Raw genomic sequence first — 72,089 nt, 5'->3', positions numbered from 1 at the left:
AACCCCCTACACTACACAAACACCACTGCACTACCCTAAACCCTAAAACACTACCCCCAGCACGACCCCCTACACTACCCAAACACCCCTGCACTACCCTAAACCCTAAAACACTACCCCCAGCACAAGCCCCTACACTACCCAAACACCACTGCACTACCCTAACCCCTAAAACACTACCCCCAGCACAACCCCCTACACTACCCAAACACCACTGCTCTACCCTAAACCCTAAAACACTACCCCTACACTACACAAACACCACTGCACTACGCTAAACCCTAAAACTCTACCCCCAGCACAACCCCCTACACTACCCAAACACCACTGCACTACCCTAAACCCTAAAACACTACCCCCAGCACAACCCTCTACACTACCCAAACACCACTGTTCTACCCTAAACCCTAAAACACTACCCCAGCACGACCCCCTACACTACCCAAACATGACTGCACTACCCAAAACCATAAAACACTACCCCCAGCAAGACCCCCTACACTACCCAAACACGACTGCACTACCTTAAACCCTAAAAGCACTACCCCCAGCACGACCCCATACACTACCCAAACCCCACTGCACTACCCTAAACTCTAGAAAAGTGACTGCCACTCCATACCCAATCCCCATTACTGCTCACTCCTGGTTCCCCTCTCCTCGTGGTTCCTGCTTCATGTCGTTTCTGAGGGGCGGTGCACATCGTTGTGAGGAAACGGAACAGCCTCGGTTTCTTACAATGACGTGGATCATCTACATTTTTCTAGAAATTCGTTGTAAAGGCATGGTTGGTAAATGACCATGCGTTCTAAAAAAATGCATAGTAATGACTTCGCGATGTACAACGCATGTGTGGTAATGCATGCGTTGTAATGGTATCGCGAAGTAAAAAAGTCGTTGTAATGGCTGTTTACCAATCGAAGCTGGCCCCTGCTCTCCAGTGAGTCGTTCATTGATAAATTAGGAAGAAGGAATGTGTTTTTTTTACCGAAAAGTGCATTCCCGGCTGTTGTATTGTGAAAGTGTCCGCTTGGGCTGGTTTCACTTCTGGTGAGAGAGTGGAAGAGTCTGTTTGGATCTAAAGGAGTTCTGTTGTTGGACAGTGCCGGCACAACACGTCATCAGAAAACACAGCTAATGGAAAGAGTCCTCCTAAAGTGTGGAGCAGTGCCATGATAGGTCAACGAGTGTGCGTCCCACTGCAGTATGACCGTACCGCGTGACCCATGTGCTGCCTCCAGGGTACAGGAGGAAGAAGCGGCATCCATCGCAGGTCCTCTTGAAGACCGTTGTAGCACTAGTTCTACATTTTGGAACTAGGGCATTTTAACCTTGTTATTCCTTCCAGATACAAAGAGAAGATCCTGTGTTATTCAGTGCCCTCGTTACCTTTTTTGTGGGTAGTGGTGCTTGTCACTTCGCTGCCCCGCCGGTACACACGACTTGTCTCCCCACCTCGTGTGCCATCTGCAGGGCTTCTGCCCTCGGATCACTGGTTTCAGTTTCTGGAGTGGCAACATAAACAGTTGCTTCCAAAGGACTAGCATGAACACTTAGATGAATATCCCCTGCACCAGCATTCCTCTGAAATTCTTTCCTAGCTCTCCCACATCAACGAGGACGTCATAATAGCACGGCTCCGTTCGCGACACCGTATGACATCATCGGAGCCATAAGAGGACCTTGTCGGCGTGCTGACGTCAGTTCCACCCATTATTTCCGCGCCACTGAGGAAAACAGGTGGACCGACACATTTTCACATGTATACATAGTACACTAAATATATATATATATACAAATGCATAACCAATGAAGGCATAAAGAAATAGCAACAGATCAAGCATTTCTCACTATTAAAACATAAGCATGGTTAAGACATATTAAAAACATTCACGCCAAACAGTAAAAGCATCTTTTTAGTAGAAACAGCTGGACAACAGGGAGGTGGGTGGTACAGTGAGGAATCCACAGGCAGATACTGTATCCACCAGAAAAAGCATTACCGAAGGTAAGTAACTTGTTCTTCTGATGGATACTTCTGCCTGTGGATTCCTCACCTTTTGAATAAAATCCCCAAGCCGCACCTCACCCGGAGGAGGGTGTCCACGTGACTAGACCAAAAAATCTTGCAAAACAGATCGAGCAAAATGGCCATCCCACTTAACCTCTGAATACAATAATAATCGAATAATTTTTTGTCAAAATTAGATTGAAAATAATACTTTAAAAATACTTTTATTAATAAATTTAAACAAACACTTAAAGGAAAACTTTCATTTATAATGAATTTGAAGATATTTCATACTTTACAAACTACGCCGAAGTCGTGACCCCAGGGTGACTTTTCAAAATGGCTACCGGAATACGCGCAGCCATCGTGTAGGGTGTGTGAAGGGTGAGCGACTTTAAAATATATATATATGTATATATATATATATATAAAATAAAAAAAAACATAAGATTGAAGTACATTAGACTTACACATTTTCAGTTAAAAAACCTTTGAAATTCACTGAAAAAAACATAGGTTTCAGGCACTTTATATTTAGAAATTAGCATTTAAAAAAACATAGAAATTCACTGAAAAAACCATAGGTTTCAGGAACGTTATAGTTAGTTGGACATTTCACTCGTACAAAACCATAGAAATTCCGGCATTATAGTTAGTTCAGCTAACTATAACTCGCGCCCCTGCAATGCACTGCATGACGTGTGGTAGCTCTAACTGAGGGATTTTCCAAAAACTGTCCCAAGTCCTCAATCAAATTTAGTGGAGTGGAAGCAAGAGGCTCAAATGTTCAACTAAAACCCCCAGCTACCATTGGGGGATGTGTTACCGGATGTGTTACCTGTATATTCCGTAATGGCATAGTCAAGGACACCTGTAGTTTTAGTTTCCTCTGTGCCTAGGCCCACGCTGTTATATACATTAAAAACTCTGATTTTCAGCCCTGAGGGCAGAGCGAGGTCAATTGTCAAGATATCCAAAGAGTCGCCAGGGACAATTTTGAATTTGCACATAAGTGCAATTTTGACCCAAATCACTAGACCGCCCGAAGGCCTCCCAGTCCCTTTCTTATTTGCATTTATACCAGAAGAAGAAACCCACACCTCTACGGAGTGGTCAAACTCCAGGTTTCTTGGAATAAAACCACTTTGTGAGATTCCACAAAATTATTCATTCATTCTAGCTATCTCACTCAACAATCCATACCAGGACAGTTAGCTGATCTTGTGGTACAGCAACGGAATTTGGTTCCAAACTATGATCCATAGGTATGTCCTGGCCATCCTCAACGGTATCAATACTAACAGCATTAGCCTCACACCTCAGGGATCCCCAGCTACTGCTAAATTCACCAGTTAACACATTTGAAACCCATATTTGTGGCCTACCTAGTGGTTCCCCTCTAGCAATCATTTCATTTCCCTGAAGACACGGTACACCCCCTTCCTGAATTCATCCCCGATCAACAGCAGTCCCCCTTTTCACAGCCCCCCTTCTGGGCAGAACCACCTGACCTAGGGCACTCATCTAGAGCCAATCGACACTAAATTAATATGGATGTATTGGCAGGAGGAATAGTGCAAAAGTCTAAAGACATCAGGCAAACTACTATGGCTCTGTTAAGAAAACTGCCTTTCACCACATTGTTTAGCATCTCCGATGAAGTTATCCTTTCCACCTGCTTAATATCGTCTCTTATAATAGAGTAGCAGTGCTGTGTATCCCTAAACAAATAGATGACCTTGTTTTTAAGTGAGTCTTGGTCTTCTCATCTGCCACGAGGGACTTTGGGAACTTGTACACGAAAAATATCAGCTTCTACACTCTGGGGACTAGTTCTGGTGTAAAATCTGTCTTTGACTACCCCAAATGGTTGGTCAAAGCAAACTCTCTTCCCACTCCCCTGGAATGGGCCTCAATGTACAACTGATCTGTCAGTGTGTCTGATGCGGCATCCTATATGGGTGGGGAGTGGTTAATTAGGTGGTTGGGTGGAAACTGGGGGGCGATAGCTGATTCGTAATCCTACAACACCGGAGGACCAGAAAGGGAATCACACCAGACATTAGGAAGCAGAGGACCCTCACGATCTCCAACTGGCGCTTTTTCCTGGGTTGCTACATTCTAAACCCGTTCATTAATCACCCTCCCTTCCAAATCACCAACCACCTTTCTTAAAGCTGCTACTTGCTCCCCAATGCCCTCAATAATGCCCTTTAAGCTGTAAAACAAAGACAGACCTTCATTACTTGTGACATCCAAACCCAGCATATCATACTTCTCTGCTCTATTCTCTACCACAGAAGTACAGCTTACCTATAACAACATTCAACCTGATCCACCTGATCTACCACATGAGCATCAGGGGGCTGCTCAAGGGTACAAAGGGGTGGCTCTGTATTACTACCTCCTCTGCCCTTCAGAGTACTCCTGTGTGATTTACTAAACATTTGTGGAATTTGTTTGGTAGTTTTCTTTGCAGGGGGAGGGACACGAGAGAGCTCTGATGGCACAGGGGTCTCAGAATTGGCAAATGAGGGAGAAGAGGGGCTGTGGGTAATAACTTGACATTCCGATAACAAAACATCAATCCTATCCATAGTAATGTTGCAAATTGTGCCAGAGGATGATTTTATGAAAGGGAGTTACCCTGTGCACTATCCTGAACTTTCCTTTTACACATTACTAAACAGTGGCAACAGCAACAACACTTGTTATGGGTGAGAAATGATACACAACATTAACCATAAATGAAAAACCAGCCCCAATACTTGACAGTTTTATGGACAAAAGAGTCATCAGGAACTCCAAGGAGAAGGTTCCCACAAAAAGAAGTTTACTTCCAACTTCACTACTGGATAGTGTTTGTCTCCTTGTTTTACGAAGAACGATGCTACCTATGAACAATAGACAAATGGAATCCATAGACAGTAAGAAACTAAACCGATAATGTCAGGGCAAAGTTGCAAAGCACCTTTAAGATGTGAACAGAGCCAAGCAGGAACAGAGCCAGTTGCTGTATTACAAAACCAAGAGGGGGGGTGGCCCTGTCCTGCCTCCTCCTGTCGCCAACGGACGCAGGTTGGGCCTAGGATCATCTCGCACCATGGGAGGTGGTGGGTGCTTAAAAGGCTCCAGAGAACTTTTCGTGTCCCATGCCGCGGGAGGTGGTGGGTGTTTAAAAGTGCACTGTACGAGTTCAGTGAAGGCAATAGCCTCTCCTCCTCAGGGCAGTGGCAGGCTGGGACAGTGAGTCCTAAATAATGCAGAATCCTTTTTGCATAATACCAAAAAAAAGCAATTTGTTTTGTTTATTTAGTCAAAACAGGAGAGTCATTTTAGAGAGTATTAGTTGATGTTAAAAGTGTAAAATGTATCCAATTTTATCGTAGTCTGAAGCTCCCATTATTGGAAATTGATGAATCTTTGGCAATAGTTTTTTTAGATATTACTTTCCTTATACTTACCTTTCTCTTGGTGATTTTATTTTAGTTTTGTTTTTATCATTTTACAGTACTTCTTTTTGGTTTGAAGTTATGTTTCACCTGAAGTACTTGATGGAGTTGGAATTTTGCTCCCCCCTCCAGTCACTGTCTAGCACCTTCCCTAAGGCAAGTACTTGGCAGAGTTCAAATAGTAATAATGTCCACCATCTCACTGTCCAGCTTCTATCTTGAGCTAATTACTTGGCTGAGTTGGAATCATTATTTTGCCCCCCAGGTACTGTCCATCACCTTTTCTAAGGTAAGTACTTGGCGGAGTTAGAATAGAAATGTTGCCCCTCAGCCCCTGCCCAGTATCTTCCCTGAGGTAAGCATTGACCATGAGTAGATTTTAGTTTGTGTTGAGGAAATATTCTCATTAAATTGCACATTTTAAAGAATATTGTTAAATTTTTACTTACATTATTGTTTTAATGTTTGTAAACAACAGTTTTTGGAAAACTAAGCGCCCATTGGTTCTATGATTTCCATAGCATTTTCTAAGTAGATTAAATGTGTAAGTTATACTTACTTGGACAGGTAGATGGCATTGTTTTGTACAGTCTCTGATCAACTCTCCTGTTCTATCTGGTGTGTGAGGTTATGTCAGATGGCAGTGTATTTATAACTCCAGATTGGTGTTTATATGTTAGTATTTACAGCAAAAAAAAGTCAATTATTTTTGTGTTAAAATGTAATTTTGACTTTATTAGAATCTGTCATCCATAATGGTTGGGGACAGGGTTTCTGCTTATGTAGAAATAAAAGAAAGTAAGATTTATTTAATGCAAATACTATGTAATCTCTTGACTTGTGATGTGTTTTTGCTGCGTGGAAATGGGTAGTGTGTATATTTTATTTAAAAGCTGAAAAGTATTTAAAAAATATGATAACTGACATTCTATTTATATAGGAAATGAATCTAGTGTACAATGTTCATATCATATTTATTACAACTTTTTTTTAAATAAAAAAAGTTGGGTTTTAAAGGTTTGCATTGTGAAAGCATGCATGGTAATGGTACGTGTGGTAATGGTCCATTTCATGCATTTATGTGTATGTTCGTGGTAAAGACATGCATGGTAAAGGTGTGCATGGTAATGGCATATGTGTTGTAAATATTGTATGGTAAAGGCATTCGTTATAATATCATACAATTGCAGGAGCCAACCAGTGGACAAAAGTCAAAGTAAATCGAGATGCTGGGAAGTACAAATTAGGGAGAAAAGACCTGAATATCAGTCACCCGCACAGGCCAGCTTCTTCTGTCACTGAATACAGATAACAAGCACAAATGAAGCATCAGATGGACTGGCAAGATAGAAAGTGGTATAAGCAGAAATGCAAAACTGGAAGGTCATAACTCATTAAATTGAGGAAAAGCTAAATCTCCAAAATGGTACATCATCTCATTGTCGATCTGAAATCAGCAACTCCAAAAACAATTAAGGAGCCATACCTATCCAGCTCATTACACCCCAAATTCACCTATGTGCTGAAGAAAGAGATGAGGTTGCCATTGACAAGTAGGGGTGCCGTACGGCGGATGGCGGCAAAGAGGAAGGCCATTGTGTGTTGATAGCTGAGAGCGCATGCGATGATAGTTCGTTGAAAATAGGGCGATGAGTCATGGCAGGAGTGGACACTGTGGGCCTGTTGTAGTTCCAGGGGTTCTTGCAATTGGAGGTGCAGCAGGTCTATAAACAGCAACTCCGCTGCCTCAGGGACGCCATATTTCCAGATGTTGTGTCCCCTGGTCCAGTCTTCTAAGTTGATACCATGCCCCAATCCGGTAGATAGTCATAGTGAACCTCCACTTCATCCAGTCTGTGGTTAAGTGTATCCAGGCGGGTGTGGAGGGAAAACACCTCCTGGCTGACCGATGGCACCTCAGTCATTAGGGCCATCATCTTGGCATCCATGGCATGATGTGGGCTCATTGCCATGATGGTGCCAGTTGCATCTGAGGAAGATTTCACAGGTGGCTGATCGCGTCGCACCACTTTGGAGAATAGGAGTTAGTGGTCTGGTCTTCTCTGGGCTGACATGCAGTATAGCCAATGGCCAGTGGATTCTGGTGGGCCCTGCTACTGATGTCCGCCGTCTTGAGTGACAGATGGGGAATGTGTAGCAGCAGGGGAAGATGAGGCTGAGCAGGAAAACTATTAAGGACTGTTCATTCCAGAGGCCTCCCCCCGAGATCTCCTGCAGGTCTACCTTAACTTTTAAGGGGTGGACTGTGCATCCATCAGGCCTCGCAGTAGGCATCGGGTCTTGGGTGTCTCTGAAGTACTGGGTATCTGTTGCCTGACTGAAAGGGCTCCACTGCCTCCCAGGAAGGTTCACCCATAGTGGTAGAGAAGGCCAGGGGTCACTAGACAGTCACCTCCGTAGCGGTTGCTGGCCCCAATGTGCAGCAGAAATGTCAGTTTAAGGCAGGCATGGTGCTTCGGCAGGCTCCTCCAATCCACCACCTGCCCCAGACAGGATGGTGTGAGAAGAAGACTCCTGTGCCCACATGTAGAGCATCACTCATCCCCAGTGGCACCCCGCTGGCAGGTGATGCCCAGCTCTGTCTCCCTCTCAGAGGGGTGCAAATCCAGTTGACGTGGTCCAGTGTAGAAGCAGGTACATAAGGGGGACAGTAGCGCGAATCCCCACTGTCATGCAAACTACAGTTGTAGCGGGATGGGCTGTGGTGGAAGGTAGCACTGACCCCTGTGCGGCAGTGGAGGGGGTGAGGAAGAAGCACCATGAGCCAAGCAGGTACCATGTACACTGGCCTCTGGGCTCATTGGGCCACCACGGGTGGTAACAGAGATTGCTGCTGGCGTGGCCTGGGCTGCCAGCAGCTCCAATGGCTCTAGGAGCATGCTACGACCTCCACCCAAGTTTCTCCAGGGCAGGCAGGGGGTCATGTGCAGTTAGCAATGTGTGTGTGCTCGTGCGGGGGACACGTTATTCAGTCACACAGGTTCCTGCCAGAGCTGTTCCGGGAGCAGCCATCTTGGCCAGCTCCAAGCTCTACCTCCCCCACTATTGGGGTTTGTTATATCAGTAAAAGCCTTTTAGCAGTGGTAAATGGCCCAATACAGTGAATCAGGCCCTTTGTGACAGGAAAAAGGGTTCATACATTTGGCGCTTAATGCTATTGTAGTTGGAATTGAATCTGTCAACTGGAGATTATTATGTACACATTAATCCCCTGAACTATCTTCAAACTATATTGTGGCATTTGGTGCTATTCCAATGTGGTTTAAACACAAACAGATGCAGTGGGTTCAGAGCCCCACCATGCAAACACCATATATCAATAGAGAGGGACTGAGTCCTGATGCACAGATACTCCCTTTCTAATTTGAGGAATGAAAAAAGCCTTTACACCGTAAAGATAAAAAAAATAAGGATTTAGAAGGTACACTGGAAAGAAAAATAAGCAGCAAGTGAAAACTACAAGCAAAATTCCCAAAAATCAGATCTTCTCAGCCAAGAACTAATAGATTATTGATGTGTCATTAATGCTGCCATTGGATATGACACATGTTAAGATTAAGATTACAGGCTAGAATGTAAATGCTATTGTAAGAAATCGTTTTTTTTTGTTGAGGGGGTGGAAGCCCCATTCAGGCAACAACCACAATCCTCGTTCGGGTGAACCACAAAAGTAACTAGATTAACCTATGTTTGACCATCTGGTAGCTTGGCACAAAAGCAGTCAGGCTTAATTTAGAGGTACTGTGTCATGTATTTGTGAAGCACATAAACAGTAATTAAGTGAAAAATTTCAAACCAATTTAGAAAAAAGAGTACATTTTAATAATTGAAATCATACCAGAACGAAAAAAATTAGGAGCACCAGAGATATCCAATGTCAAAGTTTTAGGTGGTTATCTAAAAAAACCTCACAAATTCAGGCCGGCCATGGTGGAGTGCAGGCCAGATACAGGGACCAGGTTAGTCCCGGTGAAAAAGTTACCTTCTCAAAGTCAAGTGCGAAGAGTTCTATGCATATTGGAGGCGATCCTCCAGGAGCAGGGAAAGCATCACAGATGGTTCTGCTGTCAACCCAATCAGGACGACTGATTTCTTCCTCAAATCAATATTCATTAACATCTGGGATTTTATGCTTCTCTATGATTTGAAGTTTATGTATGTCACAATGAATAAAGAGTGCACCATACCCTTTGATTATGACATATTTTTCATAATTGGATAAAAGTAATTTTAAGAAGGGGTTCAACAGAAAATAGTCATGAACGTATTGTATAAGAAATATGCATTTTATATGGTGCACAGTGAGGCAAAGGCGATACAAATACATGACTGATCTAATAGCAAGATTATGGAAAGACATCAGACAAAGGGAGCACAAAGGAAGCATATACAGTGTCTATTGATTCATAGACTACCATTACTAAGCAGTAATGCATATTTTTATTGAATTGCTCCTATATACATCCCTAAAATGTTTGTGGTTTACAGAGATGTCTCTGTTTTTCCATTTACTTATACCAGGACCCTGAATCATTTACCTATTGTCTGATCTACATCATACTTGTTTCTTGCACAGCCAAATATCTCTAGCAGGGTTAAGCCATGAGCTTTGCCACTCTCTTGAAAGAGTGGCATTACTACTTCAAGGACTCCCATCATATACTGCATTCATCATCCCTGTTAGTGCTGGGGGCACTTTCAAATGGGTACACCAGATGCAGACTGGCACAGTGTGCCCTATCACAGTTAATGCACTACCCAAACAGTGCCGCAAAAATGTGCCTCCTGTGAGGGTAACACATTAGTGAAAAGCGAACCAGCTGTTTGAAGCAGCTAGTTTTCCTTTCCCTGTGCAAGCAATTGGTCTTTAAAGGAGGTCAGAGATCCCCCTGCAAGTGGGTGTACATATTGCCAGTGCAATATGTATTATGAAAGCAGCCGCACAAGTGTCAGCAGCTCCTTCTATAACGCCAAAAGCAGTTGGACAAGACTCTCGTCCTCCAAGGCATATTTATGTAATACAGCTCAGGGAGTCTGATTCATCAATGTGTGTTGAGGTGGTCCCTTTGCGAACTTAGTGGGTCATTACGATGGCAGAAGGACCGCCACCACCAGCCGTGCGGTGGCGGGCCTTCTGCCATCTGACTGCGATTTCCACCCCGCCACATTACAATGGCGGGGGGATCTAGACTGCGACCGTGATGGACGCAAAGACTGTCCGCCACGGAACCGCCACAGGCAATACATAAAATGGTGGCCGTGTCTAGAAGGCACCATCCGCCAAATTAGAATGCTGTCTTCAGCCAGCCTTTCCATGGAAAGGCTGGTGGAGATTGGTTGGGTGCCCCTTGTGTTGGGGGAGGTGTGGGTGCACTGGGGGGTACCCATGGTACCCCCTACATTTCACTGCACCAAGTGCCAGGCACCGTGTGGTGCCTGCCACAAAGTGCGGTAAAATGCACAACATGCATTTTGAACATCGCGGCGGTCAGGTCAGCAGCACCCGCCGCAATGTTAAAATGCAAAATGCGACCGCCATGGTGGCGGTCGCATCCTAATTGGGTGTGCGGAACCGCCACTTGTATTGCGGACGATCCCGGTCACCACCACAATGGCGGACAGACTCAAGTCCGTCCACCATTGTAATCGGCCCCTTAGTTAGAGCTCATTTCGGCCACATCCTGTCTTTTCTTTTACTCCTCCAAAGGATTCTTCGCTCCAGAGATTTTCTTAAATGTATTTGAATGCTATCCAGATGCTAAACCTAGGACTCAGTTTCCAAAGCTTTGTTCTCAAGTGCAATTTATTCTCTAACATAGCGGTAAATTAAATTTATAGAGAATAATTTGTAAATTAATTTGTTGGTAAGTTTCATGGTTTTGTACTTTGCATCAGACTAAGGGGTAGATTTACAAACATTTTGTGCTGGGTTAGCGTCACAAAAGTAACGTAAACCAGCAAAAAATGTTTTTTTGTTACTTACTTTGCATTAGAAAACATGGTTTGTGCTGGAAAGTAGCCTAAAAGTAACGTAACGCAGCACAAAGCACTGCTTTACGTTACTTAGCATCAATGGGGCGGTACATGGGCGTTCCCATGCAACCACCCATGCTTTTTTAATGCAAAACCCTACCTACTAACAATGGTAGACAGGGTTTTGCACCAAAAAGTAATGCCATTTGAAAGGAGTCGTTAAAAGGAGATTCTTTTCATTTCTCCTTTCTTTTTATTCTTTTTTGGCTGCTGCACTGTGCTGTGTGACATATATGTAAACTGGCCCTAAATATTTTGACTGATTTCATATTGCTAAGGTATGTCGTTGATCATTGATACAAACCAAATGCTTTGTGCCAAACAGAGCAAAATAATGTAAGTTATACTAAGCCCTTTTAGAGAACTCGTTGTGTTCATAATTCATTTATTTTAACCACATCTAAATTGGCTATATTTGTCAAAGGTGTCCTCCATATTTTTCACCACTGAAATTGCCTTGGATAAACAACGTGATGTAAATGATTCATTTTTTTTGCATAAATCAAAATGCACAGAATGTATATAATTTGTATTCCCTTAATATCACTCCTAAAGACATATTTTGCCTCTGATTTGAATACATCTAGGCCATGAATCTTTGTTTATGAAACAAGGAGCCCAGCACCTGCCCCTGTTTAAGCCAGTAGAATATAATAAATGCTTGGTAGGCATCTCCCAGGGTCTAGATAATATTTTATCGCATATTTAATACACGCACTTTCCTCCAGTCCTCAAATGCATTGATTGAGCTGGGTTTGTTTGAAATAAAAACAACATATTCCTCGTTTGCAAAACCTAAGATATATTTGGAGAACTATACATTTTTCATAATTTCTTCAACTTGTCCAGGTCAAAATTTGGTACAATGTAAATATCTGTAAATGTGTTTACAGCATTTTTGATGGAGGTCAAGGTATCAGGTGACCTTCGTTCCAATGTCTATCAGAAAGTATTCTTGTGTAGGGATCCTTTATTTTTATTACGGGGTTTTATAAAGCAGAAAACTGACCAGAGGGCATTGGAGCGCTTACATAAGCACCAGGACATGTTACACGTTTTTAGGCACAGGGAGGCAGATTTATGATAACTGGCGCATCCCTGCATATCAGCAGGGATGCGCCAGTTATAATGCGCCACAGCTGCGCCACCATGGATGCGCCGCATTTATACGTGCATTGAGGATTGCATTATTCTTGCATTACGAACTGCCTGATTACTTGCATTGAGGATTGCATTATTCTTGCATTACGAACTGCATTAGTCTGACAATACGAACTGCATTACGAACTATATAGCATTGCATTAGGACGGCATTTGAACATCGTGAACTGCTCTTAAATACCGCAAGAACCTACAAATGTTTGTCAGCCTAATAACCGGCAAGTGAAATATTACGAATACGCATATGTTGGATTTTTATCGTTTGGTCTTACTGTATTTTTCTTCATGATAAAGATACCGCTATTTTCATACATCAGTGCGGTATCCATTTGTGTTGTTATCACTATGTCACTGGGAGTGTGGTTGCAAATACTTTACCCATTGCCTTAAAGATAAGCCTGGCTGCTTATGCCAAGCTACCAGGGGGTGAGCAGGGGTCATCAAAGAGGTTGTCAGTCCTTTCCCTGACTAGAAGCCAGGGTCCCTATTTGGACTAAGGTAACTGCCTCAGCCAACTAGAGACCCCCAGTTCTAACAGGTACCAAATCTATCCCTATGCTTCACTGTTCAAAAGGCACTGTAACTCTGCGAATAAAGTGCTTGTTGCTGTCAGTGCCATCCTCAAATTCTCATCATTCTGAGGATTATAGCCTGAATATCTAGCACAGCCAACTGTGACACGTATGGCATGCATCGCTATTAAAAGGCCTAACTTTGGTAGAAAATGCCATGTAAATAGTGTACAATGCTCATACAAATACTGGGGCCTGCATACAACACACTCGGCACCAAGATATTAGTCAAATAGATAGACCTAGAGAAGAAATTATTTGCACTACAGCATTTCAGCTTCTGCCTTCCTCCGTACATAAGGTCTGCTCAATGTATATAATGTAATACGCGTATGAGGGCAAAGACAGAGCTGAAGACCTTACAGGGGCTGCGATGTTGCAACAAGCATGAAATTTGGCAGAACGGCAATGGCTTCTGGCCCTTATCTGTCAACAAGATTTAAGTAACTATGTAAGCAAGGCAAGGCACTCTTGTGGTAGCTGCAGACTGTCCTCGCATGATGCATATTCTGGGAAATTCTAGAATTGGAATTCCTTCAGTTAGGGTGTTGGCAGCTCCTAGTCCAGTCACGTGGGCGTGAGGTGCGAAGACGCACTTTTAAAAGCAGCGCCAGCACCCTTCCCTGCCACACTGGACAGCCATGTTTATATTGTTTTGGGAGCAGAGCGCTTAGAGCTGAATTATTGGACATTGTGAGCTACTGTAAAAAATGTTAACACAAATGAATGAAAGAAAGACTGACATGGTGCTTCAACAGCTCCTAACATACCAAACACACATTCCAATCAGCGCACAATCTTCAAGGCCATGCCAATGTCAGAAATGTGCTATAGAAATACGAGTAACATGAGATAATATCTTATCACAAAACCAGTGCAGTAAGTCACTGACAAAGTTCTCTCAATGACAAATCTATATATTCAGAAATTCCAAACTGTGGCAGAGCCACAACACTATCAACTGCTTCTTTGTCTATTACTCATACAAAGGCAAATAGTTTGACATGATCCTGTGACTACATAAAAAAAAAAATCTTCATATGTTGCACAGCAGTAAAGCAAAAATTAAATGCCTATGATGTGGCCAGCATTGACTGCATCATAACACTTTTTTTTTTTAAACTCTTTTTATTTCATAATCATCGACATATAGTGGATCACACAAAACAATCAAAATTACTGCAGGCAAAACGGACCAGTACATGCATCATCTACAATACACATCTTTGGGATAAATCACGGGTAAGGTAAGTCAGCCAGGTCAAAATTTTGAGGGGGAGGGCAGATATCACCACGATGAGAGTTCCACGCACTCCAAATTAGTGACCAACTTTTAGGGCAGCCGCGGGCCACATAGACTGTCTTTTCTCGGAACATGCACCAGTCCAGGTTTATTTCCCAGGTTCTCAATGTAGGTGGTGCTACTGCTCCCCAGGCCTGCGCAATATCTATTTTTGCTATCATTAACCCCCAGAGTAACCCATTGTTTCTGATGTGCATTTAAATCAGTAGGCTCCCAAATGTTCAGGAGACATCTGCGTGCCTCCGGGTGGATAACCATATCAAGCACAGCGCTAATAACCCTGTGTATTTCCCTCCAATATGCCTGAATGTGCTTTCAGTCCCATAAAATGTGCATATAGGTACCCGGGAGTCCACACCCTCTCCGGCAATCCCCCCCGCCTGGTTTACCCATCTGTACTAAGCGGGTTCCCGTAATATACGTCCTGTGCAGGATTTTGAGCTGCACTAGCCTGAGCCGCGCCGGGATCACTACAAACCTGGGGGAAGACACTGCTTCTTCAAATTTCAAAAAGCTTTATTTCGATAAAAATGTATATCATAAAAGCATTGATGTGCAGGCATATGAGGTGCAATACATCAAAAAGAGGGACAGGACTTCTTGACGCCGAGGTAAAAAATATAACAATTTAAAGAATGTGCTTTAAAAATCAAGTTAAGATAAATCATTTAGAAGTAGAAAGTGTTACATTTCATAATTAGAAGACAATTTCGCTAAAACATCAGTGCATTAAAAACATGTTAAAAAAGGATTCATTGTTGTGAGTGTAAACTTTTAACCCTAATGTTCCAAGCCCACCCGAAAAATTTTGACACACCACAGACTAGCACTAGACTGGTATCAGAGCGTAATATTCTCAGTGCAACCCGATAATTTGGCGTGCCCAGCAATCGACATACAGGACCCAACCATCGACTTCTTGGTTTTTTGTAAGCTGGCATTCAAACATGATGTGCGCCGTATTTTCCACCAACCCTCTGCAACTCGGGCAGGTGGGCGGGGTTTGGTGGGACACTGCTTCTTGCCACTCCTCATCGTCCATCTCTATACCCTCCGCCAACCACCTATTCCAGAGGCCTAGGAGGGGGTCTTCCATATTGTAAACTAATTTTTTACATATGTGAGAGATGTTTTTCTCAGGGAGGTGGCCGTCTAGGAGTCTATCCTCTAGCGGGGAGGACTCCGGAGGGGAGGAACCTTTTGGGAGAAGTGAATGCAGTGCGTGGTAAACCTGGGTATATTGAAAATACTCAGTAGCAGAATATAACACTTTTTTAAATGCTCTTTTTACTTTAAGAAACTACAGCAAAATGTAGCTTTTTTCCACTGGCAATGGCATGAAGAAAGCAAAAAGGGCTATGACGCAGCCAGCATTGACCGCGTCATAATGCTTTCTTTAATGCTTTTTTTACTTTAAGAAACTACATCAAAGTGTAGCTCATTTTCAATGGCGTGAAGAGAGCAAATAGAATACCCACAGGAGCTTGCAGTGGAAGGAAACTGGCAACCAGCAGCAGGACTTAGTCCAGGCTCCATGGCACAACCAAGACTTGAAACCCAGGAGGAAGACAAGGTAGGGAGGAGGTACTAACCAATAGAAAGCAAAGAAACAATAAAGTAAAGAGACATGGATGCCACATGGGAGCCAGCCAGTGGTAAGTAATTGGCAGGCTCCAAGGCCCTTTTAAGATATTTCTTTTAATGCAAGTGATTTCGCAATCACAGCATTAGCGCTGTGCAGGCAAGACCTAGAAAATATGTGACTTATCTCATTGGCGCATCGAAAAATATGAAAGGATCATATCTGACATAATGAGATTAGTTTATATTAGGTTAAAAAACACTACAAGTCCCAGAATTAAAAAAGTAAATAACTGGCACTGGCCTAGCTAGTCACATGTGGACCTTCAAAACCTGATAACTGTGACTCTCTCTATATGAATAAATACAAACCTACATGTATTCATCTATAAATGTCCTTCACTCATACCTGCATTATTAGTTGCACATCACATACACAGTGCTCCTAAACGCCCTGTCACACTAGGGTCAAACAGGTCTATATGTTGTGTTAAGTTTTACACTACAGCTCTTCAAATGGACAGATTAGTTGCTTCAGCTGGGCCACAAATTAGTCTCTGTGCAGCATGGTAATAAGCAAGGCAGGTCTTACAATGCAAACCACATACACTTAAACCACCTCTGTAAACCTGGTGACTATAAAACTATAGAGCATTGTTCTCACTTGTTTTAGTATCTATACCAGAAATGTTAATAGTGGTTTGCGTTGTCTTTTAATATCAGTCTATATAGGAGGGTTTTAATTTGTTGTTTGTATCCAAAACAGAAATGTCAATATGTGTTTTACTAAAGGCCTTATGTGTTTGGTGTTCTGTGGACCTCTGAATCCGCAGTGACGGCGCGACTGCGGTGAGCTCGATGGTATTACGAGTTGGGTGGATTGGCTTTCTGAAGACCGCTGCCAAACCACATTGGGAGGTTTAGACCGCCAGTGACACGGCACGCCTGATTACGTGTTGCTTACCAGCCGACATGACCGTGGCGATCCAACCACCACATTTGAGATGACGGAAAGGGCAGAAAATGAGGTAAAAACTCCCCTCTACTCACCTCTACTCACCACTACTCATCTTCTAGTGTCATGGAGCCCATCGGACACGTTCTGCCACTCCTCTACCTCCTTGACCACGTTCAAAAACAAGGCTGTTGCAGACTAAATTGGCGGTAAGACATGCAACTACCTGTTGCCATGGACTCCTTTGCAAAACGATGCCCTGCCATGGACCAGGCATGAGAGTTGGGGTCCCTAAGTAATTTACACATATACAGGGCCGTGTCTGGGATTGCTTATTATCAATCATCAAAAATACATCTATAGGATGCCCTCCCAGGCCAAAACATTGGTACTGTACAAGCACACTGTACAGAAATTGACTTGTGTGTGAAAATTATATGCAGTGATAGTGATATGTGCATTATTTTGTGTTCCAGCACAGCACCTCCTCAACAATATCACACCTATTAATCTCAGTCATTCATCCTTTGCCCTTTCTCACTTGTCTCCCGTGTTAATACTGATATTCACAAGTCATGCAGCTTACAATTACTCAAGTGTTGCTAAAGTGACATTGAAGTGGCAACTACCATGAGGGCTTGTCACTCCAACTATAACCAAGATTGTGACACACTCACATTGCACACATCCCAGGTCCTGTTTTGATATAAAAGAAAAATCTGTATGGATGTGCCAGTAAAGTCAACCACTCCTTCTTTGCTACTACTCTGTGTTGAGCTCTCAAACATCAGCCACATGAAAAGGCAATATCAGTCAACGGGATTACATAGAATCATTCTGAGAACGATTCTAAGTGCACTATAGTACCACTTTCTGCAGGATAGCTATGCCTCAATCAGTGGGAACCCTGAAAGGCAGAGGCATGGGACACAGTACATTTTGCATCAGGGCAACCAATAGCATCACCAAGTGCCATGCATGTGTAGGCAATATGTCAGCACAACTTATGAAAGCAAACACAGCATTAGCAGCATGTGGCACACAACTAGATGAAAAAGCTGTTTGGCAAACACTGCAAAATGGACACATGTCCATGCAGAACTACACAAAGGTATGACAAGTTGACACCCTCTATGTGTGGTTACACAAAAATCTAGCACAACAGTACTCACACATCACTAACTATACAATAACATCAACTAGTTAGAAAGGTAATAGCAGAACCAATGTCTTCCAAACTAGGAAAGGTTTTAATGATAGCAGAAAAACCTGTCAAGGAAAACAAAGGCCAATGGCCAGTCCATTGTCTTATCATACCACAGTTCAAGGCTGTGCCATCAAACTTTCCCTTACTGACACTGCCAGGAACCTCCTCACAAAGGGACATTGATTGGGCATAGTAGGCACGTCAAAGATGGTAATTGGGAATGGGGGGGACAAAGATTTAGGAATGGGTGGGTTTGTGAGCAGGCTATTTGGGTTTGGGTGGTTTTGGGGTGGGTTTAATTATAGGAGTTTTTTTACTCTTTTTCTGTTTTGCGCTTGGGTCAGAGGAATGGGAAGGCTGTTTTTCAGTGGTGAAATGGGAAGTGGAAGGGATGGGTTCGGGTGTGGGAGGGGTTTTTGGGACTTTGGGAAGGGGCAAGGGCAAACATGTAGGATTCACAGGGAAAACTGTTAGGGTGTTTGGTATGGGGTTCGGTCTGGAAGGAAGAGGGAATGGAAGTGTGGGATGGATCTGCTATCTGCACTTTGTGTTGTGTTGGTGGCTGCTATGTGGGTGACTTTGAGCGCATGTGTGGGAGTTTTGTGGATGGGCTGGGTGTGTTGAGGGGTCAGTGTGCATTGTTGTGATGTCTGTGGGTATGGTTGTGTTTGTGGAGGGGCAGTGCATGTTGGTGTGATGTCTGTGGATATGGTTGTGTCGGTGGAGGGGAAAATGCGTGTTGCCGTAATGTCTGTGGTTATGTGTGTGTCTGTGGAGGGCTCGATATGTGTTGCTGTGGTGCCTGGGGGTATGCTGGGGGTGGTGGCTATGGTGGGGGTGGTGAGGGAGGTGAGGGTGGTCAGTGTCTACTGTGTGTACGTATGTTTGAGTTTCTTGGATGTCTTGTGTTTCTGTGTGGTGCTTGAGTCTGTTTAAGTGTGTGCATGCTTAGCTGTATGTATGTTTAAGATAGGATTGGGAAGAGGGAATGTGGATGGGGAAGGGGCAAGAGGGGGGTGGAAGGTTGGGATGGTGGAGGGCTGCCATGAGGGAGGAGGCAGAGCCTGCCAGACATGGCAGTGTTAATGCCTTCCAAGGAGGCTACTACCTTGGTTAGCTTGTTGCCTTGCTCCGTGATGACATTCAGCACTGCAGTCTGACCCACAGAGATGCTCATCAGGAGATCAATAGCCTCCTCCCTCAGGGCAGTGTGGCTGAGATGGTTAGGGATTGATGTGCCTGGAGCGAAGGAGATGCCTTCCTTTTTAGGGGAGTGGGAACAGCCTGCTTATATGGTGACAACAGGGAGGGTGGCGATGAACTGGGGGTGGCGGACAAGGATGAAGGTGGAACTGATCCAATTGGATCCGCCACCACAAGAGAATGTCCACCGGAGGATGACTCAGATGATGATGATGAGCTTTACATGTTGTCCACCGGGGCACTCCCCACTGGTCACTGGGTCCCTCCATGTCTGACTTATCACGTCCGGAATCGCCGTGACCAGCTGTGTCCCCACTGACATTGGCCGCTTCTCCTCAGCTTGCCCTGGATGTATCTGAAATGACATGGAACAAGGGCTTATTGCAACTGAATTTCCACACCTGACCATCACAAATCCACAGAAAACATTGAAGAAGTCCACATATCACACCACCTTCATGGTTCACTCCATAGGCTTCTACTTGAGCATGAGCATATGCATACATGCTACATGGCCTGCAAACAGTTGGATCCACTCATGTCCTAACCCCAGACATGCCCAAATGCATTAATGGAATACTTTACACTCCATACTCATGTCCATCCTAGGATAGTTGATCACCTTGCATACTGTGGCACTTGTTCCATAACCCTGGAAAGATAAGTAACCAAATAGGACGGATCCAAGTGTGAGATTTACACTCTGCTCGCACGAGTCCCAGAATATAGCAAATCTAACTATTACTCATGACACATCAGGATGCCATGAAGGTCAAATTGAACACCAATGTACCATCATTTACTGTTGTGACAGACGTCATGCACATGCCAATCATCATTGCACACTGATGACACTTCGTACTACAAATGACATCATATCTCCACTACCTGATAAGTCAAATGACAGCTGTACACATATAGTTTATCTATGTATCACATTTAGCAGGTACATTTCTCTTAAAACATTGAGGTCCAAACATTTGGGAGATACTCTGAATTTACACCTCATAGACACCATATAGCCATTTGAACTCCCCCAACCCTGCTTGGTACAGTCAGAGATTGAATATCCATACGCCAATGCTCCTTTGAAGGTTTTGGGTGTCCCTGAAAATCTATGACACAAATATGTGGGATCACTAGAGGCTCAATGGACAGGCACAAGACAACACTCTTTAGTTTTGCATACTCAGATTGCCTTGTAAGGATCAGTGTAGACACTCACATAGGATTCCCACATTTCTACATTTCACTGCCTCATACATGTCACTAGTCAGTGAATTATTGTTTTGAGACACTATTGCAGATGAACCATCAGCTGCCAAATGCACACTGGCCAACATGTAGGCACTAATGCTGATGGCACCAATGATGTCTGTACTCTTATTTCATTGTATGACCAGTACTTACCAGTGGGAACTGTTGTACAGTCACTGCAGGTACTGTGAAGTTTATGTCATGTCACATGCAATAAGGCCACCCTCATATGGGAGATAGTACTGAATGGTACATCAATCCTGACACAAGCAAGACCAGTTGCCTGTGTGGTACAGTTTTCACCCAGATTTACTGTGAACATGAAATGATTACTCACTTTATTCAGTCAAGTGTCTGCTCAAAAGGAGTGAATTGGATGTGGATAGGACTCTGCTGTCTTCCAGGTCAGAAAGACAATAGGCAAAGTACAGCAGCATGCATCTACTACCACGCTTACACTAACAATGACTCATCTTGTGTGTGGCACATAGGCCACCACCAATATGGTTGGTATAATTCCTGTCTGTAATACTAAAAGTTGGCAATATGAATAGTATGACTCTGGCCAGGACTCACCCTCTTGTTGTGAATGTGGTCAACTGCCCATCAGGGTCAGGGTAGGCCACCACCAGTATGCCGGCCATCAGGGGGGTCAGTGTCCAGCGCACACCCCTTTCATGTTTGGAGGACTTCCCGAGCTGGACCTCTGTGATCTTCCAGGTTCAGTGCCTCAGATCCTCCCACCTCTTCCTTCAGTGGGCACTATCCCGGTTGTAGATCCCCAGGGTCTGCACCTTCTGGGCGATGGCCCTCTAAAGGGACTTCTTCTGATGGGTGTTGACCTGTATGGATGCAATAGATGTAGAAACCGATTGTAACTGGAAGTTTGAGGATAATTTCATCTTGATACATATTGCGGTGACATCTAGCGCAAGTCTTTGTCAAGAGTCAACATGTGTCCATGTCACATGCTACACACAACTAACACATGGACACAGACTCTTTTGGTCATCTGATGACTAACCTCCACCCTGGTAATGACCTACACTGACTGAGCCAGCCCACTACCATTATGTAGGCCAGGCCCATCTTAAATGTAACGTGATGTGAGGTACCATGACACGCAACACACCATTTTGAACTTCTGAAGGGTAAACTACCTGTGCATGGCTGTTCAGACACATTTCTTGACAGGCACATTGCATTGATGCATATGGTTCATAGAGGCAAGTACCATAGTATAAACTAGGGGTGGACAGAGAGCTCCGTTCCACCCATGAAATTTGCAGATTGTTGCCAACTCTGCGTTTCACAGAATAGGCAGCACCCCACACACTCTGCAGCGGAGCGGAGTTGGCACCAGCTTCCCGCCTCCCTCCCGCCCTATTAACAATTAAATTAGCGGTGTTTAAAAACAATTTATAAGTGAGGGAAACATCTTACCGGAGATGCGGCGTCCCGGGGCTCCCTCTTCCGCCTTCATCGCGACTTCAGCTTAAAAACTGAGCATGCGCGAGCCCGCGCATGCGCAGTTTTGATGCTCCCTCTTCCTCCTTCATCGTGACTTCTTCATCAAAACTGCGCATGCGTGGGCCCGCACATGCGCAGTTTTGATGAAAAAGTCAACGATGAAGGAGGAAGAGGGACCCCCGGGATGGCGCATCTCAGGTAAGACGTTTCCCTTACTTTTAAATTGTTTTTACACCTCTAATTTATTAGTTAATAGGGCGGGAGAGAGGTGGACGGTGGGTAGTGGGGCTACACGGAGTGTGCAAAGTGTGCGGAGATTGTCCCCCCTCCATGGCACTCTGCATAGCCCCACTACGCACACTATGCGCACCTTTAGTATAAATCCAATTCTAAGACTACAAGGTAAGGGCTGGTATGTGTGACACTGCCAGCCACCTCTCTGGTGGCTATCTGGGCATGTGGACTGCATATTTGAGTATCCAAGTCAACATAAGCTTGTGTTGTTTCTACAGCTATCACACGATACCCCTTTTGCCATATGAGGCACTATAACAGGGATGACAATCAACATGCCATTGTATGTGTGGGGGTATAGGGAACATTTTAGCCAAGCAGAAGATTCACATTTCTAATTTTCTTCAAAAGTAACCCACATTAGATAAGTGTCAACAGATCTGTGTGAATAAGGGAACATTCATCAGTGACAGACACACATTGACACAGTGGGTCAATAGAAAGAAGTATCAGGTCATAGAGTCACCTCAGTCACCATGCCTCAAATTATCAATTTAACAGCTATCAGGGCTACTAGTGTGACAGATAACTCTTTCTGGGAACATCCATGGAGCAACAGGTCTACGGGGACATTACTCTGTGCATCAGTTCTCCTGCCACAGTAACTCTAGCCCAGGCTGGGCCATCATCCAGACTGCCTACATATCAATGTCAGGACTTCCTCTCTGCAGGCTGATACTACTTATCCCACATAGACCTCATATTTTCAACAATTCAATACTGAAAAGTCAAATCTCTGGCCATTCCATATTTGAACCTATGGTTGTATAGCACTCAGAAGGGACCTGTGAAGTATAGCTACCACCCAGACAATTGTTTTGCAAATTCTGATGTGGGCTGAATAATCGGTTGGACAGTACACTTGGCTAACATCATCCACAAATGCTTCTAACAGTATACAGACATGGCTTGTGCTGTGAAACCTATAAATAACAATGGGCATTTACCATGATTTGAAAACTAATTGTAGCCACTATGACCTTGAGCCCTGCATAGAGATATGCCTGTAACACAAATAGAAATCACCCTCATCACACATTCCAATAGTGGCCCTCTATCCACAAAGTCCTGGGACCCATAATCCATTAGATGTGTGGCCTACATAGGGGGCACACAATGTATGCAAGCAACATAATGCTTACACTCTGACACTCATAGGCACATTGTAGCCTATGGGAATAGAAAGGAAGTAGTGAAATGGAGTTAAATATGTATTTGAGAAACTTACCTGCTTTTCTGGTGAGCCATAGAGCCGAGAATACAGGGGAAGGACATCATCTACAAGGGTGTCCAGCTCCTCTGGAGCAAAGGTATGGGCCCTCTCCCCTGTATATTGTGCCATGATTGCTCCCAAAGGTGGCAAATGGCAGCTACGATGGATGAAGAGGTGTTGATAGCAGTGGTGTTAGGAGGCAAGTGAGTTTTTTTCCCAGCTGCCGCTTACCTGTACACCACGTACGTGGCCCTCAGCATCGGCGCATACAGCCTATGACCACCAATGTTAGCCTATGGCTGTGACAGCTGTATATGCTACTGCCCACTGTGCGGTCGACTAGCGCCACCATCATACAATCAATATGTCCTATTACGAAGGTCAAGCTTCCACCATGTTAGCGATTAAGAAAACTGTACATAGGCAAAATGTGCATGGCGCACTGTAGACCACGGTTGGCGGTAATACCTTTATGCTACAGTCACTATAGTGGCAATTTAAATACTTTAATTTGAAGATGTGCACAGTTCTGTTACAGACCTGTAAAGGCCAGCTTGGGGATGACAGGTGGATGTTCAAGATCTGACAATGATGATGTAAAATGTGTACTTATGCATGAATCAATGATGTTCAGACACATGACTTTAGCGCTTACTGCACCGTCACACCAGAAGTGCCTTTTCCATCTCTTGAGGAACTGGGCCGTCCATTGCGTAGCTGGAAAATTAAAAACCAGGATACCCAGTACAAGTAGTGGGACCAGCGGAAGCCCTCCAAAAACGCTTCCCAATACGGAGTGTATAAATGCTGGAATAACTCCAAAGATTGTCTGATAGGTGCTTAACAGTCCAGAACCTATGATCTTAAATAGGTGTACGATCCCCCTCGTATCAGACATGTTAAAGATACGATGAACAGTTAACCCGAAATGGAGTGGGAAGTTCGTACTATGGACTAGCACATGTATCTCGGCTGAAGACCTTGCAATCTGAAGTTCAAAAGTCTCTCCGGCTGAGGTTAAGGCCACAACCTTCTATAAATCATGGCGTTCGGTCTGCTCAGAGAATCAAAATGTATAAAGGAAACATTCAATGAAGGCCATAGTGTTGCCTCCCTAACTGAGTGGGTCAGTGGAAACAATACTTGGATGCAACAAGTAACCCTGTAACTTACTGTGACCAGATATGCGATGCATGCTCCCATCCTCACAACAACGTTGATCATTCAACATCATATAGCTCTGATTTGAGAGCAGTTGGAACACCGGATGAATCACTGTAGCTGGGGATCATTTCAAGTGACACAATAAGTTTGCAACTGTAGCATTACAGGCTCCCTGAAGCAAAATATCCTGACAAATTTGAGACCACACTTAAAAAACTTTCACAGTCTGAACCGCTGAGAACATCTTTAGTGTCCCCATTCCTGCATCTAAATCTGTACTGTAAATCCCAAGACTTATGTATGTGTCCCTCTCCCAATTCAGAGTACCTGCCTACCTGATGATACTGCACACAGCATTGAAATTGGAAGGTTGTGACCGGCAGTGTAATATGGCCATGGATTAACCATTCAGTGGAAGGTGACTCCGCCATGGTAAAAGGTAATTGGTCCAATTTTTCAGTGTACAGCATTGTATATTTTGCATCTCTTCGTGCCATCATTGTCTTTCTTTCTGTTAGATTGTAAGCAGAAAACAGAGTTGTACTGTTGATATACCGCTGAGGCATGTGACTAGAACACAATGAGTGTAGAGTCCAGCTCAATAAAAGAATGGATTGCAATTTCGATTGTCGATGTTGTAATGTAGACAAATCCTGTTCATTATATCTATGGTAGACGCCAAAATGTTGCCCAGAGAATACATTCTGGATGATAATGTAGTCATACCATTGTTGAAGCAAACACAAGGAGATGATGGACAGAGCACTGAAACTTTTCAGACACTCTCCCCCAGTCACAGATCTGTGTTTAATCCATCATCGTTCTTTAACTCACTTCGCCACCCCAGTTCAGACCCAGCCAGATGCAAATCAGTCTTGACCCTGTTCATTATGGGAACAGTCCAAGCTGAACTACCAAGCCAGGTCTCTCCTGGAACGGAATCAAGCATCCTGGGACCTGTTATGGGGTAACACCCCTCATCACCCCGAAACCGGTCATTGAATGTTTGTTTCCAGTCCAGGAAGGACCTGACCTGACAGTTCGGGCTGGACTGTTGCCATAGGAAGCAGAGATAAGACTGATTTGAATATGGCTGGGTTCAAACTGGAATGGCATGGGGAGCATAAAAACAATGGATTTAGGCACAGATCTCAGTGCTGGGGTGAATGTATGACATTGTTCTGCAATCTGTCCATCAATTGTTCTTTTTGCAGTCGTCACCCCGAGTGGGAAGGGTATGCCCAGATTTGGGTCCCGTGCTCTCCATGTCACTGGAGTCAAGCTAGCCTGGCAGATGATGGGTGAAACCCAGAAACCGCTCCTAGGATGCTTTTTCGCAGTACAGGGAGGACCTGACCTGGCAGTTCGGGCTGGACTATTCCCATAGGGAGCAGGGTCAAGACTGATTTGCATATGGCTGGGATCAAACTGGAATGGCAATTATGTATTTAGGCCCATATCCCTGTACTGGGGTGAATGTATGACATTGTTCTGCATTCTTTCCATCAGTTGTTCTTTTTGCATACCATTGTGAACCATTGCCAAAGCCTTTTCTAGGTTAGCCCTGTCAATCTCACCCAATCTCTTAGCAGCCTCCTGCTGGGAGATTTTCCATACTTCATTTTAAATAGCGTTGAAGAAGCGCTTTTGGCGTGGCTTCTGGGGACCTTACAAAAAATCCCTGAAATCCATGTCATCTGAGAGTAAGGACCAGTGTTGTTTCACCTGGGAAAGTGTTGAGGTTTTTAGCCACTCTAGGCATAACTTCCAAACACTGTAAGATGTCACCACCCTTAAGTGTTCTGAATATACATAGCGTTGGTCAGGCCTGTGAATACTAAACCCTTCGGTGGTACCCCTGAATCTTGACTGACACCTATTTGTGTCAATAGGACAAACCAACCATCCCTTCCAATTGGGGTCAGATGAATTGTATGAACCAGCTTCTAGAATGTCATCTAATATATCCTCACCATGTTATATATAGTTTTGCCATCCCTCAAAATGTGTAAGTGAGGGAATCTGAGGTGTGTTCAAGTCCTTGATCCTGGCTAGCCCAAGACAGAAATTCTGTTGCACTGTGTTGTTCAGGAAGATTATCTGATGTGGTATGAGACATGCTCTAAATAAGGCCTCAGTTCCCTGAACTTGCAAATCTTCAGTACCCCAGACAGAATTTCTTTCTATAGCGTCCCTCCAAAACTCAAAACCCTGCAAAGACAGTTAGGAAACAAAGGAAGCTGAGTATATCTGTTTCGTGTGAGTGAGCATATTTTGTGCAGGTGTAGGTGCAAGTTTGATGTGTTAAACTCAGAAAAATAAGCAAACATCTATCCAAATGCAGCTCAACTACCTTTCAGGTGTGTTGGACACTGTTCCCATTGATGGTAAGAGAAAACTTTACATGGGATACTTACTTTGTGCAAGAAATGCTGACCATAGTGTTGGTTACAAAACATGGTGTAAAAGTTAGATGCATCATTATACAATTCATAATTTGAAAACGCAGCAGATAGTATTTATAGTTTCAAAGTCCCACTCATCAGACAACGTACTGACTGTGATGATATCACTTAAAGACATTTTAAATAAGTGTGGTATTTTTAAAAGTACTGTTGGACCATATACATCATATGAAACTTTGTCCGAAACTATTCCTTCAGGAACTGCTTTAATGTTCACTAAGGACAGGTCTCTAGTTCACAGTGTGATTGTTAGACCTGGCACCATTGGCGTGGGTCACCCTTCCATTTTTGTCTGTGCCTCAATGTGTTTTTGTGTTGGTGTTAGCTGCTCAGGGCACTGTGCCACTGCCATCCAGTGCCACAGTGCAAGTGCTCCCTATGGTAAAATGTATTATGTGAATTGACTTCCACGTTTGGTTTATTTGGTTTACTATCAGTCCCTAGTAGAGTGCACCAGGGGTGCCAAGGGCTCGTATATCCAAATGCTGCTAGTGGGCTTGCAGCACTGATTGTGCCACCCACCGAAGCAGCGGGGTAAAATGTGTCTAGGATCTGCCACTGCAGAACCTGCGTGCGGTCTGGTACCGTCGCGCTGACTGAGCAAGTGTCCCCACTTGCCAGTCCCTAAACCTTCCCTTAACTACATGTTAGTCAACCCTCTGGTAGGCCCAAGCGCAGGGTGCATTGTAGGCATAAGGTAGGACATGCCCTGATGTGTGTGGCATGTCTTAATAGTGAATTACAGCCATTTTCGTTTTTCACTATTGAAGGCTACCTGCTCTCCATAGGCCAGAATGGGCTGCTGGGATCGCTACACGCTGTGACCCCAGTGGACTCAGAGAGCATGGTAGAAAGTCATGTTTGGTATGCCTGGACTCGGGATAATAAAATACATCTTTTAGTAAAGGTTATTTTAATATCCTGGGTTTGCAAATGTTACTTTTAGAAAGTTAGCCTTTGCGTGCCTGACCATCTCAGTCCGCCTCTGCTGTGGGTGTGTGTTCTGCCTAGCAACAGTACAGGAGCAGGGCTGGGGGATTCCAGGAGACAGGTTGGCTGCCAGGTGGTGGGTAGAGAGATCGCACCAGGATGGGTGGGAGGAGTCCACCCTGACTCTTGAATAGACCTGTGCTCTGCCACCACAAAGCCGGCTCCGCCCCCCTGTGGAGCGGCTGATGTCTCTGCCCTGCTGCTGAAAGGAAAGAGCAGAGTCACCGAAACAAAGTACTCCAGAACTGGACTGAGCCAGGCCCAGGCCCCCTGGTGCTAAGGAACAAAAGAATCACTGTATAAAAGTAGGAGCCTGGCTCCTAAGAAATCAGATCCAGATTTAACCACGAAGGAACTCTGCCCGACTAGAAGGACCTGGAAGAAGCTGAAGGAGGAGTAACTTTCCCTGACCTGAGGGATTGGCCTGCAGTAGGTGCCTTGCTGAGGAAGGAGAGGAAAAAGACTGAAAGAGACTTTTGTACTTTGTTCTTCAACTATCTCCAAGGGCTTGGAAGAAGAGCTTGCCCCCTGAACTGAACCCCAGGACCAGTGGGTTCACCGTGTCTCCGCTCGTCTGAGAACTCGAGCCGTGTGCTTTCTCCCGCCGGAGTGCCCTGCGCACCTTGCCACCCCTCCTAGGGCCGTGACACCCAGAAGCCTGGCCGCCTCCCCTCGCCGAGAGCCCCGCTCTACCTGAGTCGTTCTGGACCCATCGAGGCTGGCCGCCCCGCTTCCCTGTCACCTGCCTGCCACTGGAGCGTGCCTGGTGCCCTCTCGCCCTCCCGCCGGATCTCTACTTGGGAAGTGAAATCAAGCCTCGGACGGCCGCCCGTACGTCGTAACGTATCCGGCCGCCTCGCTTTACCTCTCAGCCTGAGTCTGACCGTGCTGCCCTCCGCAGTGACCTCCCGCACAGTCCGTGTCGGAGGCCCTGGGCCGCACCTGTCTACCGAGAGCCGCCCGCTGAATTCTTGATCCGGAAGACCCGCGAGGTGCAGAACCTGCATCTCCTCCGAAGACTCGTCCAAGCACATCACACATTCCCAGGTACAGTGAACTCTCTATCGGACTCGGGGTCCGCAACGTTCTGATTTCCCCGTATCACTGTACCCCGGGTGCACTGCGCATCATCATGACTGGACCGACTCAACCGAGCCCTGTGAAGCGCTTGTGATCGAATAAGTTACCAGAGACAAGAACAGTGCCTAATTATCATCTTGTGGCTTCCATTTCGCAACCGTTATTGATGGTCTTGTACATGCCTGCGTAACCAAGAATCTTTTATATAAAGCATCCGTATTTTTGATACAACTTACGCCTGGTGTCCGTCTGTGGGGGATCGTTGTGGTTTACTGTGTGTGATCATAAATGCTTAACTGACTAGCGCCCTGAAGTTTAGCCCTGACTGCTCGCGCCACACTACCTATAGGGTGAGCAGGGGTTGTTCTGAAGGGGTAATTCTCTCGCCCTGAATAGAAGAAGGGACCACTGCTTGTCACAAGTACCTACCTGTGCCAACCAGAGGTTCCCCATTCTAACATTGGTGGCAGCGGTGGGATTTTTCGAATTTGCATTTATGATTTACATACAGTGAATTATTGATCACCACATAGAGCAGACCTTTAACGCAGCCACAGATTGATTGACAGTTGTTGCTAAAGAAGAATCTCCACCTTAAGAAGCCATGCCTAGCTCAGTCGGTGGAGGCGGAGCGTCCTCTGTATTCTCTGGAGTGGATGACATCGATTGGGAGCCCGAGGCACTGAGGAAGTGCACAAATGATGTCCTGAAGGGATATCTCTCCAAGTACAGAATCAAGCAAAGTGGACTAAGCACCAAGGATCAGTACGTAAAAGCGCTGAGAGCCTGGCACGAATCAAAGTTCCCTGAGAATGCACGGGAGGTGATACCCCCAGAAGGTGTTTTTGAGCCTAGCAGAGGCCTGTCGCCCGAGGAGATGGCCGACAGGAGTGCTGCACGAGCACATGAGGTGGAGATGGCAAAACTGCAAATGGAGATGGAAAGGCAGAAACTGGCCATGGAGCATGAGGTAAAAATGAGGGAGTTGGATCTCAAGGCCAGGAGTTTAGACAACTCACCCTCTGGTGGCAGCAATTCAACAGAGTCAAGGGTGCACATTCCTAAAGATGTAGTCAAAGAATATTATAAGCAGGATGATAATGGGCAGTGGTTCAGGGCCTATGAAGTAGCCATGTCCTCCCACCGGGTCCCTGAGAAGGATTGGGGAGCGGGGTTGTGGGGAAGGTTCCTGAGTGAGGGGCGGGACACACTGCTAGACCTCCCCTCTGATGTCCACACATCCTATCCACACATGAAGGAGGCTCTTATGACAAGGTATGGGTTAACTCCTGAATTGTACAGACAGAGATTTAGGGATTGCACCAAGAAACCTGGTATCAGTTATGTAGAATATGTGACCTTTTTTTGCAGAGCGCTGGATGGTTGGGTGAAGGGTAGCAAAGTGAATGATTACCAAGGGCTGTTTGATTTAATTGCATGGGAGCACTTGTCGGATAATTGTTTTCCTGAGCTACGCCAGCACCTGATCGATAGTAAGCTGTCCAACCCGAGGAAGCTTGCTGAGGAGGCGGACCGCTGGATCAGCACCAGGGTCCACAAGGGTCCCATGGGAGGCCCCGCCAAAGGTGTTCAGGGTCCCCAGCAGAAGAGTGGGGGGGACAAGGGTAAACAGAGGGAGTTCTACAGAGGGCCCCAAAGTAATTCCCAAGGGAACCAAGGGAAAGGTTCTCAGCCACCCCCACCCCCGAAGCAGACCGGGGCCCCGACAGGTAACCCTGTTCAAAGAGGGCCCCTCAGATGTTACAAGTGTAACAACCTGGGGCACATTTCCGTGGATCCCAAGTGCCCCCTGTATGGTAAACCAGCACCCTCTGGTGCTCCACCCCCAAGCAGGTGAATAGTGTAACCTTGGGGAGGGAGATAGGTGTCCAAGGGGCGGGGGATCCCGTACAGATGACCCTAGTCTCATTAGGAGACAGTGAGATGGTCGCTGAGGCCAAGCTGCCCCTCAATACTCAAAAGTATGGGCAGTGGGTGACCATAAATGGCAAGAGGGTGGGGGCTCTTAGAGATACAGGAGCCAGTGTGACTGCTGTCAAGCAACACCTGGTGTCTCAAGAGCAGGTTGTCCCACACGCATTCTGCCGTGTTGTCAACGCCGACAACACAGAGAGTCAGTGTCCAATGGCTCAGGTTCCCTTTGAGTGGGGGGGGTCTCTGGTACTCTACAGGTGGCTGTGAGAGAGGCCAAGCCTGTTGATTGTCTCCTAGGTAACGATTTGGAGAGCTCCCCTTGGGAGAAGGTGGAGAAGACAACTCACCTGCAGATGGTGGGCTTGCCTGATTGGGCGTGCGTGACCACCCGGTCGATGGCAGCCGGTAGGGGTGTTGAAGGAACCCTGGAGCCTGAGAGAGAGGCCCAGGAACCGGCCTTAGAGAGAGGGCAAGGGAGGCACGGGAATCCGGCTCCTGAAGTTCCCACGGCCCAGGAGGAAGCAGACCTTGAGGGGGATGCCCTGGAGCCTACCGGGGAACAGATAGCCGAACTGGGGGACCTGCCTGAGCTGACCCATTGGCAGCAAGAAGGAGGCCCCACCAGGGAGGAATTCTGCAGGGAGCAGAAAGAGTGCCCCTCTCTAGAGGGTATGCGGCAGCAGGCTGCAGCCCAGGCCAATGGTGATCAGTCCGGAACTCACTTGATCTACTGGGAGAACGACCTCCTATACTCAGAGCCTAAGGTTGCTGAACCTGGGTCAGCCCGTGCGCTGGTGGTACCCCAGAAGTTCAGAGCCTTCCTACTGGGGCTGGCTCACGACGTGCCGTTAGCAGGACATTTGGGGCAGGACAAGACCTTTGAAAGGCTTGTCACCCACTTTTATTGGCCCCAAATGCGCAGGAGTTCTGACACTCACTGCAGGACATGCCAGACTTGCCAGGCGAGTGGCAAGAGTGGAAGGAAGCTGAGAGCTCCACTCCAACCTTTCCCTGTGGTCAGTACCCCATTCCAGCGGGTGGGGATTGACATTGTGGGGCCACTGGACCCCAAGACAGCCATGGGCAACAGGTTTATCCTGGTCTTGGTGGACCATGCCACCCGGTACCCTGAAGCCATCCCTCTGAGGACAGTGACGGCCCCCGTGGTGGGACGGGCACTGATGGGAATTTTCTCACGAGTAGGATTCCCTCTAGAGGTGGTGTCTGACAGGGGGACCAACTTCATATCGAAATATATGAAGTTCCTTTGGCAAGAGTGTGGTGTAACCTACAAGTTCACCACACCTTACCATCCCCAAGGAAACGGGTTGGTTGAGCGCTTCAACCGAACACTGAAGGGCATGATTATGGGTCTCGAGGAACCCATGAGGCGTAAGTGGGACGTCCTCTTACCATGCCTTCTCTTTGCGTACCACGAGGTGCCACAAAAGTCTCTAGGGTTCAGTCCCTTTGAGCTTCTGTACGGCCACCCAGTACGAGGACCTCTTAGTCTGGTCAAGGAAGGCTGGGAGCAATCTCCCAGGAAGCCTCCCCAGAATGTATACAGTTACATGCTGGCTTTCCGGAACCAGACTAGGCGTTTCAGGCAACTTGCTGAGGCAAACCTGGAAGCCAGCCAGGAGGAAATGAAGCGGTGGTACGACCAGAATGCCACTCTGGTTGAGCTTCATCCTGGTCAAAAAGTGTGGGTCCTGGCCCCTGTGGAGCCTTGTGCACTCCAGGACAAGTGGACAGGACCCTTTGAGATTGTGGAGCGCAAGAGTTCTGTCACCTACTTGGTGAACTTGCGGTCTCCTAGGAACCCCTTAAGGGTCCTACATGTCAATCGACTGAAGCCCCACTTGGAGAGGTCCGAAGTGGGCATGCTCTTGGCCACCGATGATGGGACGGAAGAGGAGTCCGAGCCTCTCCCTGACCTCTTGGTAGCCTCAGAGCGAGACGGGTCAGTGGATGGAGTTAACCTCTCACCCACCCTGACCCCTGAGCAACAGGGTGACTGCTGCCAGCTGCTGGGGCAGTTTCCTGACCTGTTCTCCCTGGTTCCTGGTATCACAAATTGGTGCGTCCATGATGTAGATACAGGAGACAGCTTACCTGTGAAGCACAAAGCCTACCGGGTAACTGACAGGGTCAGAGCCTGCATCAAAGAGGAGGTCTCGAAGATGCTTGCCCTAGGGGTGGTTGAGTCCTCCAGCAGTCCTTGGGCCAGCCCAGTGGTCTTGGTCCCAAAGGCTGTAGCGCCAGGTGCCACGCCCGAACTCCGGTTCTGTGTGGACTACCGAGGACTCAACTCAGTCACGAAGACTGAAGCGCACCCCATCCCCAGAGCTGATGAGCTCATCGATCGGTTAGGGGCTGCACGGTACCTCAGCACATTTGATTTAACGTCTGGGTACTGGCAGATCGCCTTAACTGATGGGGCCAAAGAGAGGTCCGCCTTCTCTACACCAGATGGGCATTACCAGTTCCGGGTGATGCCCTTTGGGATGAAGAATGCCCCTGCCACCTTCCAGAGGTTGGTCAACCAGGTGTTGGCTGGGCTGACCGAGTTCAGCGCCGCCTACCTGGATGACATCGCAGTGTTCAGCGGCACATGGGAAGAAGACCTGCAACATCTCTGGGAAGTGTTGATGGCGCTGCGCAAGGCAGGCCTCACGATCAAGGCAAGCAAGTGTCAGATCGGGCAGGGTTCAGTGGTGTACTTGGGACACCAAGTGGGGAGCGGCCAGGTGGCGCCCCTCCAACCCAAAGTTGAAACCATCCTGGCTTGGGAGCCCCCAAAGACCCAGACGGAGGTGAGGGCCTTTTTAGGACTCACCGGGTACTACAGGAGGTTTGTCAAGGGGTATGGCAGCATCGTTGCCCCCTTGACAGAGCTGACTTCGAAGAAGCAGCCCAGAAAAGTGATATGGACTGACACCTGTCAGAAAGCCTTCGACACCCTGAAAACTGCCATGTGCACGGCGCCCGTGCTCTTGGCTCCTGACTTCTCCAAAGAGTTCCTGGTGCAGACGGATGCATCAGAGCATGGTGTAGGGGCTGTTCTCTCACAGATCACTGAGGAGGGCTTTGACCAACCCGTAGCCTTTATTAGCAGGAGGCTACTTCCCCGGGAACAAAGGTGGAGTGCGATAGAACGAGAAGCATTTGCTGTGGTCTGGGCGCTGAAGAAGCTAAGACCCTACTTGTTTGGGTCTCACTTCCGGGTTCAGACCGACCACAGGCCCCTCAGATGGTTGATGCAAATGAGGGGTGAGAACCCAAAACTGTTGAGGTGGTCCATCTCCCTACAGGGTATGGACTTTACGGTGGCGCATCGCCCTGGCACCGATCATGCCAATGCTGACGGTCTGTCCAGGTTTTTCCGCCTTAGTGATGAAGAACTCCCTGGGGTAGGGTAGTTCTCCCCACTTTTCAGCTGGAGGGGACACGTGTTAGACCTGGCACCATTGGCGTGGGTCACCCTTCCATTTTTGTCTGTGCCTCAATGTGTTTTTGTGTTGGTGTTAGCTGCTCAGGGCACTGTGCCACTGCCATCCAGTGCCACAGTGCAAGTGCTCCCTATGGTAAAATGTATTATGTGAATTGACTTCCACGTTTGGTTTATTTGGTTTACTATCAGTCCCTAGTAGAGTGCACCAGGGGTGCCAAGGGCTCGTATATCCAAATGCTGCTAGTGGGCTTGCAGCACTGATTGTGCCACCCACCGAAGCAGCGGGGTAAAATGTGTCTAGGATCTGCCACTGCAGAACCTGCGCGCGGTCTGGTACCGTCGCGCTGACTGAGCAAGTGTCCCCACTTGCCAGTCCCTAAACCTTCCCTTAACTACATGTTGGTCACCCCTCTGGTAGGCCCAAGCGCAGGGTGCATTGTAGGCATAAGGTAGGACATGCCCTGATGTGTGTGGCATGTCTTAATAGTGAATTACAGCCATTTTCGTTTTTCACTATTGAAGGCTACCTGCTCTCCATAGGCCAGAATGGGCTGCTGGGATCGCTACATGCTGTGACCCCAGTGGACTCAGAGAGCATGGTAGAAAGTCATGTTTGGTATGCCTGGACTCGGGATAATAAAATACATCTTTTAGTAAAGGTTATTTTAATATCCTGGGTTTGCAAATGCTACTTTTAGAAAGTTAGCCTTTGCGTGCCTGTCCATCTCAGTCCGCCTCTGCTGTGGGTGTGTGTTCTGCCTAGCAACAGTACAGGAGCAGGGCTGGGGGATTCCAGGAGACAGGTTGGCTGCCAGGTGGTGGGTAGAGAGATCGCACCAGGATGGGTGGGAGGAGTCCACCCTGACTCTTGAATAGACCTGTGCTCTGCCACCACAAAGCTGGCTCCGCCCCCCTGTGGAGCGGCTGATGTCTCTGCCCTGCTGCTGAAAGGAAAGAGCAGAGTCACCAAAACAAAGTACTCCAGAACTGGACTGAGCCAGGCCCAGGCCCCCTGGCGCTAAGGAACAAAAGAATCACTGTATAAAAGTAGGAGCCTGGCTCCTAAGAAATCAGATCCAGATTGAACCACGAAGGAACTCTGCCCGACTAGAAGGACCTGGAAGAAGCTGAAGGAGGAGTAACTTTCCCTGACCTGAGGGATTGGCCTGCAGTAGGTGCCTTGCTGAGGAAGGAGAGGAAAAAGACTGAAAGAGACTTTTGCACTTTGTTCTTCAACTATCTCCAAGGGCTTGGAAGAAGAGCTTGCCCCCTGAACTGAACCCCAGGACCAGTGGGTTCACCGTGTCTCCGCTCGTCTGAGAACTCGAGCCGTGTGCTTTCTCCCGCCGGAGTGCCCTGCGCACCTTGCCACCCCTCCTAGGGCCGTGACACCCAGAAGCCTGGCCGCCTCCCCTCGCCGAGAGCCCCGCTCTACCTGAGTCGCTCTGGACCCATCGAGGCTGGCCGCCCCACTTCCCTGTCACCTGCCTGCCACTGGAGCGTGCCTGGTGCCCTCTCGCCCTCCCGCCGGATCTCTACTTGGGAAGTGAAATCAAGCCTCGGACGGCCGCCCGTACGTCATAACGTATCCGGCCGCCTCGCTTCACCTCCCAGCCTGAGTCTGACCGTGCCGCCCTCCGCAGTGACCTCCCGCACAGTCCGTGTCGGAGGCCCTGGGCCGCACCTGTCTACCGAGAGCCGCCCGCTGAATTCTTGATCCGGAAGACCCGCGAGGTGCAGAACCTGCATCTCCTCCGAAGACTCGTCCAAGCACATCGCACGTTCCCAGGTACAGTGAACTCTCTATCGGACTCGGGGTCCGCAACGTTCTGATTTCCCCGTATCACTGTAACCCGGGTGCACTGCGCATCATCGTGACTGGACCGACTCAACCGAGCCCTGTGAAGCGCTCGTGATCAAATAAGTTACCAGAGACAAGAACAGTGCCTAATTATCATCTTGTGGCTTCCATTTCGCAACCGTTATTGATGGTCTTGTACATGCCTGCGTAACCAAGAATCTTTTATATAAAGCATCCGTATTTTTGATACAACTTACGCCTGGTGTCCGTCTGTGGGGGATCGTTGTGGTTTACTGTGTGTGATCATAAATGCTTAACTGACTAGCGCCCTGAAGTTTAGCCCTGACTGCTCGCGCCACACTACCTATAGGGTGAGCAGGGGTTGTTCTGAAGGGGTAATTCTCTCGCCCTGAATAGAAGAAGGGACCACTGCTTGTCACAAGTACCTACCTGTGCCAACCAGAGGTTCCCCATTCTAACAGTGATGATACATGCGGTTTCAGGACCAAGTTAACATGTGGTACTGCATAGCATTCTGGGAGATAATGTCCATTCAGGAGCAGGAAAAAGACAGTCACAATATCAATCCAAAGGACTAGGAACAGTAGACCAATTGCTACCCAGAGCTGTATCCAGGAAAAAAAAAGTAAGTATTTTACAGCCAAAGGTAGAAATCACAAATTCGTTATTTGTGGTAAAGAGGCAGTGGCGGTAGCTCGGATTGACTTGGATACAATGAGAAAGTATCAAAATCAAAGAAGTAGCCATACGCAGATCAATCTATCTTTGGTAGCTCAGCAGGTTTTGTGGAACTGGCAGATGTCTCTGTTGGAGACATATTCACATAGATGTCGGTGTTAGGCCGAATGGAGATATGTGTTTCATTTGTAGTTTGTTGCTGTTCAATATCCACAGGCACAAGTTAATTTAATTGTTGGTAACTCCTTCATTTCGTAGAGTAAAGTCTTCAAACATTATTGATCTTTCTGGCTGAACTTCCTGTAAGGTAGCGAGAGAAGATCCGGTGCTTCCCAGGAGCCCAAGTGGCCTACTATTGAGTATCGGCCACATAGAGTGGTTTGATCAGATCAAGAGACAAATCTTTTTTCTTTCTTGCCAGCAAGAGGCAGAAGAAGTACTGTTCTTGTTCCTTCAACAGCCAGGACAGGTACAGGCTGAAATTATTTCACAGCTATTGATTTTAAGACACATATTATTTTCCTTGCTCTGACACTCATTAAGCACATTGGGCCAAACCCCTTTGTATTTGTTCTTTTTCTTTTTCTGATAAATGGCTTGGCACATTCTCAATGATGACCTTTCTCCAGGGTTGATCGCCTTACAGACTTGTAAATATTGTAGACACAAGTCCATACTGTAAACACAAGTCCTTTTCCTCACTGGAGAAATATTTACTTTACTTTTGTTACGCACTTGTCAGGTGAATTCTGGGCAACTGACTAAGGGGCTGTCTCTGTCTTGTCTTTAGTTTTTTTGTTTTTCCTCTTCTTTATCAGCTTCAATTGTTAGAATCTTGCTTTTATTTTATATATATGTATATATATGCAAAAGGTGGATCTCCAGTCCTCTGGTTTTCGGACTAGAGAAGGATTGCACTCACTCGTAGTAGTTAGATGGGAAGGTTTTTATTCTTGCCAACAAACCCAACGCGTTTCACCTCTTCACGGAGGCTTGATCACGGGATGTGGTTACATTGTATGTCTGTCTTTTATGTTTGACATACTAGCATTTCCTGTTAAATACACAGTTGCATTGTGGTAAGTGTAGTTATTATATACAGTGAGAAATTATTTAAAACAGTGCTCAAAAAATGAATTAATAATTTGGTACAATTTGTACTTAAGCGGACTCATGATAAAACAGTGTTTGTTCATGATGCTCAAAGTTTTTAAAGTTTTTTTAATGTTTTTTTAAGAGGTTTCCTGCTCCCTGGTGAGCATGGATTTTCTCATCCCTTCGGCTTTCATTATTTCTTTATAATGATGAGAGTGATGATTTATTGCAGTTCTATACTCTCCAGTGAGTATTGTTTGCAGTTCAACGAGATTTGTAGAATGCGGGGTGAAGGTCATGCAGTTGCACTTAATTGTGGTTCTCAACACAACTGACTGTTGCTGTTCTGGTTATCAGACGGGGATTTGTTTGAGATGAGATGTCTTGTTTATAAATGAGTGTATAATTCTTCATTTTGATTAAGGCCTCTCGGGTCTAAAGTTCTGAACATGAGGATGTGTTTTGATTCTTTTTGGCGTAGTTTTTTGACACGGTCGCCTCCTCTTTCAGAAATGGGTATTTGTTCCAAGACCCAGAATCTTATTGTCTCCCAGTCGCTGTTATGATTTTTTTCCATGTGTTTGGCGACTGTGTTGGTGCGGTCTTTGTGAATTATTGCACGCATGTGTTCCAAAATGCGTTTTTTGGCTTCAAATATGGTACTTCCAATATATCGTTTTTGGCATGGGCATTCGATCATATAAATCACATAGGAGCTTTTACACGTTACATGTTGCCTTATCTTCCACGTTTTGCCATTTTGAATTTGCACTTCTTTCAGCGGTGTTGCTATTTTGCAAATTTTACATTGTTTACACGGCCAAAATCCCTCTCTCTGTAGCCATGTTAGTTTCTTGGTGTTCTGGAAGTGGCTGTGGACTAGTTGGTCCCCGATGTTTTTTGATCTCCTGTAGGTGATTTCTGGGTGGTCTCCTATGATCTCTGCCAGTGTGGTATCCATGCGTAAGATGCCCCAGTGTTTCCTGATGATTTTATTCAGTGTTTTATTTTCTGCACTGTGTGTTGTTATTAGTCTGATTTTTTCGTCAGTTTCCTTTGCTTTTGTTTGATGAAGTATCGTTTGCCTGTCTAGAGTCAAAACTCTGTCTAGACATTTTGTTACCACTTTTTTGGGGTATTGGCGTGCCACAAAGCGACTGCTGGTGATGTTGCTGTTTTTAGTGAAGTCTTGTGTATGTATATATATATATATATATATATATATATATATATTACCTACTGGCGGTCGCCAGTAGGTAGTTATAGTCAGGACCCTGTTTCCATAGGAAAACCGCAACATTCTATTTTGAATAACTTTGGCACCGGTCGACGAATCTTCGCAAAATTTTCAAAATAGGTGGGGCACTACGCTCCGCTCCTACCCTAAAAGTCTCGGGGGGATTCGTCAAGCGGGGGCTGAGATAAAAGGGGGGTCCCAAAACGCGTTTTTCCCATGCATTTTTCCATAGGACCTTTAGACACAGCTACAGCCCGAACGGCTGAACAGAGTTCCTTGAAATTTGGCAGAGAGGTAGTCTATAGGTCAAGGAAGTGCCTTTTGTAGGTTTGGTGTCAATCTATTCAGTAGATTCTGAGAAAATAGCCTTTAAATCAATATATATATCTGAGCCAGCTTACGGTGCGCTTACGGTACGCTTACCGTACGCGTACGGTGACGTGCGCAAGCGCGATTCTGATTGGCTGTTAGATCTTAGTAAACATTCGAATCGGTCGAAACCAGGAAGCGGCGGCCGCCATTTTCTCTCTCGCACTCTGAGTGGGGATTAAAAAACAAAGGACAAAAACATGTAAAGGGGCTGTTTAGACAGCTCCTAAGCACCTAGCCATGTTGGGGGAGTCCCCAAAGATCCCCCAAGGCCAAAAACGGAATTTTAATTTTTTCGATAATTTCGCCGATTACGCTTACCGTACGCGTACGGTAAAAAATTTAAAAAAATAAAAATTATCCATACTCTCCCCACCCCATGTGCAAATGGTGTCCGAAGGGCACCATTTGTGCATGGCATATCACACATGTGAAAAATTAAAATATTACCTTTCACAACGAAGCGCATCATATGTCCTCCATGTGCGCACGGTGCGCGAAGCGCATCGTGCGTACATGGCCCATCTAGCGTAATGTGGGCACGCGGTGCGCGGCACTAACTGCGTAAAGTGGGCGCGCGGTGCGCGCAGCGCACCGTGCGCACACGGAACGAACTGCGTTAAGTGGGCGCGCACGCCACGAATGGCGTAAAGTAACTTAGCATTTAAAAAACCGTACAAATTCACTGAAAAAACCATAGGTTTCACACACGTTATAGTTAGGAATTAGCATTTAAAAAACCTTGCAAATTCACTGAAAAAACCATATGTTTCACACATTTTATAGTTAGCGGAAATTTTACTGATAAAAAACCAATGAAATTCCCCCGTTATAGTTAGTGCAGGCAACTATAACTCACGCGACCGCAATCTTCTGCTGATGACATATGTGTCTTTATGAAAAAAAAATATTTGTAATATATGTATAGCTAAAAATTTATGGAAGAAGACACGGGCAAATAAGTGTCTAAATACAGTATTAGCATCAGCAGAGGATTGCGGTCGCGTGAGTTATAGTTGCCTGCACTAACTATAACTGGGGAATTTCATTGGTTTTTTATCAGTAAAATTTCCGCTAACTATAACATGTGTGAAACCTATGGTTTTTTCAGTGAATATATATATATATATATATATATATACTATATTCACTGAAAAAACCATAGGTTTCAGACATGTTATAGTTAGGAATTAGCATTTAAAAAACCTTAGAAAATCACTGAAAAAAACCATAGGTTTTCAGGGGTATTATAGTTAGCTGGACATTTCACTCGTACAAAACCATTGAAATTCCTCCGTTATAGTTAGTTCTACTAACTATAACTCGCGCACCCGCAATCAACTGCTGATGACGTCACATATTACATCAACTAGATGATGTCATCAGTGATGTCATCAGTGATGTAATTTGAGATGTCATCAGTGATGTCATCAGTGATGTCACTGACCATGTCATGAATGATTTAATATGATTTAATATGATTTTATTTTTTTACGGCAGGATCCGCGCACCCTGCGCGCACTTTGCGGTTTTTAAGAAAAAACATTGGGGGGCCCTGGGAGTCCTTCTGGGACCCCCTAAGCAGGTCTAGAGGCTCTGGGTATTTCTACCCTGCCCCCTTTATACGTTTTGCACACTTATTCCACAGACTTCTTCAACCCAAATTTAGAAATCCTAAAATGCACTTGAGCCTTTCAGAGTCTTTGGGGGTATGAGCAGCGCACATTTTTCTAAAAAATTAGCTGCCAGGCTTTTTCCTTCACTTCATAACTCATATCTCAAAAATAGGGGTTAGAGGTGTGCAATTTTTGTTTTTTAAAGTTATATTTGTAGCCCAAAGTGGCGAACCCCAAAATTATGTTTGTTCATCCTGTGCAAGCAATCCAATAATTCACCGTCCATCAGATAAATATCATCTACATGGGACAATGCCCCGTCATCACAATTTTAAGTAACTCTGTTACTCTTGCCTAGAACAACCTGGGCTATTCTTAGACCCATGAGGGAGTCTAAAGAATTGGCAGTAGGAGCCGAGCGCTGAAAATGTTATCAAATGTCTGCTTTCAGGCGCTATATTTTGGCTGAAGAATCCATTTGAGATATCTAGTGTTGTTTTGTATTTCTTACACACAATGTTATTCATTAATGCAGCACTGTGTGCATTTTTTACTGCAAATATCTTCATGCATGTGTACAAATGCATGTAGCCTAAAACTAGACGGTATAAATTGTCGGGTTTCAATACAGAAAACAAAGGATTACTCATGGGAGAGGTTCAGTTTTCAATCACACCTTGGGATTCAAGTTGATCTAGGATCTCCCTGACCTGTTTACATCATGTATTATTAGGTACTGTCTTTGTGGTGTATGAGTAGGTGTAACAGGGAATCCATAATGAGGTGACTCAGCATCCCACCCTACATGATTGCTGTATAGTGCGAGAGCAAGCATTAACACCCAATCCTGCATGTATTTATGTTTGAGTGACTCTTGAATGAGGTCAGAGAAAGCTTGTAATATTACAATTTCCCCCTCTGGGTATTCCATGGTGGACAATCTTTTTCAGCCAAAAGGATATAGCATTCATAAGCCAGGTTCTCCCAAAAGAGTCCTTTAACTTTTCTGGGTATGTCCCCCTCCATTTGGAGCATGATTTCATGTAACTGATTTGGGACATTTACCCGTGTATTCCGTGTTTCCACTGTGATATGTTCACTCAATGCTGCTGTCTGAAAATATAGTCTGAAGTGTGATGTGTGTCTTTTGGCTTTGCTCGCTCTTCTGATCTATGTTCTGATCGTCCTTCCCTCTCTGAGTTTTTCGATGAACCCTGAAAGAAATGAGAGGAACGTCAGTATGCTTATACCTAACAGGTTTTTTAATATTGTCACAGTTTCTAAGAATATATTTTCTATCAGAGGGCTCCTGTTGAGGATTCCCACCCTGTGATCCTGATCCATTTTGCTTATTAATTTTTGATTGATTGTTATCCCATTTCTTCTTAGAAGAATCAGGTCCTTGCTTTGAATTATCCTTTTCAGGATTACCTGTTAATTGTGGTTTCATAGGTCTAGCTCCCTAGCTATTTGTACCCAGCGAAGCATAGGAATCTTCGATAATCGTAGGTAGTTCTCGCTCCTGTTGTGCAGGAGTGCATTTCCTCAGGTGCTGTCATAGAGCCACCACTGCTGCCTCCCCTTTTATGTTAGCGAACATAATTGCTGATACCTGGGCAAAATTACCAATAATTTGTATCCTCAAGTCCGGGGTAGGTTCTGCCCCGTACTCATCCAGTATCTGTTTCAATACTCTGGTATGACTGCTATTGAGGGGGTGCCATGTGTTCTGTTATAAACTGCAGCCAAAACTGTACCTCAAGTGGTACAATCCTCTATCGGGGCAGCTATTCCCATTGGCAAGCAAATTGTCAGTATTCTGTATTTTTCCTGTGGGGCCTGTGTGGGGAAACACTGCCTCAAGCTGTGCTATTTTCTGTGCTATCCTGAACGGCATTGGCTCATGTTTAGTGGGTATTCTTCCTATAATCTCATACATCGTTAGTGGGGCGATCTTTGTTGAAGTTCCTTGTGGTTGACCGGTATGAGTGACCTTTTAGGTTGAATCGTAAGTGTTCGCATTATAAGGTTTCTGTATAATTTCACTATCTCTTTGTAAAGTGTATGTAAGTCTGCTGCTAGCAATGTACCAATCTCTGAATGCAGTCTGTAAGCAGCTAGGACCGGCCAGATTGCTCCATCTCTGCTGAGTGGACCGAGTCTCACATTTGTTGTGGTTTGGGGGAAGGCACCTTTAAACAAAATAATATGTTCTTGGTAGGTTAACAGAACTTCTATGTCCTCGTATGTAGAGTATTCTTCAGGAGTCTTCCTTGTAAGTATGAAACACCCTATTGTGTGCATCTGCGGGTGGAAATTTGATCCATGAATAGAATACCCCTGTCCTGAATGCCTCATGTGCCTCAATCACAAAGATAACATTTCAACTCATTGCTGGGAGGCCATAATCTATTAATTTCATAGTGATTGCATGTCTGTAGTTTTCTGAAATGTTAAGAGCACCTTCCTGCTCAGTTTCCTTCGCATTAGTACCACTCGTACCAGCATCTCTATTCTGAGACATTATAGGAGGAAGTATTGACAAAGAGATAAGGTTTTGCACAATGTGTGGAACTATAATCCTTCGAGCTTGAACAAACCTACAGCTAAAACATAGAATATACATACTCAGCTGTGGCAGATTTTCACTTTCCACTTCAGACATCTCTGGTTAAATGTGAGTAGGGGTCTCTGAGAAAGCACTACTGAACAACTCAGATTTGGCTGTTAAATAAGAACCAAACCAACATTGCGGCACCATGTAGTGTATTTCCTATCAATACATAGGATCTGTGCGTTCAGACGACACAAACTAAGGGATTGGTGTCCAGACTGATTCCAGACACCCCCAAAGGATATGTCAGCCTTTAGACCAGCTAGCTCAGTGCCACCATAAGCCCCCTAATCTTAGCAAGGAGTGAATAGTTTCTGGCAACTAACAAACATGAAAACCCTTGATCTTTCAGGGATCGTGGAACCAGTACAGCACTTTTCGCTCAGTCAAACGTGCTCACTTCGTCTCAGAGAGATACATAGAATAAACGATGGGGACGTTTTCAATAAGCATTTATTGAACCAGCGTCATTCTAGTATAAAACATGTTTGCTGCGACAATCATTAGACAAAAACAGATGTATAAGATTGCAAGCACCCATAGGGTAAATAAAAGGTAGAATCCTACCATGGTGCTAAATCTGTGAATATATGCAGGCATCTAGATACATGACAGTAAGCAAGGGTACTCCTAAGATGCAAACACTACCTAAGAGTACCTAAGTGTACCTAGCACGTATGTGAGTGTAAAGCCAAGAATCCCCTAAAAAAGAGCCAACCCCATTACCTGATGGGAGAGAATGAAGGACTAGGTCTTGGTCTTGAGTTGGACACCCTGCAAGGGATGCCAGACCACTGCATGCTGGAGCTTCTGCAGGCACGAACCTCATCATCTAGTGTCAACATGGAAGCTTCTTCTCTGCCTGTCTAGTATTGGTATGGTTTTAATATACCACAAAGATAGCCCTAGGCTTTCTTACATAATTGATGTGTTGAGAACACGATTATGCAAATGAGCCGAGAACAATGCCTGTGATTATGATTATGAAAAGTAGTTATTTCGTCCTAGGATGAAGATGACTTTTACACAAAATATGTTCATGCTGTTATGTGCGTCATGTGCTGGGACTTTCCTAAGAATCCTCATGCTTAATAAATTAGGCTAGTTTTCAGGAAACTCATCAACATAAAATTCAGAACATAACTGCGTAAAAGGTCAGTGCTAGTACCGCTATGCAGAGCAAGGTAGACCAAATGTTGGTAAAAGTTTGTGTAGCTACCTAGGCCTGGAATGGGGTACATTGGGGGTACACAACAGCTGAACCATTTATAAGGTGACAACGGCAGGCAATGTGAGGAGAGAATAGAAGCAACAATATCTGCGGCCAGCACTGCTCACCAAGAAGAAGAAGAGGAAGAGCAGGAGCTAGTCCAGGAGAAGGAGTACTTGGAGGAAGAGGAGGAAGAGGAGGACATTGTCGCCCCCACCCACATAAAACAGTTTGTAAAAACGCAACTCCAGGGCCAGGCAGCAATGTTCCTCCTAAATCCCTTAGAAATTCCAGTCCCCAGCATTACCCAAGCAGCCATGAATGATACATCTGCCTGTCCAGCACTCAGCTCCACAAAGCTCTCAGATCACACATTTTTTGTACAATTTCTTACATACTCCTCTAGGTAACACCAGGCCTTCTCTCTCTCATATGAAGGAGAGATCACCTGTGGTGAGGAGTAGGTATCTCATATTGATGAATCTCCCCCCCAAAACGTCCCAGGTGCCACCTTTCTCCGTGTTTGTCAACCTGCGGGCTATGTGAGAAAGCCACACGTGCAAGGAGGGTGTTTGACATGGGCTATTGCCTGCCACAGGGAGGATCAGCTTTACCAGCAACACAGTGATGTGCAGCAGGATGTTCACACTATGGGAGCTATTCAGACTGAGATTGCACCTTCATTTCAAGGGCTCTCTCAGGTGACTGACAGGGACACCCATGCCTTGGATAATGATGTTGCATGTTACCAAGATATGACAAAGATGCACCAACACTTTCTAAGAACATTAAAGTATGAGTGTATAAGACACCATGTCCGGGCCATGAAAATGATAGCATTAATCAGCAAAAAATGACAATGTCATTTTTTTTAGCCAACGCATTCTGGAGATAATACGCAGACACCTGCACCACCTCCACCACCTGCACTACCTTCACAACCACTCAGAACACAAGCATCAAAGACGCACATCCACAGCATTGCATAGGTGTAGTAGGAGAAAAACGCTCAGAAGAAGTGTGTTCACTCTTTATCTTGAACACATTAATTGTCACCATTTTTGCTTAGTAATAATCTGGGAACCCTTCAAAATAACCAAACATTTCCTTTCCCTGACAATCAGTGCATCATACAGTATGATTTGTAAGTGCAAAAAAAAAAGAATTTTGTTGGAAGCCAAAATATCTGCATATTCAATTATATTTAAACACAAAACAATATATTGTGGGGAAAAGAAAAACTTTCTTTTGACTTTCTTTTGGAAAAGGCCAAAAGGAAAGAAAATGTTGTTTTACATCAGAGGGGAATTGCTTACTTGGAGGAGTAAATATTAAAAACACACCAGGAAGAAGCAAAGGCACAAGTCGATCTTGAAAGGAGACTAAAAACAAGATTTTACTGTTAAAAAAATAAAATCAAGTCTGATCCCTGTGTCCAACTCAGGTTCATTGCTTAGGGGAAAACGTCAGTGTCCAGCATCATATTCGGTTTTTAGGATGATGTTGAGATCCTCCTCCAACTTAGGGGCTGATTACGATGTCGTCAAAAAACTTGGAATTGTTTCTCAACGAATCGGGTCCTGCGAGTCCGAATGGCTGATTATGATGTTCCCCAACATCGTTCGGTCGGACTCGGATCGACTTCAATGGAAGCCTGTATTCCGAATGAGAACACAGGCTCCCATTGAAAAAAGTGGAGGTTGGGGAAAACTTTGCCCCCTTTAGCGGGCACCCTATGCTGCCTTCCACATTGTGCCTGGTTGGGAAGACGGGTCCCTTGGGTATCCCCGTGTTACAGTTTGTTGTAACAATCATGCTCGAACTCATCTGGAAGATGGTTAATTGTTTTCTTCTGTATGTTTAAAATCATTGCCAATGCTTGTTGATAACATTGCCAATGCTTGTTGATAATATGTGCAATAGACTTATGTGATTAAACTCATGCCAATGCTTGTTGCTTATTTAGACAGCCTCATGAAGGGAAACTCCTCACATGTTAATGTATAAAATACATGAGGCTTTATTCTACTTGTGTTGTTGAAACGTGGGTCACTCACGTTGCATATTCCTGTCTCTGCAGCATTGTGGAAATGCACGTTTCAGAACATGTTTAGTTTTTGGCAGTTGCGATCACGTTGTTAATCACGTTCCCTGCAAGCGGACTGGAATTAGCTCAACACGTGAATCACTGGTTCCCCCACACGCCAACCCCACCCTCCAGTTATTCTATTTAAACCCAAGGCACCCTGACAAACGCGCTTACGCTCGTTTTTCCCCAACACTTACCTGAAGGCAGAAACCCTTCCACGATCCTGCATCGGCTCCCAAGGCCCAGTGAAGCTTCCGGTCCGGTCTCCAAGGTCTTCCCTCGTTGCCACGGCGACATCCCAAGCTTCTTTTCTTCATATCCGGAGTTGCACGAACAGGATTCCTACGGAGAAAAGGAAAACAAACAGAGAAATCATTCAGTAAAACAGTGAGTAACCGGCTGGCTACTACAGGAAACAAACTGTAAGTTTCTTGAACATTGTTGTATTTTTACTTAAAGTAATACTTGGCCAAGTGTATTGGACTTACAAATTTTTCAGCAAACATGGAACAATGCAAGTTTAAAGCAGCATAGGACAATGCAAATTTAAAGAAGCATAGAACAATGCAAATATAAAAAGAAAGACTTTGCTTATCTAAATTCTGGTGGGATCTTTCTCAGGCGCAGCACATTCGTCTCATTCAAGGTGCTAAATACCACAAAGAAAAAGACAAGAGAGACATTGTGGGATTACTAATTTTGTTGACATTCTTCGAACTATTTAGCTGTGAGTATTTATAGGCAACGTAAGTCATCATCCAACAAACTCTTTGCACAGTCAGGATAACCAAATAACGCCAGTTGATGTTGCATCCTTTATCATTACAGATGTGCGTTCTACGCTGTGTTCAGGTGTAGCTTAAACCTGAGATAAACAAAGGTATATCTATATATATACACATAAGATATAAGTCTTGCAAATTTCATGTTCTTATTTCTAAAGTCGTGTTGTTCTCTGTTTTATAATAGAACAGTGTTCAAAAGAAGACAGACAGGAGAACACAGAAGGGCGCTGAAATTGGAGTGTCTTTTGTTTATTATTTTGTCCCTATTCCCCCTTCCCTTAAGGATTTAACTTGGGCGAACTGTCTTACATATTCAGTTAAGTCCAGGGGAAGTTCTTGGGGGAAGTCGAGAGCAATCCACGCATCTCTCAAGTTGAACATCCTGCCTTTCAGGTGAGTGAAGGTTAACAGAAGCGTAAGCCTTCACAACAAATGAGGTTCTCCTTGAGAGATAATGGATTCTGATACAGAAGGCATTGATGGACAAGCAATGGCACAAGCACTGGCTGATGATGTTTTGCGCAATCAATCCTTAACAGAGATGTTACAAAAGATGCAAATCTAAATTGAAATATTGAAACATGAGAATACTGCATTAAGGCAGGAAGTTCTTCGTTATAAACCGAGAGATTCCTTGTGGGAAAATCCTGTTTTATCGCAACATGTGGACTCATCAATATTTGGTAGTAAGTCTAAAGTATCCAGATCAGTTACGAGTCCTGATTCCAATTCTTCCCCGGTACAAGTAACGGTGGCTGTTCCTAACGTTGTCCCTTTGGCAGCCCCAGAACGCTTTTCTGGCGATTCGGCAAAGTTTGCTATTTTTCTTAGTCAATGTCAATTACATTTCACATGTAAACCACAGTTGTTTCCCACGGATGCGACTAAGGTAGCCTTTGTGCTTTCCTATTTGGGAGGCACAGCAGCCAACTGGTCTATACCATATATCGACCGAGATGATCCCATTCTACATAACTGGCCGTTGTTCAAAAACACCATGACTAAATTGTTTGCAAAGCATACATATGTGCAAGCCAGTGACAATGAGTTACTAAATTTAAAACAAGGGAAACAAGATTTGTTAACGTATGTAACCCAGTTTAATAGACTTTTGACAGAAACTCAATGGCCAGTTGAAAAGCGCACCTCGCTCTTTTACAGAGGTTTGCGTGATGATTTAAAAGATGCCTTGGCACACGTTGTGGATCTTCCTGATGAATATTCAGATTTTGTAGAGATGGTGGTCAAATTAGACCATCGGTTAGGTGAAAGAAAGGGTGATAAAACTCGATTTGAACCAAGATTTTCAGTAGCGAAGAATGAGAGAAAGGAAAGCGATACCAAGGTATCTGATTCTGAACCTATGCAGATTGGGACTATTAAAGGACCCTTATCAGTAGAGGAAAAGGATAGAAGGAGAAAACTGAACCTTTGTCTATATTGTGCAAAATCTGGACATTTTGCAAGAGAATGTCCTATAAAACCTAAAGGGGCAAAGAAGGTTAATTCAGTAATCACAAACACCACAGAACAGGAAAACTAAAAAACTCGTCAAGGGGGGGGTCTCTTGCACGAGTAAAGAATCTTTATTGACCTCCAATGTTTCCACTAATGTGGTACCAAGAATACCTCGACATTTCATGATACATGTAGTTTTGATAATTAGTACCCATGTGCGGCATTCTGTCCCAGTCTTATTAGATTGTGGAGCCACAGGTAATTTTATGGATATTAAGATGGCAGAAAAATTACAGATACCAACTGAGTGGAAAACTCAGCCTGAGTCAGTGTGTGCAGTGGATGGGTCAGCTTTATCTTCTGGAATGATCACCAAGAAAACAACTCCTTTGATAATGGTATGTCAGAATGGACATACGGAAAGAATAGGCTTTGACTTAATTGATACGCCAACATTTGGATTAATTCTAGGAGTACCATGGTTAATTCAGCATAATCCTTGAATTAATTGGGTTTTGAGAACGGTAACTTTAGATTCCACTTTTTGTCGTGAGTCTTGTTATCAGGAAGCACTCACTGAATCTATGACTATTTTACATTGTGCAGCTACGCAAACACAGGCCGTTCATTTACCAGTTGAATATCAGGAGTTTAAAGATGTTTTTGACCCAGTAAAGGCTAGTTCTTTGCCACCACACAGGTCATACGATTGTCGCATTGATCTGATACCTGGAGCTTCTTTGCCTAACACGAGAGTCTATGCTCTCACAGAAGAGGAAACAAAATATTTAAGGACTTATCTTGATGAGTTATTAGCATCAGGGTTTATAAGACACTCTACTTCTCCTGTATCCTCACCACTATTTTTCATTCCTAAACCTGATGGAAGTCTCCGCGCTTGTATTGACTACCGCGGTCTTAACAAAGCCACAATAAAGAATAAATACCCATTGCCCTTAATACCTGTTCTCTTAGACCAGTTACGGCATTCCACAATATACACAAAACTAGATTTGAGAGGTGCATATCACCTTGTTAGAGTCAAGGAAAATGACAAATGGAAAACAGCGTTTAAAACTAAATTTGGCTTATTTGAATACACAGTGATGCCATTCGGACTATGTAATGCACCTGCAGCATTTCAATTTTTTATCAATGAGGTTTTGCATGAATTCCTTGATGTGTGTGTAATTGTGTATATTGATGATATACTTATCTATTCAAAAACAAGAGAAGAACATGTACAGCAAGTTAGAGCAGTGTTGCAGAAATTGTCGACAAACCATCTTTTTGCTAAACTTGAAAAATGTATTTTCAATACAGATACAGTGGATTTTCTTGGGTATTGTTTGTCTCCAGCAGGCATTATGATGGATGTAAAGAAGGTAAATGCTATAAAAGAGTGTCCAGAGCCTACAAGTGTTAAGGAAGTACAAAAGGTCTTAGGTTTTGCCAATTTTTATAGACGTTTTATTCCTTGTTTTGCTGAAACTGTTGTACCCCTGACTCAATTGCTACATAAAGGACAAAAGTTTGTATGGACACAATGCACTGCACAGGCGTTCAAAACGCTTAAAGAAAAGTTCACCTCTGCACCACTATTAAAACACCCAGATCCAGATCTTCCATTTTTTGTGGAGGCTGATGCTTCACAGGTGGCGGTGGGAGCGGTCCTATCTCAAAGAGACATCCAGGATGGTCAGTTACATCCTGTAGCTTATTATTCTAAAAAACTGCTGCCTGCTGAGCAAAATTACACTGTGGCAGAGAGAGAGCTTTTGGCAATCAAATTGGCTTTTACTGAATGGAGACACCATTTGATGGGCACTAAATTCCCTGTCACTATATTTAGTGATCACAAAAATGTACAGTTTTTTAGTTCTGTAAGAGCATTGACACCTCGATAGATGCGTTGGTTGAATTTTTTTAGTGCCTTTGATTTTGTTATTACATATCGACCAGGTGTTCAGCAAATTCAGTCAGATGTCTTATCTAGATATGGGTACACAGCCGATTTAAAAAAAGAGGGAATTGGCCCCCCCATAATTCCTCCACAAAAAATCCTGGCTCCAATTGTACAACAAGATTTTTTAAAACAACTCAGGGAGGAACATTTAAACGTAACAACACAGGAATGGTTAAAAGATCCTCACAATTCTATACAGGATGGTTTATTGTACCATAAGTCTTTGTTATTTGTGCCCACTAAGAGTTTGCAAGAAAAGATTTTAACTTGGCATCATGATTCACTTTTAGCAGGGCATCCAGGATCACAAAAAACTCTGGAGAATTGCAAAAAACATTTTTGGTGGTCTTCAATGATCACAGACGTTAAAAGGTATGTCAATTCCTGTCCCATTTGTGCAAGAAATAAATCTGTTCACAAAGCCCCCATGGGTTTATTACAACCATTGCCAACTCCTCCGAGTCCTTGGCATACAATCAGTTTAGATTTCATAGTCAATTTACCTAAGGCAAATATGTATACTACTATTTTAGTGGTGGTAGACTATTTGTCAAAAATGGCACATTTTATCCCTTTAGTAAAACTCCCCACAGCAGCACAACTGACAGATGTATTCATTAAGGAAATAGTGAGGTTACATGGTTTGCCAGCCAAGATCCTTTCGGACAGGGGGAGTCAATTCACCTCAAAATTTTGGACCAACTTAGGAAAAGGTCTAAAAATGGATATAGCTCTTTCAACGGCCTTTCACCCTGAAACTGATGGCCAAACGGAAAGAGTTAATCAAACGTTATTGCAGACTCTACGATGTTTGATGGCAGAATTCCCCACTGACTGGGATAAGGTGTTACCTGTTGCAGAATTTATTTATAATAACAATGTGCATTCTGCAATAAAATGTACTCCGTTTTACTTTTTACAAGGGTATCATCCACAAGCATTACCTATTTCTGTGATTCCCTCTTTTACACCAGGGGTCACGGAGCGACTTACCTCCTTACTAGATATACAAGCAAAAGCTATGAAACATTTAAATAAATACAAAGACTCTATGAAAAAGCAAGCAGATAAACATAGAATAGCTCCTCCACCATATCAGGTGGGAAATAGTGTTTGGCTTTCTACAAAGAATTTGAAGCTGTTAGGACCTAGAAAACTGATGCCAAGATACATAGGTCCATTTGAAATTGAAAAGATCATCAATCCAGTGACTGTTAAATTGGACTTACCCCAAGAATATCCTGTACACCCTGTATTTCATGTATCCCTATTAAAACCCTACAATCCGCAAACCAGATCAGAACCTCCACCCCCTCCTATCCCTGTTGACGGACATCTAGAATATGAAGTTCAGAAGGTTTTGGATGCAAAGAGAATGCGAGGTAAATTGTACTATTTGATTGCCTGGAAAGGTTTTGATGCTACTGAAAACTCATGGGAACCAGCATCATATGTTCATGCTCCACGACTTTTGAGACAATTTCATTTACGTTTCCCTCTCAAGCCTCGTCCGGTGGGGCGGCCTTTGAGGGGAGCGACTGTTACAGTTTGTTGTAACAATCATGCTCGAACTCATCTGGAAGATGGTTAATTGTTTTCTTCTGTATGTTTAAAATCATTGCCAATGCTTGTTGATAACATTGCCAATGCTTGTTGATAATATGTGCAATAGACTTATGTGATTAAACTCATGCCAATGCTTGTTTCTTATTTAGACAGCCTCATGAAGGGAAACTCCTCACATGTTAATGTATAAAATACATGAGGCTTTATTCTACTTGTGTTGTTGAAACGTGGGTCACGTTGCATATTCCTGTCTCTGCAGCATTGTGGGAATGCACGTTTCAGAACATGTTTAGTTTTTGGCAGTTGCGATCACGTTGTTAATCACGTTCCCTGCAAGCGGACTGGAATTAGCTCAACACGTGAATCACTGGTTCCCCCACACGCCAACCCCACCCTCCAGTTATTCTATTTAAACCCAAGGCACCCTGACAAACGCGCTTACGCTCGTTTTTCCCCAACACTTACCTGAAGGCAGAAACCCTTCCACGATCCTGCATCAGCTCCCAAGGCCCAGTGAAGCTTCCGGTCCGGTCTCCAAGGTCTTCCCTCGTTGCCACGGCGACATCCCAAGCTTCTTTTCTTCATATCCGGAGTTGCACGAACAGGATTCCTACGGAGAAAAGGAAAACAAACAGAGAAATCATTCAGTAAAACAGTGAGTAACCGGCTGGCTACTACAGGAAACAAACTGTAAGTTTCTTGAACATTGTTGTATTTTTACTTAAAGTAATACTTGGCCAAGTGTATTGGACTTACTAATTTTTCAGCAAACATGGAACAATGCAAGTTTAAAGAAGCATAGGACAATGCAAATTTAAAGAAGCATAGAACAATGCAAATATAAAAAGAAAGACTTTGCTTATCTAAATTCTGGTGGGATCTTTCTCAGGCGCAGCGCATTCGTCTCATTCAAGGTGCTAAATACCACAAAGAAAAAGACAAGAGAGACATTGTGGGATTACTAATTTTGTTGACATTCTTCGAACTATTTAGCTGTGAGTATTTATAGGCAACGTAAGTCATCATCCAACAAACTCTTTGCACAGTCAGGATAACCAAATAACGCCAGTTGATGTTGCATCCTTTATCATTACAGATGTGCGTTCTACGCTGTGTTCAGGTGTAGCTTAAACCTGAGATAAACAAAGGTATATCTATATATATACACATAAGATATAAGTCTTGCAAATTTCATGTTCTTATTTCTAAAGTCGTGTTGTTCTCTGTTTTATAATAGAACAGTGTTCAAAAGAAGACAGACAGGAGAACACAGAAGGGCGCTGAAATTGGAGTGTCTTTTGTTTATTATTTTGTCCCTATTCCCCCTTCCCTTAAGGATTTAACTTGGGCGAACTGTGTTACATATTCAGTTAAGTCCAGTGGAAGTTCTTGGGGGAAGTCGAGAGCAATCCACGCATCTCTCAAGTTGAACATCCTGCCTTTCAGGTGAGTGAACGTTAACACCCCGTGGGTCAAAATTGGACGCCTCCAGATGAGGATGGGCCCACAACGGGCCCCCAAAGATAGATTCCAACAGCCGTTTTGTGTCGGGCAGACCGAATCAGAATGGCTGTCTGAATCGGTCATCGTACTCGCTCATTCGGAAACCGTGTACATAGAGCTGTACATTTCGGCTCAGAAGGGCTCGGGCATCAGAATGCCTTTCAGAACCGATTAGGACTGCCCGAACGGTTTTCGGGCATGGTAATTGGTCTTTGGGAAATGTGTACCAATCGTTCGGAAACAAGCGTTCCGAATCGGATTCTGCAATACCGAATACTATTTGAACGAAATCGTAATCACCCCCCTAGATGCAAATTGGCTAGCTGTGACAGGGACAGACACCCCATGGAAAGAAAGAAATTGAGGGGTAGCAGGGGAAACAGTGGGGAAATAGAAACTTAGAGATTACATTTAGGAGGGTCACGGGCTGGTGAAGCAAGATAGTCACAATCCCTGCAGTCAAGGAGGCCATGGTGCCACTTACATTTTGGAGCTACCCAGAGACCTAGTATCTGCACCTTTCCAATCCGGTCACTGATGTCCTGAGCGAGCGATCCATGAGCCTCTATTATTGGTGTCATGCATTCATTAAATTCAGCCACTCACACAGAATCTGGGGATTAGGCAGCCCAAGAGAGGTGTGGGGTGTCAGCGAAAGAAGTGTCCCTCAACTCAAACACTTCTGCACAGGCACTGGGAGGGGGAGGTGATGCAGGGGGCACAGGGGTCACAGCTAGAATCCCTGATGAAATAGGGGCCTCTGGAAATAAAGAGTAGCTAGGGAAAGGCTCTGGTGGTGTTGGGGCCTACTTTTGTGGCACCATAGGTTGGTATTAGTCAAGGCCAGGAGGAGAACCAACAACTTCCTTCCCCCACCCGGTAGTCCCCACATATACTGTGCCCCCATGACTGTTCAGCACCTGCCAAAAGTCTGTTAGAAGCAGATTCTGTAACTGTCCAGGCCGGTGAACTACCCATGCTAGTCCTGGGTTTCTTCTGTTCACACGTGGGATCAGTGGTCATGGCAGCCTCCATGGCGGTTCTTGTTTACAGTAGCATATTGTGTAAAATATTCTCCCAAATATTTCTACAAGTATCTAAAACGTTTTAAATTTTTCCTGTACTTTACCATACAGATAACTCCACAACGAATATGAATTCTCCCTAACGAGAAGTAAAGGGAAAAGTAATTACGTTTTTTAAACTTGGACAAGTTTTATGCAAATGTACAACTGCAAAAACATGCTACAGAACTATTACATTAATCTATAATTGAATGTTAAAGTAATGTAAATATATTAAATTAAAAAAATCTATTTCTCAAGTTTAAATGAAAAATAATCAACACTAAAGACAAAAAGTCATACATTTATTCTGAATTGATAATTAATACAAGTGTTTCAAAAATTAAATAAAAATAATGTAAGCATATTTCATAAAATCTCTTGCTACATTAATTTATTTAAGTATTACATTTCTTTGTAATAAAGAAATGATGTACTAATATGTACTATTTTTAAAATATTTAAACATTTCATCATGTATATTGTATTATTTTACTATTTGAATGAATGTAATATATTTCCACATTATTTCCAATTGGATTTTTATTTTAAGGCCCTACCTGTATTACATTCTATAGGAGGTCATGTGTGGTGCTGGACTTACTTCAGCTCTAGGCTGTTGTAAGTTCAGACCATTATGGGTCTCTTTTTGCCTGAAGTAACTTTAAAAGTTCTGTTTGTAAGTAGCAATGGGCGTACTCTTTTGTGAATAGGTCCCTTCCTAAACCCCTCACAGACCGCTCCTTATCCCCTCTTAAATTCTCTCTATTCTCCTCCCCTTTAGTAGTAAGTCTGTCCCTCCCACATCTACCACTAAACATGGGCTTACGTGTGCAGAGACTCAGTTCTCGAAGTGGAGATCTCTGCACAGAAAAAGATAGGCGAGGTGGAGGCTGAAACTCCACATGCAGATTTTTGAATACTATTGTGTAGTAGGTTTTTTAGTAGTATAAAACGCACTGCAAAATGCAGTTTGTGAAAAGACCCTTGTGTCTCTATGAAAACAGACATTTCAATGAGTCCTGTTTGTATTATAAAGACATTTATATCAGTCTTGCTGGTGTTGTGTTTGTTTGTGGCATTACCATCTGATTGAGGCCACCAGAACACCTGTCCATACAGACCTCAGTGCTGGGCATTAGCAGCATAAAGAATTGCAGTAAGTTCTACAAACCTACCTTATAGAAGATTCTATGGATCTCGTGTTCATACACAGAAGCACAGCACTGTATCTAAAAACTGCTACTACTCTCCAGAATACTGAAAGTATACTTAGCATTGCTCAGTTCTGCCCCCGGGGCAATGACGTAATGTCTTGCTGCTGTTCATACCACTCCCCTGTCTCCGGGTAAAATATGCGCTACCGTTAGATAATTCATGCAGTACCATGAGTAATTTCGAAAGATAACAAACCCACAGCATCATTTATTTAAGAAGGCGTGTTGAGTCACCTAATCCCATCGCCAAGGTGAGCCTGTTCATGTCGGTTTTGTATTGAAAGGTACCTAATATACAGTGGATAAGTGTTTTGCAACGGGTTGTTATGGGTCATATAATGCAAATAACAATGCATTAACGAAGTACTGTCTTCCTTTCTTAAAATGAAAATCTTCTACTGTTCTCTCTATTATACATACCGTTGCATTTAAATTGACATCATCAGTCATTCCAATTCTAAATTACCTTATCCTATAGAATATCTGACTAAAAACCTTAAAAATTATATACACATATATCACATGTATATGTCACCTTACCTTTTAGTCTGGTTACCATTTTATAAGTTACAGCTTGAAAGGGAAAAATGTGACAGGTACAGATAACTATAAAGCAAGTGCATAACAATTAGACTTTGCCAAGATAAAATAAAACAAATGGTCCAGTATGAAAAAGGAAAGGTAAAAGGTGAAGTCACATGATGTGAAAATTCAACAGGCGACAAAGGCTCATGAGCTGTTTCTACAAACTTGTACATAGTATTATATAACTACTCCTCTGCATCAACTTACATGGGGTATTATGCTCCTAGCAATTCCTATTAATTATTTAGGAAGCACACACCTCATCTAATTAAATGTTAAGTGTTATTTATTAAACGCATTCAATATTAAACACATTTTACCTAATTCATTGGTTTCTAAAGTGGGCATTCCTAAAGAAAAAGTATCAAAGTAGAAATTCCTTTCTAATATAAAGCAATTATACATTGCTGTTATGTTACCATATCTCATAAATTACATACATCTTTTTGTAGTTTCATAGTGCCTTAATAAACACTTTTATCAACTTTGGAAGAATAAAATATTGCACTAGCCTTATTGAAAACTGTTGAACTTGACCTTCTCGGCAGCTTCATACTCAAACGTTGTCCCTTCACCCTCCTGTTGTCTGAGCCCATGTGTGTTGGCTTTTAAGACTCTTTGCACTTTACCACTGATAACCAGTCCAGTGCTAAAGTGCTTGTGCTCTCTCCTTTAAGCACACTGAAATTGGCTTACACCCAATTGGCCTTTTTAATTAGGGGACAGTCAAGCTGAGAGGAAGTTCAAGACACAGCAGGCCAAACTCAAATTAGAGGCGGAGGAAAGAAAGGCTGAGGCTGAGAGAGCCGCAGCCGAAAAGAAACTGGCCATGAAGGAAAAACTTGCTTTGGAGCAGCTGGCTCATTAGAGGAGCCTCAGAGAGCTGAATATCAATACCAGGCAGGCAGAGTGCAGCAGTAATGGTGGCAGCAACACGGCAGTGACCAATGAGGATAAGAAGGTCCACATCCCTAAAGACCTGGTGTCTAGCTTTGTGGGGGAGACACCATGCTCACAGTAAAGACTGGAGACCAGACGCAGTATGCCCCCAATAAAGCCATCCTTGATGGCAAGTTTGGACTCACCCCACGAGGTACCACATGAGGTACTTAGGGACAGTAGAAAACTGCCAAACAGTCTTGGGTGAATTTCCTTGATTATTCCAGTAAGCCGCAGAGTGGTTGGGTCTGTGACAGTAAAATGAATGATTATACTGTGTTGTACTATCTTGCTTCGATAGAGAACATGCTCACTACATGTTTTGTGGATCTGCGCCAGCGCCTGGTTGACAGCAAGCTCACTGACCCCAGAGAGCTTGCAAATGAGGCGAACCTCTGGCTCAGCACTAGAGTGTCCAAGAAGGTATCTGGGAGTGACACCAAGAAAAGTGGTTCTGGTTATCCCCAGCAAAGTAAGGGGAAAGTCTTAAGTGACCCAAACAAGTCCTAGGGTAGGATCAGGGGAAATGGTTCTCAGGCCCCTTCTGACAAACAGGGGTGAGGTTCTGGTGGGCAGTGGTGCAGGGCAGGCTATTTTCTACCCCACTGCTTTCAGCTTTCAAATTTAGTTTGTTAAAGTTATGTTTGAAATACGTACTTCGCTATATATTTGGTTTCATGTGGTAGTACCACATGAAACAAGGTAATTGCAATATGTAAAAATGGGCATGAGATGTAGTAGTACCACATGAAACAAGGTAAATGCTATTTGTAAAAATGTGCATGATATGTGGTAGTACCACATGAAACAAGGTAAATGCAATTTATTAAAATGCGCTTGAGATGTGGTAGTACCACATGAAACAACCAATATAGCGAACTACTTATTTCAAACATAACTGTAATGATATCATGAAGTACTTATATAATAAATATAAATAATTGAGTTAAGGAGCAGTGGTAAAGTGAGTAGAGATTTTTTTCTCACTTCCTATCCACTTTACTTCCTCTGCTTGCTCTTTCCATATTTCATTTTCACGCCTTCTTTCAGTGTACCATTCAATATATATATTTCATTCTTTTATTTTCTTGCCTCTTTTTGATGCCTTTTAAAACTTTCTTCCTTTGCGTTGTAAAGGGGGAAGATATGTGGTATCCTGCTGCTCAGCCAGAATGACTGTGTGATGGAATGTTAGTGTTTGGAATGTGCGCGTGCATGAATCAGTTGGATGAAGGGCTGAGCAGCAGGAAAGCTGCTCCTGGTGGGGCTCCTACTTAGACTCTGACTTTATCTCTCTGTATCTAATTTACCACCTCAATAAATCTACGTAGTAAACTACCTTGCTTGGAGCACTCATGCTATTTGGAGACCCGAAGCCCAAAGAAAGCCAAAATTGAAAAATATAAAAGCTATAAAAAATAGTCAATTTAAAATCAATTTAGTAAATTAAATCAGGACGAATAAAAAGTTCCTGCCAAATGGATTAGCCAGATGTTTATGTATTCCGAGTGGTAGACAAAACATTTCTGTTCCCAGAGTCTGCAATTGGCTAGAGCAAGTATCTTCCCATCCACAACACCCCACCCCCCAGAACTCCAGCTGCGGGAGCAAGAAAAGCCAGTCAGAGTTCCGTCAAGCCAGAGCCAAGATCCAATCCACCAGGTGCTGAGGCAACTCAGGGAGGCTCGTAGAATGCTGGCAGGAGCAAAGTAATCTGCAGGTGACAGCTATTCAAATGAACCTTTAATGGGTCCATCAGTACATGTATGCACTGTCTTCCTTTCTTAAAATGAAAATCTTCTACTGTTCTCTCTATTATACATACCGTTGCATTTAAATTGACATCATCAGTCATTCCAATTCTAAATTACCTTATCCTATAGAATATCTGACTAAAAACCTTAAAAATTATATACACATATATCACATGTATATGTCACCTTACCTTATGTATGTATGCCCGAAGGTTCAAATAATTGTGACCCCAAGCATAAATCCCAGGCACACTCATAAGTTCACAGGAGACAGCGGAACATGAACTGCACGAAGTGAAGCCATACTGGCCGAAATGACAGGAACCAATGCTTATCAAGTTCTCGAAGCACATGTGTTCCACAACAATGGACTATGCTCTCACGGAACAGGACATGAGAAGGTGCCAGCTTCATTCAATCTTAATATGGGGCATCCATTGTGGAGCAAAAATACTTAAACCACTAGCCCTGCAATTAGGAACATGACCAGCAGAAGGCTCCCAAAGATGTTTCCGAGGGCGGAGTAGATAAAAGATGAAATTACTCCGATCACTATCTGGCCTATGCCTTTGAAAAAGATGCTATTCCCATCATGTTAGAAATGTTAAAAATACGAGGCACCAACTTTCAAAAATGTTTTGGGAGGTTAGCGTGGAGTAATGCCTGTATCTCTGAAAAGAACCTTGCCACCTGATGATCAAAAATCTCCTTAGAAGAAGTTAAGGCCACATCTTTTTTAAATAATTAGGTTGTCAGTTTGCTCAGGGCATCAAAACACACATTGGTAAGATTAATTGAAGGCCACAGTGTATCCTCCCTAACTTTTTGGATAGCCGGAAACAGGAATTGTGTACAACAAGTAACAATGGAGGACACTGTCAACTCATAGGCAACCCCTGGTTTGATCTCTCAGCAATCTTGACTGTTCAACATCAGGTAACTCCCATTACAGAGTAATCGGAAAGTCGGACAAATCTCAGCCACTGGCGAGCCTTTCAATTAGCAAGACAAGTTCACCATAGAGGCATTACAAGCTCTGTGTAACAAAACATCTTTGCATTCTAGGGACCACTCAAAGAATTCTCGCAGTCAGAACCACTGAGAAAAACATCAATATCCTTATTACGACACTGGAATTTGAAAGGACGCACCCAGGGTTCATGTATGAACCCTTCACCCAATGCTTCATAGCTGCCAACTTGATGGTGTTGTAGACAGTACTGAAAGTGGAAAGTTGGGATTGGTTAGAGTAATGTATCCATGAATTATCCAATCCGAAGATGCTGTTTCTGCAAAAGGTATTTTTCTTCAACATAGCACATGGGATATTTTGGATCTTTCCATGTCACAACTAACTATTGTTCTGAAAGATGATATCGTGAAAACAGAGTCGTAATTTTAATGTGTCGCCACAGCACATGGCCGGAACGTAGTGTCTGTAATGTATTAACATTCAAGGAACACTTTTTAGATATTACATTTGAATGTATTGCACTTGTAAGGAAGGACATCATTTTTGTAGTGGTCAGACCAATTTTTCCTCTGTTTATTTTGGCTTTGTCAATCTGGGTACTATGACACTGCAAAGCAGTGTTACAGCATGTGTGCTTTAATCTAAAACATGTACTGGGCATTGTTTTCACCCAACTGGTTTGTTTAACTTTGCAGGAAGGCCACAGTAGTTAACAAAAAATGCTCTATTGGTGTGGATGGTAATTATCATAAGTGGGCTGCAGTGTGTATTTAAAACACACACATAGGTGAAAAGTGTTATGGGATCCAGAGAACAATATTACGATTGATCTGGACTACAGTTTAAACGAACTTCAGTGACACATGGCAGGGACAAATGCTAATGCCTCAGCGCATTTCCTTGCAGCGCTTTGTTATTGTGTAGCTCCTGCTTATTTTAAAACTCCCGTTTTGTCGTCTAGGTTATTTTTGGCTAGCACTATTTTTCCCCTGTTTTTAACATTGCCGGCCACGCTTACCTGCATGCTGTCATCCTTACTTGCACGGTAATTTGGAAAAAGCACCGCATTTCGCGGGTCCCTCGCCATTGTCTCGCTGGCGGCCATATTAGGTGAGGGATGAGCCACATCGCGGTCTAGTCATCATTTAGGAGGCTCCACCAACATAAATAGCAGCCATGCCTACGCGCAGCGTCATCGCGCAGCGGGATTGCCGGACTTACGCCGGAGTTACGCCTGAGTTCAGCCCGTCTGCGCCCGTCCGCGCTGAGGACGTGCTGCAGGGCGGGCTGGACTCGGCTGGCACCCCCCCTCCACTCTATGAGGTGCCTAGGCAATACTCTATGTCGGAACTCATGGCTTTTAGACCATCAGTGAAGCGATGCTTTCACCGCTTTTCTCCTGAAGGCATCTTACATTCCCAGCGATGCATGACATGTAAGGTTTCCTTTCGCTGCCCCGCTCCCAGTACTATTAGATCCCATTCGCGCTCGGGATGCCTTTCTGTTTCGCGGCCTAAAACCGGTTTCCTAATTATTGTGCGATCGCTGATCAAGCACAATGTTGTCTTCCACGATTTTGTGGAAGAAAGACAGCCGGACTGGGTCTTTATCACGAAGACCTGGGCTTCGGATTCCTCCGGTCACGATCTACTCTTGGCCATTTCTGATGGCTATTCTCTCCATAGGCAGGATAGACCACTGCGTAGAGGTGGAGGAATTGCCGTTCTTTTTAAATCTTCTTTTTCTTGCACTGTTAAATCTCTATCAATGCCTGGAGATCGCTTTGAGGCACTCTATTTTTGCATTTTGTGTGCTCCATCTGTCTCTTTCACTGGGATACTCATATACAGGCCACCCGGCCCTAGGGCTAGTTTTTCTTCAGATCTCCTCAGAATCCTAGAACCTTATTTTGGAAAATCCTATCTTTCCATCTTGGGTGATTTCAATTTCCATCTTGATGAAATCAACTCAAAGGATACCCTGACATTAATTGAGTCACTCGGAGCTTGTGACCTCGTTCAGTTGGTGAGCAGCCCAACACACAAGGCTGGCCATATTCTTGATGGGGTATTTTCTAGTGATTCTAGGCTATCTACTGGCCCGCCTCTGCCGTTGGTCTGGACAGATCATTTTGCAGTACCGCTTGAACTTGCTCTTCCTGCCCTGCCCTTAGCTAATCATGTCGCTACTTCATTTACTCTTAGGAGAAACTTTAGAAATATTACCGATGACACTATTGCTTCTCACATTCGGATCTCGGAATCTTTCTCCTTGAAGGATGCGGATGAGGCAGCTCAAGAACTTATGGACTCTATTACCAATGCAGTGGAAAAGCTTGCCCCCGCCTCCCTTCGATATGTAGCTCGGCAGAAACCCACTGCACCCTGGTTCTCTGAACATCTGAGACTCCTAAGGCAGGGGTGTAGGAGCAGCGAGAGAAGCTGGAGGAAATCCTGGGATCCGAAAGATCGAGAGGTTCATAAGTCTGCTTTACGGGACTACAAACAGAGAGTTGTAGTGGAAAAGCAGGAGTACTTTTCCAATCTTACAGGTTCCCTAACCTCATCCAGGGAACTCTTTAAAATTGCTGATTCACTATGCTCTCTCCAACTCCCTGATCCTGTAGTTAGCTCTCAGAATCTTTGTAATAACATCTCTGACTTCTTTCACAGCAAAATCTCGGACATTCACATCGCCTTAGAAGCCCAATGCCACTCCTTGGATAAGGATATTCCTTCTGCTATAGCCAATCTGGACACTTTGGGTGAAGGCCCTTCCAAACTATTCAGGCAATTTCCCTTATTGTCTTTGGAAGGACTGAACCTCCTACTCGATAGGACTAAATCTTCCTCCCCAATGGATCCTTTACCGCTAAAAACACTGAAGGAGTGCAGAAACAGCATTCTTCCGCCCATGATTGAAGTCATGAATAGGGCTATTGTCCAGGGTTCCTTTCCACCAGTGTGGAAGAAGGCTATTGTAAAGCCTCTCCTTAAGAAACCGTCTTTGGATCCTGGCCTTCTTAAAAACTTCAGGCCAATCTCTCTGCTCCCGGCCCCTGCAAAAATATTGGAGGCACACCTCAACTCCCACCTTTCCACTTTTCTTGAGACCAGTGAGTATCTTGATAACACACAGCACGGATTCAGAAAGTACCACAGTACCGAATCCGCACTTACTGTTGTAGTAGACAACATCCGACGTAAACTGGATAGTGGCCAAACTACAATACTGGTCCTATTAGATCTCACAGCCGCGTTCGATACCCTGTCTCCCGCCATTTTAACATCTCGGCTTCGGGAGGCAGGGGTTACTGGGCCGGCCTTGAATCTTCTTAACTCCTTTCTCCTTGGTAGAGAACAGAGAGAAAAGCTTGGAAATTTCCTCTCCCCTGCCAAGTCATTGCAATGTGGGGTGCCACAGGGGTCGGCCCTTAGTCCGACCCTGTTTAACATCTATGTGGCCCCCCTTGCTAGACTAGTAAGATCGCAGGGGATGGAGGTGGTATCCTACGCCGACGACACCCAGATCATGGTGTCACTGGCTCATTCCTCTGTCCATACATCCGCCATTAGCTTTAGGTCATGCATGCAGCATGTGGCAGATTGGATGATCATCAATTCCCTAAAGCTAAACGGCGACAAGACAGAGGTCTTGGTCTTTGGGAAAGACCAAGATGTTTGGTCGAGTGAGTGGTGGCCTTCATCTCTTGGCACCTGCCCCACTCCCTCCCAATCAGCCAGAAACCTCGGCGTGGTCTTTGACACCTCACTCTCTATGATGCTCCAAGTAAATAGGACCGTGGCCACATGCTGGGGTGTTATCAGGATTCTAAATAGGATCCGTAACTATCTTTCTCTCCAGGCTCGTAAGCAGATTGCAGTCGCTCTTGTTGGCTCCAGGCTCGATTATTGCAACTCCCTGTATGTGGAGTCCAACAAGGGCCTTATCCATCAACTGCAAATTGTGCAGAATGCTGCAGCACGTTTTTTTCTGGCCCTTCCCTTGGCATCTTCAGCCACGACTGCTAGGAGAGATCTTCATTGGCTCCCTGTTCAGCATAGAGTCTTTTTTAAGATTCTATGTCTTACATACAGAGCTCTTGCGGCTGGCACGCACAATGCACTTGGGTCTCTGCTTACCCGCTATATCCCAACCAGATCTCTTCGATCTGCTGGGTTATTTCAACTGGTCGTGCCCCGCACAAGGCTAGCCAGATGGGGAGCGAGAGCCTTTTCTGTTGCCGCTCCTAAGCTCTGAAACTCTCTTCCTATTGAGGTCAAAACCCTTCCCTCAATTGATCTGTTTAAAAAGGCCCTTAAGACGTGGTACTTTACCAAAGCCTACTAATGAGAGAATGCTGGTTTGATTTGCGAGCTGTATTATTTGAATTAGGCGCCTTGACGCCCATTGGGCAAAGTTTGCGCATGACAAAACTCATTTCATTTCAATTCATTTCAAGAAAAAAGGACCAGTTGAACAAATTGGCCAAGTCAATTTAACATTTGCCTTGTAATCTCAGAAGGCAAGTTACCTAATATTTAAAAATGGAGCATGCTAGCTATCACAAAGCATGACTTCATAAAAGAGTGCTTTGTGCTGCTTTCAAGTAAACTGGCTTAGAAATGGTTTAGCAAAACTGATGGGTGTTAGAGGTAATAGCGCTCATATGGTAATCACCAATTCTATTTCTCTACTCCAATGAGACCTTCTGGTGCTTCCAAAAAGATTCTTGGGGAAGGGAACACCCTACTTCCCTAAACTCAATCCAAAGGATTGATAAAACAAATTAACTATACTTTTCAGAGCACACAGCTTATACAATCAATGTCAACAAAATATCAATCCAAACACAATTTAGATTCCGGTAAACATCTTCATTTAATCCTGTTAATTCCAATCCCTTGCGCCAACGCGTTTCACCGTGGTCGGGATAAAACCTACGGCTTCTTCAGGGCTTTGTATTCTCATATATTTGTCCACATTCCTTTAAGTTTTCTGTCCACGTAGTATCAATATTTTCCAATCTTTCTCCAGAAATAAATAACGCTTCCGCTCCAAGTGAGATCAATATCTTACTACTTAATGTCCATCTGAGTCATATCCAATATTTTAATTATTTAAAAGATCAGCGACGTTTTCACTCTTTCCACAAAAGAAATCCAGAATTCCTCCTTTCCGAGTGTTTCCACGTACTATTATCAAACTATGTCTTGCATGACGTCCCCGTCTTAAGATCCGATTAAGTTAATCACACACCTCTCCGTGTCTTCAATTGCAAGAACCCGAGTACAGGCAACAATTACTCAATTACTTTCAAGTGCACTTCACTATCGCAGGCACGGATATGTTTTAGAACTGTGATGACAGCAACTGAAGACACTCCCTAATTGCTGGAAGAAATACGCTGCGAGAATGTCCGACTCCTGCTGGCACCTAGAGACTGAAACTGATTTCTAAGGGTCCAGTGGCTAGCCTCTATTGCTACTGCATGAAAACAGAGGGCAGAAGGACTTCTAACTATAACAAATCTCTGCCCAGGATCAATTTAGACCTGGTGCCTAGAAGCTTACCTTGAGGACCTGACGGCAACAGGAATATGGAGAAGGAACTTTACCCAGATATTAAAGAAGTTGTGTTCATTTTCCCCACATATGGACGACCAGAACAGGGTGCTGAAGCTTCGCCGTTGAGTGTGCACACTCAGCAGGCAACAGATCCAGGTTTATCATGCTCTGAGCATTTTATAAACAGAAAAAGACTTCAGCAGGCCCTCACAATGAAGGCACCCAGCAACTTAGCTAGCTAGGGTGTTTTGCCTTGGTACTAGAGACAGTGTTGTATCTTGACTCTGATGTTATTCTAGCCCTGCCAATGGAATCTTGGTGTAATGACATAACATGGAATGTTGGGAGTGAAATACTCACAGTTGGCTGGGCTGAGTAGCATGCTGGCTGCTACTGGTGGGGACTTGACCTGGTCTTGTTATAATCTTCTTGTGATCTTGTAACTATCTTGAATAAACCTCTCTGAACCACCTCTACTTGAGTGGACTTGATCACTACAATTTTTGGCGACAAGGATGGGATTTGAACCTGCGTCTGTCACCTCATCAAACCTCAAACAACTTTAAGGTACAGATCAACTCAAGTTAAGCTGAAGCAACTGGCATCCCTGACCCCACCAAGGACCTCTACATCGGTCGCCCACAGCAGTCTGCCAGTTGTTCCTGTTCGTCTGGAGAAGTGTTACATAAGGAGCTGCCCATCCAGTTAAGGGTGTCTACTTTCCAGAGTCCATCTCTAAGTATCTGAGAAATCCTATGTCTACTTGTGCTGTGCTTTCAACGAGGGTAAGCCTGTTTTACTGTCTTCAGCTGCCACACTGGACTTCTACACTGCCTGGTGAAGAAGTGTGCCCTTTCATGTGGGCGTCATCTACATTTGCATCTTGTGCTGTGCCTTCAATGGAAGACACTGCGTTTTTAGTGAGGGTTATCCTGCCACTTTTCAACGTCTGCACTGCCTCGCAAGAAGAGTGCTACCATTGAGGAGCATGCTGCCTCCCTCGTGGTACTTTGCTGTCTTTCCCCATTTCTCCGCTCTTGTCAACAAGTGCACCTTATTTGGAGACACAGCATCTACTGCGATTTTGCCGCAAAGTTTTGCCGCTACCATTGCTGCCAAACTACTGCAAGGACTCAAGATTTTGTGCCAGGGTTTGGCACACCCCGTAAGGTACTGTGTTTTTAACTGGGTGTTGTGTGTGCAATTTTAACATATTTTCCTTCACACACTACCCCGTCCTTATTTAAGTAATTTAAACTCAGCGAGGCCACATGGCAGTCCAACCGCTTCTTTTTGAAAACTCCTTGAGCGCTCCTACACGTGCACACTCTCAACTCGCACTGTGTTACCGTATGCACGGTGCCTCCCTGCTCTCTCTTGTGACGTCTAAGCACACTTCAAGTTCTGTGCTGTGGAGGATGATTTGATGCACGTTGTTGCCAAAAGCCACTCGGCCCGCCGTTTTGAAACGTGGCGCCATCTTTGGTTGGCGAATTTCCACTACACGGCGTGTTTTACACTTCATGTTGCCAACCACGTTACTGGCCTATGTTGCTACCTGTTACAGTCCTGTTGATGCTTAGCCACCATTGTGTGTGGTTATTAAAGTTGATTAACTGTTTAATTTGACCAAGAATTTTACGGTCTGAAGTTCGGGTTTTCTACACCATTCCTGGTCTTCGATGGGTCTTTACGGAAGCGCTGTGATGACACAGGTTCTTGTTGTGCTTGTACCTGACTGTCAATGTGGTTCACGTATGGAAGCTCTTCTCCGTTTCAACTCAATTAAAGGAATTGAACTTGTTCTTGGCAGCGTCTGCGTGTTGAACATTTTGTATTGGTGCCTCTCGGATTGCATACTTTACACTCCTGTTCCCGTGCTGTCTCTGTTCTCCTTTCTGTTCTCTACAGGTTGGAAATCTGCTGTTGGGAAATTGGTTACACGTCTACTTTTACTGTTATGGTGAGCATTATTTCTTTTACAAAAGGGATGTTCTAAACATGTGTTACTCGGGTGAGTAGTCGCTCACCGGCGTGGGTCACAATTCTTTGTTATTACTATTTTGCTACTAATATAAGTGTTTTGCCATTATTTTGTGCCATATCTTACATATCAGTGTCTTCCCTCACAGGATTGTACAAGGGGTCACTTGACTTGCAGTTGTTCATGGACTCTAGGTATACACCATGTATGTACACGCTATCATGGTACATGCCGTCAAGAGTCCATTGTTGGGTTTTTTTCTTCACTGTTTCATGCATGCTTTAAGTTGCCCTACACGGGAATCGCAGTGGGTATTACTCCTATTTGCTCATTGTACGTTCATAAACGTCTCACATGTGCTCAACTTTATTCTGTCTTTCTAAACATGTGTTACTCGGGTGAGTAGTCGCTCACCGGCGTGGGTCACAGTTCTTTGTTATTACTATTTTGCTACTAATATAAGTGTTTTGCCATTATTTTGTGCCATATCTCACATAGCAGTGTCTTCCCTCACAGGATTGTACAAGGGGTCACTTGACTTGCAGTTGTTCATGGACTCTAGGTATACACCATGTATGTACACGCTATCATGGTACATGCCGTCAAGAGTCCATTGTTGGTTTTTTTTCTTCACTGTTTCATGCATGCTTTAAGTTGCCCTACATGGGAATCGCAGTGGGTATTACTCCTATTTGCTCATTGTACGTTCATACACGTCTCACATGTGCTCAACTTTATTCTGTCTTTCTCCTGGGGCTCTGCGAGGGGTTTAGTCCTTTTCGCATTACTATATGGTCCCTATTCATATCTGTTTGTTGACATCACTCAACCTCACACGCATTATTATATGGATCCCTATCCATATCTGTTTGTTGTCATCACTCAACCTCACTTTGTTTTCACAATGTAAATTTTACAAGGACTGTGGTTTCTTTGGGTCTTAGTCCCATCTGTTACTGCTGTAATCCCTTATCTGTTAAGGGTTATAGTCCTCCCGAACCTCACATATAGTTATGTTTTCATTTTATTGAACTTTCTATTATTAATATGCACTGTTGTCTTTACACTATATTTTGTTATTATGTATTGATGATGGTGTTTGACTTGGTTGAGGAATATCCTTTTACTTTTCCTCAACTTCCTTGTTTTCTTTCTTCTTTTCAGTTCCTTTGTGATGTTTTCTCCTGGTCCTCGTGTGGATTCTTAGCTTTCCTCGGCTTTTCTCCCGTGTTTTCGTTCTCTGTGTTTTCCACATTCTGTAGTCCTGAGTTTTGTTGGTTCATTCCTCTTCTGCCTTCTTACATTGCTGTTCTGGCCAGTGGGTATGTTTTGTGGGAGTTATTCGTGGTTCTTTTTCTCCTTTTCTCTGACGATGTTATTTCGTTCTTTTTCTTTTGTGTACAGAAGGGAGGATGGTTCTTCTGTCTTGGTTTGCCTCTCTTCTTTGCTTTTCTTATCCTTTCCTGTTGCTCTCTTCTTTCAATGGTTTCATGTTTCTTATTTCCTCCGTTTTTTCTTGTTTCTTCATTGTTGTTTTTTTATATATAGAAGAAAGGGGGATATGTTGTATCTTGACTCTGATGGTATTCTAGCCGTGCCAATGGAATCTTGGTATAATGACATAACATGGAATGTTGGGAGTGAAATACTCACAGTTGGCTGGGCTGAGCAGCATGCTGGCTGCTCCTGGTGGGGTCTTGACCTGGCCTTGTTCTAATCTTCTTGTGATCTTGAAACTATCTTAAATAAACCTCTCTGAACCACCTCTACTTGAATGGACTTGATCACTACAGACAGCCTCTCTATCAGAGTGCCAGTGCGTTGGCACCCAATTTATGTTGCCCCCCCACAGGCCAGTGTTAAATCTATATACATATATATATTATTTGAGACTGCGGCTGTGCTTTTCTTCCTGCACCGGGCCAGGTTTCTGCTTAATGACAAGTGAGGAGGGCAGAACGTGATGGCGTGTCTTAAAATGATTGACCGAACATCAGGGCAGCTCAAATGCGAAGTGACACTTACTTCAAAGAGTTAATGTTGGGTTTAACGGCTGACTTACAGTGACCAGCCCCATCTGCTTAATTAGTGAGCATTACAACTGCAGCCTCCTGGACTCCTAATGAGCGTTAGGTTCACCTGCTCGCTCTAATCCTGACACTGCTCTCAAGCTGTAACATGACAGCAAGGGAGCAGTGTCTAGATAGGTCCAGGACTCACCTTTAGGCCTCTGCTCAGTGATTATGTGACTTCTGTTCACGTACAGAAAACTGAAGCACGACACAGACTCAAGGGGTAATCAGCTTTACCTGCTCTCCTGTGCTTCCCTGCCTGGTCACCACAGAGATTGATGACATGAACCTGGCGCTGAGCTGAGGCAGACTTGGGCTTTACTGCCTTTTCAGGCTGGCTTCTATCACCATTTTCCAATCAAATAGTTTAGAAGGTAGAGTGGCCATGTAGCTAGCAGCTGTCCATTGATGCTGTTTAATGACTCACTTTCTTTGTGTCACGTCTTTTCCCTCTTGCTCTTACGGGTCCTTCCAGTTCACTGGCAAACACTCAAAATATATTAAAGAGGTGGCTGTATATTAAGTTGCAACAGCCTTGAAACTGATTTTTTTAACATAAAAAGCAACCTGAACATTAAAACATAAGTGTTTTGAATAAGTTCACGTTTACATATATATTTTTTTATAACATTGATACCTGTAGTGTGGAGGTATGAGGCACAGCAGCTTAACAAAAGACCACACACTTAGGGGTAGAGTTGGGTGTCTTAAACTTGACCACCTCCAGAGCCCTGGGCTATTTATTCACTTGTCTGCACGTACCCCAGACATGCTCACTTTACTTATGCATATGGGGGATGCATAAATTTTCCCCTCCGTCCTGCACAACAATGGTGTTTCCCGAACTTCCTGAAACCCTACATTCCTCCTTCACCATAGAGTAAAATGTAACCAAACACACAAAACCCGTAGTGTCATGACATTCTAGTCCAAACATGACAAAGAGTGCATCGCCTTCTAAATTCACCAACTGGATACCGCAGATTATTCACGGATGTAGCAACATTCTCCATCCCAAATCAGTGGCACATAAATTCAGCATACCGTTGAGATGGCTCAGAGTAGGGCTTCAGCCGATAACGTCCACGGCCACCCCTGGTAGACA

This window comes from Triturus cristatus, chromosome 3_1, assembly GCF_964204655.1.
Source record: "Triturus cristatus chromosome 3_1, aTriCri1.1, whole genome shotgun sequence".
In the NCBI taxonomy this organism is placed as follows: domain Eukaryota; kingdom Metazoa; phylum Chordata; class Amphibia; order Caudata; family Salamandridae; genus Triturus; species Triturus cristatus.
This window is presented reverse-complemented; position numbering follows the sequence as displayed.